We start from the raw sequence: 53,392 nt of genomic DNA on the forward strand, positions 1-53,392 counted from the left end.
TAAATGAATGTTTTGGATCACCACAAAAAATGTGGGACCCATGTGATTGGGTCCTCGAGCGCAATCTTTTTCCTCATATATATATATATATATATATATATATAGAGAGAGAGAGAGAGAGAGAGAGAGAGAGAGAGAGAGTTGTTATAAACTTCTAAATGTAAATTTCTCTTTAAATAATAAGAGAGAGAGAGAGTTGTTATAAACTTCTAAATGTAAATTTCTCTTTAAATAATAAAAGAATTTTTTTATGAAAATAATTAAATTAATTGAACTCATACATTAATATAAAGAGAAATGATTTGATTTCTGCGCTCAAGTGTTTTGATAAACATGCGCTCCACTTGTTTGTCGTGTAGTATTTAAAGGGATGTCAGAGAATATTACAGTTCTCAAAAAGCTCTTAAAGCCCTTTAAATACTACATGACAAACAAGTGGGCGCATGTTTATCAAAACATTAGAGCGCTGAAATCATTTCCCTAATATAAATTGCATTATAATATGATTTAAATATATACAATTAATAAAAGAAAACTAAAAGATGCCTCTAGGCCCATGCATGGCGTGTATAATCAGATTGGTTGATACAGTGGCCAACCACGAGTCCAACCCAATACACCTTTTTTGGTGGGTAATTTGGGGTTAGGCGAACCCCAACCTAAAGAAAAAAAAATATAAATTTCAACTTAGTATATTGAACTCCCATGGAGTCATTACAAACGATTTCCTGAAGATGGATAGGAAGGGAGGGAATGTGAATGTTCTTGCCCCTTTGGGCAGTCAATTTTTGACAAATAATCAGCTACTCCATTCCCTTCCCACCAAATATGGGTAATAGAACAAGAAGAAAAAGAGAGAGGATTTGGTTGATTTTGGACAGTGTGGGTTTCTTCATCCATGGACATTTGATCATCCCTCTGATAATGTTGACCGGCCTCTATCCAGATGTTTGCAACTCTATGATCTAGCGTTTTGATGAACCCTTGGAGAATTCTTTCAAGCTCTAGCTCATGGATGGGGCCGGGAGTGATGTTGATGGAGAAGAGTGCTATAACATTACCGTTTCTGTCATGCATGAGGCCTCCAATGGCAGCACGATCTCCGGATAAAGATGCATCGGTATTGAGCTTAGTGACGTCTTCATCCGGGTAAATCCAACAACATAATTTTGGATGAGGCTGTGATTAGAAGAGGGGGAGCTCAAGGTGTTCTGCAACTATGGTGTTTCATATGCTTAGTGTCATCGTGCTTCAAATAGATTGCTTTCTGCTTGGTAATTGATGATGCTGAAATCTGGTTCCCACGATCAATGGCTGGTAGAGCTCCAATTTGTGATGGATCTACGCTCATAGAAAGCATGTTAGGGGTCTTGGAGTTGTGATTCGGGAGACCACTCTGATGCCCAAGTTAGAAATCAACACAACAAGAGAAAACCTAGTGATAAGGGAACTGGAGAGTAATTCTAGTTAGTGATTCAAGATGCCTGCCTTTGAGCATGGGGTTTTTTTATAGATGAGTTCACAACAGTTTATGAGACTTGCCTTGATAGGAGTTTTTCCTTACTGGGCAATTTCCTTTGGAGATAAACACCAAGTTCCGTCATGGGAATTGGTTTCTATATAAATTCGATGACCTTTGGAGAGTTGCCATGCTTATCAGGGACTTTTCCTTTGAAGCTATTCCCTCCTTGAGGACGTTGCTAAGTCATAGACAAAGTATCCTTCTAGCGCCCACTTTCTAGAAGGCGAGTAAGATTTCCTCTTTATGCTCAATGCCATGCGTCGATGATCTAAGGGAGGAGTGGATTTTACCCCTAACAGTAATGTAAAGAACTTCTTTGAGAATATCCTGCTTACGGCGAGATCTCTGTTGGTGAATTATGGTATTACGTTTGTGCCATAGGAGGTAGATAGTTACACCAAATGCTACACGAATGGAAGTGGCTATCCGTCCTTGCTCCATGATGTTGGTTCAGACCCATCCCTCTTCTTTGCGTAGTGATTTCTCTCGTTTTCTTTCGTAGAAGAAGTGCCATAGAATCGATATCCAAACCCATGAGGAATAGGGGCACGCAAAGACAATCCAATACACTTGTCATACCAAAATGCATCTTTGAGAGCCTATCGAGAAGATCCAAGCCATTGATTTTTTTGTAGGTTGGAGGTCACAAATGAAGTGTATGTGGCGCATGAGATCAAGACCATGAAATCCTACTACTTTTGGAGTAGTGAAAATGAGATTTTTGTAGCTACGCAGAGTCCCTTTGGGAGATTCTCACTCCTGTTTTCCCCTCTTTCTTCTGAACAAAATGAGAAGCATTGTTCGAAGCTTCTTTAGAGCGGCTTCGTCAGGGCTTCTTAAGCAATTTGTAATCACTTTTAAAAATCCATTCTCTTTTAAGCTGAAATGCATCCGGATTTTTTATTTTTCGTTTTCCCCCCTCATTCACCGTAGCTAAAAAAGCTATGGGATAATGGTTGCTGAAATCAACCTCAGTTCTGCGTGAACCACGTTCTTGCACAATCTTTTGTTTCATAATATTTCATTTCCTTACCTCGCAAAACACGCTGGACCGTTTCAACTTAATCGGGCAATTCAGGCCCAAAACGAATCGTAGAAAACAAGAAAGTAAAAACCTTACACAGAACCAAATGAGATCCGTTGCAAACTCCAAAGGACAGATCCCACTTTTAACACAACGCAGGGTCCCACACTTCTCCAGTCTCCACTAATAAAAACCCTCCAAGTATAAAATTTCATGCTCTCGCGTACTACCAATCTCGACTTCAAAAACCTAAAAACCCTTATCCTCCATTCCCCCGCCCCCACCCAATCCTCTCTCCCTCTCTCTCTCTCTCTCACAACAAAGAAAAATGGCTGAGGAAGTCCCAAATTCGCCGACGGACGAAAAACGGGAGTCCGAATCCGAAGATGAATCTTCATCCTCAGAGGAAGAACCCGAATACGATTCAGAAGAATCCGAATCCCAAGACCCAATTTCCGCCGAGCAAATCGTAAATGAAGAAGAAGAAGAAGTAGACGATAATTCCCCAGAAACAACAATACGAAAATTCAACGAAGTTCTTGACAGCAAACAATACCGTAAAAGGGAAGCTGAAGAAGATCGTGAATACGTCTATTACGAAGATCTCTTTGATTTTCCACCTGACCCTGAGAAATGGAGGGAGGAGGATTTGAAAGAGTTATGGGCGGACGGTCCGGTAGAGATGGTGAATCCGGGTTGGGATCCGGTTTGGGCTGATGAGGAGGAGGATTGGGAGGTTGTTACTGAAGAGATTAACGCCGGGAGAGATCCGCCTATTGCTCCATTTTACCTTCCGTTTCGGAAGTATTATCCGGCGATACCGGATAATCATTTCGATATTTCGAATCCGAAGTCGGTGATCGAAGAGCTTGATCGGATTGAGGAATTTCTCACATGGGTCAGCTACATTTTTCCTGATGGTAGCTCGTGAGTATTGTTTGCCCTAGATTCTTCTATCATTTTTTTAGGGTTACTGATATTGGCACTGGCATGTTTTTATATTTGCACTAAATCAGTTTGTCTTTTATTGTTTAACTAGCTGTCAAAGTATATTACAATTCACAAAAGCTGTCAGAAGCTAACAGAGAAGAAAAGGTGAGTTAGTGCAATTATCAAAATATGGTAGTGCTAGTGCCAATATCATTTGCCTGCTATTGATATTGGCACGACCATGTTTCATTAATTGCACTAATTGTCCCTGTCTTTTACTGTTTAACCAGCTGTAAATGGTTATCACAATTCCCCAAAAGGCTCTCATAGGCTAATTGAAAAGGAAAAAGACAAGGTGAGTCAGTGCGATTATTAACACATGGTAGTGCCAATATCAGTAGCCTTTTTTAGGATGTAATTGTGAAACAACCAATTGCTCCAAAAGCAAGAGAGTTGGTCTTATTTAATTATTTATACTTCACCACTCCACCTCGCCCGTGACCAGTCTTTTTTTGGGTTGGCCGTACACCTGGATTTTTAATATCAAGGAGTCGTTGGGTTTTGAATATGCGTGATGCTGTGAGGCAATAGCTCTGAAACCGTGTGAAACAACCAATAACTCCAAAAGCTTAAGCTGTTAGGGACTTCTCAAAACCCAAGCCAACGTCTTCCAAAAATTCAAGACAAAACACCATGAGTTCATGATTAAAAAAGGCAAAGTTTCTAAGTTTTTGGCTGAATTAAGCATTTAAGATGAAACTTCAAGAAATACTAGAATAAGCACAAAATACACTCTAGAAACCATCACATAAGCATGACAACCATCTATAATGGTTTAATAACATCGACACATAGTGACGTGCTGCAACGTATGTTTGATAATTTAGTAAATACCACATTTCACATGTAATTCATATAAAGATCTATATAAAATGCATATTCCGCATTTCACATGCAATTCATAGATGATATTTTCACCCCCTCTGCAGTACGCATTCGCTCTCCTTATAAGTTATAACGTGAACAGTGGGCAACTTTAACGCTTTTTGACGCCAAATCCCGTTAAAAGGGGGGCGAATGCGTACTGCAGGGGGTGGAAATATCATCACCCTTCGTATAAATGTAATCATGTAATATATCCTGATATAGTATACCACTAATGCACTTACGATTCTAGTTTTAATATGTGTTTCTGTTTCGGTATTGTTTTCTGTTTGAGTGGAAACATAAACATTTTAGTCGTTTTGTGTCGATTTTGTGGAAACTTAAAACTATGTGCTCAGGTTCCTTATTTCGATTCTTCATATATTATTATGGGTGATGGATCTTCGCTTCCCATTTCTAATGTTGGTTCGTCATTTAGTTCTTCTACCTTTGGTTCCTTCCTTGTTCTTGATGTATATATAGTTCCTAGTTCAATGAAATTAATGTTTGTCTCCCAATTTAGTTCTCAATTTGACTGTCTTATTTTCATCCTGTTAACGCTGATTTCCTGCTCTAAGATCGAACGGTTGGTAGAGATTCACCATAGAAATCCTGCGTGCTTACATGAAGAGACGAAAGATCTTGTAAATCATGCTTCACATCATTTTATTGTTAAGACTAGAAATCAGTGTTTACATTCAACAACTAAGATGAGAAAAGATTACAAGAAGCAAACTAACTAGAAAACAGAACTTTTACTGATCGGAAATTGGCCGGAGAAGATGAAGATGGAGATCATGCACCGGAGAGAATTCTTACATGTGTTTACTTTCCCTTCCCCTCCTTTGAGCGGAAGAGTCCTCTTAAAAAAGGGGGATCATACATATTACATTGGTGTAAGACCTACATGGCACTCCCCAGTTGGTTCGGAAGCTAACAGAACCATATTCGGTGTATGTACCAGCCTAAGTCTTATGTCTTCATCATGAGATCGTTAGACCCGATCTCTAACGACTTCAGCTGACGTGGCCAAAGGAATCATGAGGTCTGTTACCAATGGAGGGCGAAAGGTGATCTGCTTCTGAACGTCGGATTATCTCTTGACACGTGTTCAAATCGTGAAGGGCAAGACCGATTTTATCCCTAACACATCCCAAATTGGAAGGAGGAAGCTCCTCACTAGAGGTGTGGTTTTTGGCAAACTATACATACTAAAAGGCCTTCTCTGCTTTGCCACCTTCCCATCCCGTTTTTAGTGTTGATGTCTTTTCAGCATCCACATCATCTCCTTTTTGTCTTGCATCACTGCCTTTCCCACAAAAAATGCTTTTTTTAATGATATTTAGTGTCCAAGTCATTTATTTCTTGTGGTAAGGTTTTTGAGCTCAAACTTCGTCACAATTGTCAACTTGGGAAGCATTGTGAACTTCCTTTTTCTTCGACTAACAATACCATTTCTCCTTTTCTTTTTAACTTATTCGTTCTTATGTTTGAGGGCCTACCCCACTTGCTCCTCGTTTCAGTTCTCTGCTTATGCTATATTAGTGGATGATTATTCTCATTTCCCTTGGACTTCCTTTATCAAACACTTATTGTATTTTTTCTGCAGCTTTTCTCAGTTTAACTAATCATTATGCTTGACATATCTCATATGCTTGCAAAGGGATGAAGGTGGTGGTTACATCTCCCAGACCTTCGAGGCTTTAGTCTCTCTCATGGCATTTATGAGCAGTTTTTCGTGCTTGCGTACTTTATCTCAAAAACGAGTCACAGAGCTACAGAGCTGAAACACTGCCACATTACATTGGCTGGTTTATCTATGCTATTACATTTAGTGGTGCCTCAAAATCTATGGACAGAGGCATTTCACACGAAAATCATTTCATTGATTTGCTATTGTCAACTGTTCTTGGTTAGGCACCCCCTTCTCAATGGTGTAGATTGCGGTTATTCTTCTCTTGTATCATGGGGCTGCATTGTTATTTCCATTAAGAAGTTCTCTCTAAAGGTCATTACATGCATTTTTGGTAGGAATACTGATGAGCACAAAGAGTATCGGTGTTGCTCTCTCTCTCTCTCTCTCTCTCTCTCCGCATGAGATACTAATCTCCAATCATGTCTCCTTTAATGAATCATTTTTTTTATGATCCATAGAGAATTGGTTGTAGGATTTAAGGGGAGATGTCCCAAGCGGTAGACACTTTTGCAAATGCCCACTGGCACAAGTTGGCCCACTCGTTGTAGCACCTATTAGAGAATCTCCTCGATATGATTTATCCATAGTTTTAAAACTCCCCTGTGTCCGCGTCGACTCCCTTTTACCTTGGCCGCATTCCGCGTTGCACTGCATCCGCGTTCCGCATTTTGCCTACGGAGTCAATAAAAACTCTTTTGACTCTCCCGAGTTATGACTGTGTCAACCGAGCACTCAGCCGCGTTCTTGGCTGCGTCTGTGCCAAGTCGACAAGGATTTTTCTTGGCCACGTTCCGCATTGCATCCGCGTTTTTGAACACTGGATTTATCTGAGGAGAGCCGGAACCTTCTTTGGAGCAAATCCATGATCAACCCAAAGATACAAATGATACCAAGCCGGTGCACTCGACTTTGCAGAGTTTCAGCTGTTAAGCAATCAGGAAATCTAGTGGTTCCCAAACTTTTCGCTTTAGAAGTTGAATTGCTCCTTTGGGTTGGCGATTTAACTTGTGTGAATTCACAACAGCATAGCAAAATAGAACTACAGAGGACAATCAGCTTTAGATGAACGAAATCATTTGGAAATTAATAAAATAAAAAACAATTATTGAATAAGTTTTGTGTAACTACAACGGTCTACCAACACATATTTATAGGCCTCCCATATTCAATAACTCTTCTCCTACACTTTGTCTGATTTTAGTATGGCCTAAACTTAAACCCTACACTTACTAAAGGTATTGCTCATTTCAAAGCTCCCCCGCGTTGTTGTGGACTCCCCCGAGTCGACTCTCTTTTGCCTTGGCCGCGTTACTTTTTTGCTTTACAAAGTCAATAAAAACTCCCTTGACTTTCCCTAGTTATGACCGCTCCAACCGAGTACTCAGCAGCGTCAACCAAGTACTTGATCGCGTCGTACCAAGTTGACTAGGATTTTCTTCATCCGAGTTTGACCCGCATCCGTGTTTTGAAACACACTGTATTGCTACTAATTTTCAGCACTCTCTGAACAAGGAAATAACAAAGAAATCATGTTTCAGTTCAAAAACTCAGAAACCGTCATCCATTCCAACCAGAAACCCATAAAAACATCTCATAACTTCTAATTTTCTAACTCCTAATGGAACTTGGATTTTCCCTCCAAGACCCAGATCTCACCCACAACTCTTTCGCCCTCTTGAATTTGTACAAATTCAGATCTAATTCAACTTCTTTGATTTGTGTGCCATATGGTCATCCTAGATGTGACATTCAAAATATCCACTCCCCGAGTCTTCCACAACATCTAGGAAAAACACCATAAATTCTAGGATAAGAAAGCGGCAGGGTTTCCACATTTTGAGCTGACCCTGTCATGATGGGACCCACCTGCCGATGTCGGCAAGTGTCGTACTGACATCATTTGATTCTTGGATAATTTGTTCCCGAGTTGTTGCACCAATAAACTATTTGAATAAATCTTACATAATGCATGCGACAATGCGTAGTCTGTTTGTTCTTTACTGCTACTTTGTACTGTTACTCAAAATCCGTTTTTATTCTGTTTTGTTTTTGTATGAATACTATAATGCACTGAAGTTTTTTTAATGGAGGAAAATTCAATGACTGTGCTAATGCCCTTTTCATTCGTTTTGTTGAAGGTATGAAGGGACTGTATGGGACGATTTGGCTCATGGAAAAGGAGTATATGTTGCTGAGCAGGGTCTAGTAAGGTTAGTTTATTGATGCTTCTATTGCATACTGGTTACCATGTTGGTTAGTTTTCATGAGATTATAAGAAATCAAGAGGTTTAATCACTCATTATTTTTAATGAGGGATTTTGCACTCTCTTTCTATGGATTCTAAGATGCCCTGTAGCATTTGGGATCTTTTATCGAATTTTATTGGACATCAGGATCTCATCTGTTGCTTGATGTTCTAGTGAAAATGGGTACTTGGAAGACAAGTGATATTAGCTATTGCTATGTCCTCTTAGAATAGTATTCTATTTAACTTTTTATTCTTGTAAAATGGGCTCAAGGACACAAAATTGAACCTGATTGCAAAGTCACTAATCATGTTAATTGGTGTGGCTGTTAGACACCGAATAGGTAAAACTATTTCGTGTGTAATTTGTTTAATAGATCTGTGGAAATTTATTGTATTATCCATTTCTTCCATTGTTGTTTTATTAGTTGAATCATGCATTTTTTCCTATTAAGTAGCAGTACGTTGAAAGCATTCCCTAGTTGGTGGACTTAATTGCAACAATTTCCATCTACTTACTAGGGTTTTTAAACTTGTGTTGATAACAGGCTACAGAGGCAGCAACCTATAGTATGTGATTCATTTCATATATATTCACAAATTTTTTTCCCCTGGTGGCAGGTATGAAGGGGAATGGCTTCAAAACAATATGGAGGGTCACGGAGTTGTAGAAGTTGAGATTCCTGGTAGAGAACCTGTACCAGGTTCCAAGTATGTTGTCATTAATCTATTTAGTATTATTGGCCTGGCAGTAGAAATCAATACTAGAATTATGTTGGTTTCATTTATATACTTTGTTCTGTCTTTTCCTTTGTAGGCTGGAAGCTAAAATGCGTGCTGAAGGTAAAATAATATCTAGGGATTTCATGTCCCCAGAGGATAGAGAATGGCTAGAAATGGACATAGAAGATAGCATCCTCTTGGCCAGAGGAAGATACGAGATTCCATTCGATGAAAATAATGAATGGATCAGGCAGTTTGGGAAGAAGCCGTGAGTTTTTATCCTCTTCTGGTTGGCTGTTTATCTCTTCGAAATCCATGTAGTTTCCATATGAGGTAATCTAATTGAGGTTTGTACTTGTATCCTGTCCATTGTCCATGGGTCATCGCCATGTCATAGTGGGAACTTCTATCCCTTTCATCTTTATTGTTGTTATTGTTATCAGTTATCACCACCACCTCCGCTATCAAATCTCTGATTGTCCACTCTGCAGGAGTGTAATAATGTTGCAAGTCTATTGTTCATGAAATTTTTGACTTGAATGAAATTATCCAATTGTGAAAGTAAATGACCGTCTGGGACAATTCTGAACTTCGCAAATTGAACCTCCGTTTTTGGGATAATTTTGTTGATATAATGTGTACCAATACTTCTGCAGTTCTGCACTGTATATCTTCAATTTCTTGCTTGTACTTCTACCTAGCACTTGGACATTCTGGGACTCATGTACTGATTATATTTCTGTTGTAGGGAGAAAGGTCGATATAGGTATGCTGGGCAGTGGAAGCATGCGCGTATGCATGGCTGTGGTGTATATGAAGTTAATGAACGCATTATATATGTAGGTCCATAAAAATATACCGCTAGCTAATTTATTGCTAAATTTACCACCATTTTTCAACGACTCACTGAGTTTTTATTTTATACATTGAGAGGATGCATTGCGATAAAGAACTCTTTGATTGACTCAGGAGTCAGAACTTGGCTGAGTCAACTCCGTTTGGCACTTTGCCAGGTTGATCATAGAATTGGCTTGAGTTAGTGGTGGAGTTGTGATTGACTAGGCCAAGTTTTATAAAGTCTGTTAGATGTCATTGACTTAAGTCAAATTTATATACATTCTCTTCTGATGTGGCTGAGCAAAGTTTTGAAATTATTAGACCACTTTTTGATCCATGCCTGAGTTTTTTTTAACGTGCAACTGTCAATTGCTTTATCTGATGAGTCTAAGTCATGATTACTTATCCTGTACTCAGGGTAGATTCTATTTTGGGGAGCACCTGGAGGATTCCACTGGCTGTGATGCCAATGTTTCTGCGGTATCATATATTTTCTTTCATTAGATATTAATTATTTTTGAAGGTTGATATCGGTCCATATTATTCATAAGCTCACAGTATATTATTTCAGCTGCATGCAGGTATAGCTGAAGTAGCTGCTGCAAAGGCTCGAATGTTTATTAACAAGCCTGATGGAAGTAAATCCTTGCCCAAACCACTAAATTTTCATGACCATTGCATTGAGATATTGTTATTAGTACTTCAAATCTCTGAATGTTGAATCATTGATTGCTTGTCCATCAAGAGTTAGTTTATGTGCATGTGTGTAAGTTTATGTGCATGTGTGTAGGCATCCTATGGGCGTAGGCTTCAGTCAAGGTGATTTAGTTTGTATGTCTCATGATTGCATCTTTAGTAGATTTTGGTACAATATAGGGAGTTAGGAATTAGGATTGTTCTTGATAATAGGTAATTCTGCACCTTGTATTTTTGTTTCAGCAATTATGAGATTTATTTTATCAAAAAATAAGGCAGAACAATAGATGAATAGAAAACTGCATCGGCCATTTAATGTGATGCCTGCAACTTTGTCTAATTTGACTGTTATGGGCTTTGTTTTCCCGGCACAGTGATTCGAGAAGAGAGAGGTCCATATGGTGACCCTCAGCATCCCTACTTCTATGATGAAGATGAAGTGTGGATGGCTCCAGGATTCATTAACCAATTTTATGAAGTATGCAAGGGTGCTATTTTTTTATTTGAAAACTAATACTTTCTTATCTCTTGGCAATAAGTAATTCATTGTGGCAGGTTCCTGATTACTGGAAAACATACACACGGGAGGTGGATCAAGAAAGGGAAATGTGGTTGAACTCCTTCTATAAAGCACCACTAAGGATTCCTATGCCTGCCGAGCTTGAATACTGGTGGTCAAAAGGTAGACATACCCTTTTCAAGTATCTCTCTCTTTAGGATTGTTCTTGATGATAGGTGAGCGACTCCTCATATAAGCTTATATGAGGTGACGAGCGAGAAACCATTCATATGAGGTTATCCAAACCATTCATTTGATAGGCCCTAACATAGATAGGGTGTGCCCAAAAAATCACCTCCATAGGATCATCCCAATCCTTCGAACTGTGGAGGTTTAAAATGGGCAAATTTGTCTACGTTTATACCCGTCCATTTTCATCTCCACAGTTCGAAGGGTTGGGATGATCCTATGAAGATGATTTTTTGGGCACATAGATAGGGCCTACAATGAATGGTTTGGATCCCCCAAAAATGTGGGCCCACTGTGTTTCTAGCCCGTCACCTCATTTAAGCTTATATGAGGGATCGCTCGTACTCACTTTTCCCATCTATGTTTATACTCACAAAGTCATCTCCATAGGCTCATACTCACAAATTTGTCTAGGTTTATACCCGTCCGAATATATATATATATATATATATATATATATAGAGAGAGAGAGAGAGAGAGAGAGAGAGAGAGAGAGAGAGAGAGAGAGAGAGAGGAAAGTTTTTCTAGTCGGCCCGCCGACCAAAAACACAGTAGGCCCATGTTGTTTGGATGATCCAAATCATTCATTTGATGGGCCCTATCATAGATAGGGTGTGCCCAAAAAATCAGCCCCATAGGATCATTCTAGCCCTTCGATTTATATATATATATATAAGCTGGATATGGGAGGATGGGGCATGAGGAGATCGCTCATGGGACTTTGAATTTTTCTTTGCAGTCTCTGTCCCTTCAAGGAGGGCATTACCCAATCTGTAATCCTGCAGCTCTCTTCTACTACATCATTCATTAAGGTCTTTAAACCAAGTCTTATCAAGAAATAAAGTGCTGGTGGGTATTAAATATTTTCAAAGAGAAAGCATAGACAGCAAAGAAGATTAGGAAACAAGGAAAACTTTCCCTTTCTTTTCCAAATACTTGTTTCTGTATATATCAATGAATTACATTTTACTTTATTTCTGGTTGCTGGCTTTATAAGATTTCCTGATCAACTGTTCTACTTAATACAATCAAATCAGTAATTCTTGTTATTTCTATTATTATTTTGCAGGGTTATTGGAAATTTCTATAATTATTGAAACCTGATTTTTTAATTTCCTACAATTACTCCTTAACTGTTAATTTCCATGTATTTTTGCTGACCATGCATTGTACGAGTTTTGTTCTAGTATTATTTGATACTATTTTAACTATCAATCCAACTTAATCTTTTTGTCCTTGATTTTACCCATGCTTTTTTTCTCCAGATGAGGAACCCGAATTTGTTCTCATTAACAAGGAACCCGAGCCTGACCCAGAAGACCCAACCAAGCTTATATATACGGAAGATCCACTCATTCTTCACACACGCTCTGGTCGGCTGATAAATTACGTAGAGGACGAGAAAGATGGAGTTCGCTTATTTTGGCAGCCACCACTTAAAGAAGGCGAAGATGTGGACCCAGAAAAAGCCGAGTTCCTACCACTCGGCTATGACGAGTTCTATGGACGAGCTGTGCAAGGTGCAAAGAAAGAAAGCAAATTGAAGGGCTTGATAACTGCCATACAAAATGCATTACAGCCCATGTTTGATAGACTTGAGAAGTGGGCAGAAGAGAAGAAGAAATCAAGCGAAATGAAACTTAAGCTGATTGAACAAGAGCTTGAGTTTGTTGAGGCCCAAATATGTTTGGAAGAGGAGATGAAAGAGATGGACATGGAGTTAGAGAGGAAGCAAAAAGAGGAGGAAAAAAGATCAGAAATGGAGCTGAAGGATGTTGAGGAGTCTTCTGTTGTTTCCCGTCAAGATGACGTGAATTCAGATGACGAAGAAGAGGAAGAGGAGGATGAAGAGTCACCAACGAGTTTTGGCTCAGTTCTTCAAGGTGACGCAAAGCAGGACCCCACAAAGAATGATAAGAAGGAAAACAAACCGGGAAAGTCTTCCTTTTCTTCTATTTCAATGTCATTTGCTCCTTGCAGCCTTACTTCAGTGGTGAGTTCCTACAATGCTTTAGATTGCTTTGTTAAGTCAATTTCAATTTCAATTTCAATTTCAAGCAAGGATTTAAATATCAGCTCCTTTAATGTTTTAGATTACTTTTTTAAGTCAATTTCAATTTCAATCAAGGATTTAAATATTGGTTTCGGTGTCGGTTTCGGCCACCACCGAAATTTCGGCTGATATCATGTAAAACCTTGATAAAAATTTCGCTTTTTTAAAATTTCCACCGAAAAATATAAAATTTCGGTGGAAATCTTTAATTTCCGGTGGAAATTTTGTAAATAAGGGTGAGAAAATGAAATTTCAACCTGCGAAATTTAGGAATCCTGTACTTTTCCGATTCAATGTACTTTCGGTTTGACCGAAACCGAAATATTTCGGCCAAAATTTAATACTATGATTTCCTGCATAATGTGAACCAAAGTTTAAGAGCTCGAAAATCACTTGGACTTGATTTATGTCCAGCCCAGTGAATTTGAAACATGGTTGAGTACTCAAAACGGCTTCCGACTTTAAAAGCTCATGCTATTCTATTGTCTGATTCTTCCAGTTTTTCATCGACTAGAATTTTGAGCCTTTGTCAATTTCTTTTTGGGTTTTAAGCAGGCCTAATTGTTCTTGTGAGAGTTGGTGTTTGAGTGCTTGATACAAGTTCTAATGACTGATATAAACTCCAGAATATCTGTTTAGTCTTTATTCACTGATGTTGGTTCACATCCTCTATAAGAAACAACTTGGTATCCAATCATTTTTCTTTCAGCCCAACAACCTAGCTTAAATAATTTTGGACTTACTGTTGTGGCTTTTGTAGGTTCCATCCAATCTCCAAGAATCCTTTCTAGCATGGAAGAAGAGAAGTAGATTGCCAGCAACTACGAAGCTTTCTCATCATCAGTGCCAGGAGAGTACCATGGGTCCTTCAGAATCAGTAAACTCTGTCACTTTCCCTCTTTTGATCGGCCCTCGTGCAAGCTTGAAAGTGGTGCAACAAAGCCAGAGGTTGCAGAAGAAAAATGGCAGGTTTTCTCAATTGCATTCTTTAGCTCGCGCTCTGTCGGGTCCCCAAGCTTCTGCTAGGCTGAAAACAAGCCCGAGCGAAGGGTCGCTCAGCCATTATGGGTTGCAAATGAAACTCAAAACGGATTTGGACAACATATTGTCCATTCACATACCCATACGCTCTTCAGATTCATGTACTGAAGTTTATACATGAGTAGTATGCTCCGATCAGCGATTATTCTGATATGATTTTAACTGTGGCCATCATAATTGCAGGTCGATCGGTTCATGCCAATGCATTCAATCTGTAAGTTTTTTTTTTTTTGTTGGTGATTTTTTTCCTACAATTTGGCCAAACAGATCTCTTGAAGTTTCTTAATTTTGTTACCAAAAGGAAACAGAGGAAGACGATAGAGGGAATAAATTGGGGTGTTTTAGACTTGCAAGTTTAGATTGAGAAGAGAAGGAAACTACAAGAGACTTAGTGAACTACACCTACCCCCCTTTCTCTGTTTCAGAATCTATTTTAGAACACATGGTGCACGTTTACAAAATCTGAACCCTTCATCTAGAAGGGCAAAGGTCACATCTGAGTCATTTGACCCACTTGGTGACTTGCATGATGTCTAACATCGTTTGGGCTGGTCATCTGTTTACTTTTTTTTTTTTTTTTTTTTGAGCCTGCTGCTGATATTGGCACTACTATTTTCTAATAATGGGACTAACTCACCTTGTATTTTATTATTTAACCAGTTGTCAATACTATTTTCAATTCCCAAAAAACTCTCAGCAGGTGGTTAAATAATAAAAGACAAGGTGCGTTACATAAGAAAAGAGGTGAGTTAGTCCCATTTTCACATCTGAAAGTGGTTGCTTCCCATTATCAAAGCAAGGTTGCGGTAGCCTAAATTTAGGGAAATGATAAATGCGCCCCTTTTTCATCACTGGGACACCCAGCTACAGGGTATCAATGACTGCAAAGGTGCTGATGTACCTCACAAGTGATGGAATGAAGTGACCTGATTGCCACGTACAATGGAGCTGGTGTCCCAAGTGCTGAAAAGGGGCGTTCTGATTGTTACAATCCAGTTAAAATGGATTGGGACACTAATTCTAATCCGATTCGAGAAAAAAATAATAGGGGGAAATACACTTAGACCCCCTGTGATTTCTGACACATTCAACTTAACCCCTAATGTTTAAAAAGTTACAAGTAGACCCCTGCCGTTTCAATTTGTATAAGGTAGGCCCTCTCAGTTGACGGTTCATCCACAGATTGAAGAGTTAGAATGATCCGATGGAGCTGATTTTTTAGGCACACCCTATCTATGTCAGGGCCCATCAAATGAACGCTTTGGATCATCCAAACAATGTGGGCACATACCCAAATCCAAACACTACCAAAAACACAGTGGGCCCACATTGTTTGGATGATCCAAAGCGTTCATTTGATGGGCCCTTGCATAGATAGGGTGTGCCTAAAAAATAAGCTCCGTGGGATCATCCTAACCCTTCAATCTGTGGACCAACCGTCAACTGGAGGGGTCTACCTTACACAAATTGAAACCACAGGGGGTCTACGTGTAACTTTTTAAACATTAGGGGTTAAGTTGAATGTGTCAAGAAACCACAGGGATCTGAGTGTATTTTTTCCAAAATAATAAAATAAGATTCTAGATCTGCTGACATATCCAAAAATATGATCATTGTCTGGCCCATGCTATGTATAATATGGTGGGCCCCACCCTATACAGGGCCTTGGGCGGAGAACGTGGGAGGGATTCACTCCATCAAAACATGATGTAAAAAGGTGGGTTCCACCAGATTCATGTTTTTTCATGGAAAGAAAAGGAACGACAAAGTAAAAAAAACATGTTTAATATACGTTATGTGGGATTTGCTAGCGACCATCACATAGAGGCATTTAGTGGCTGGCTGTTGCATGTGAGAACAGAAAAACTCACTTTTCAGCAGATTTTGGTCAACCCCAACTCAACCCGAGATAGAATTCCCTCAACCCTAACCCAACCCGAGCCTCGGGTTGAGGATGGTCAACCCTAACCCAACCCGCCTCCAAATCAGATCGGGTTGAGTTCAGGTTCATCTAGGGCCACATAAGAATAAAAAACAAGAAAAAAAATATAACCCCAAGAAAATCATGATAAAATTGGAGTACGAAGGTCGGGTCGGGCTGCCAAGGCCTCAACCCTAACCCAACTCGAAGTTAAATCGGGTTGTCTTTTCCCAACCCAACCCGAACCAAAATCAGGCTGAAATCGTCCGGTTCAGGTTGAGCCCGACCCAAGTTGCACCCCTTGTTCTGAGGTGGCCGGACGAGGGATAATCGTCAGGCAGAGCCACTACGTTATTGTAGGTCCCACCTCTGATTGATCTCAACCGTCCAGTTATTAATACTTGCTTTGGCTCCCTTATGGCCCCAAAAACACACACCAATCATTTGACGGTTCAGATCAATCAAAGGCAGGGCCAATTAATTGTACAGGGAGTGCCTCAATATATTCCTCTGTTTATACGAAACAACCTTTTCTTGCAAAACTCTCTCTCTCTCTCTCTCAAAAAGACAAGAAGAAAAAATGGCAGCGGCCATGGTTCTGGACCCAAACCCTTCATCTGACCCACCAGCGTTCTTTCCATCCACACTTTCCGACACAAATCCCACCGCCGACCACTCTCCGTCCTTCGACGACGACGATCTATACGGCCGCCTTAAATCTCTCCAAAGACAAATCGAATTGATCGACCTTCAAGAAGAATACGTTAAAGACGAGCAGAAAAACCTAAAGCGCGAGCTCCTGCGTGCCCAAGAGGAAGTAAAACGGATCCAATCGGTACCTCTCGTGATCGGGCAGTTTATGGAGATGGTAGATCAGAATAATGGCATAGTTGGATCCACCACTGGGTCCAATTACTATGTCCGGATCTTGAGCACCATAAATCGTGAACTCCTAAAGCCTTCTGCGTCCGTTGCGCTTCACCGTCACTCCAATGCCCTCGTCGATGTGCTTCCGCCTGAGGCCGATTCGAGCATTTCACTGCTTAGCCAATCCGAGAAGCCCGATGTTACCTACAATGTAAGATCTCTGTCTTTGTTCGTCTTTGTTTTAGGGATTTTAGGGTTCGAAAGGTAGGGTTTTGTTTTAGGAGGTGGTATTAGGGTTTATGATGTTTGTGTTTTTTTTTGGGGGCATTTAAAGGATGGGAATTAGGGTTTTGGATTTTCTGTTTTTGTGAGAGTGTGGATGCAATGAGATGGGAATTAGGGTTTTGGTTGTTTTAGCTGTCTTGACTGCAGCAGCTCCTATTTTCCCATTTTCATTCACCTCCTACCCTTTTCTCTCCACTTTCCTACCCCCTTTGCTATCTTTTCTCTTTCTTTCAGTCCCAGCCATCCTTAGGACTGTTGGAAACTTTTTTAGGGGCTGTTCTTCCTAAACATTCTCCTGTTATCTCCTCTCTCTTTTTTATCCCTTCTTGATCCACCTTGAGACTGTTCGAACCTTATGGGCTTCCCCCACTCTATTGGGTCTTCGGTTCAGGGTATTCGAGGTGGATGTGCTGCCTTATTTTGGTGGGATCCTTCCTACCTCTGCTTTGGCCATATTGTGCCCTCTTTTGAGTTACTGACACCCATTGGATTGTTACCATTGCATATATGTTGCCCTTGTTCCGATTTTCTCTAGATAGGTGGTTACTTTGGGCCTTAGGTTTATCCTTTTTCTTTATTTTTTTGATAGGTTTATCCTATTCTTTATTATCAGTTTGTATTCATACCTTAATATTTATTGCTACCATATTTATTTATTGCTTTTCTTTATTGTGAGTTGTTATTGTCATTGCATGATTGGGATAGGTTTTAAACTCATGGTTCAAGTATCTCAATGACTAACTCAAAGTAAATTTCCTAGCGCAATTTGATTACTTCTTGAATGTTTGATCTGATTTTAGGGGCTGGTTTGGGCTATCTTAATTGATAAACTAACTCATTAAACTCCTAACATCTCCGGGATTACCCGCAAACATCTAATATATGATATTTGTATTTCCTACTTCGAACCTTGATGCAGCCATAAAGAAAAACACGGACAACCATCAATCCCTTCGATAGAATTTGCACCGTCGACCTTTTATTTCTACGATCCCCTAACTAAACATCTTATTGTACTTAAACATATCATCATCATCTTCTTCGTCACCAGCATTGCCATCATCATTGTTGGTGTTTGTTATTATTTGTATGTCAACTTAATCCATATTTGGACAATCATAGCCACTTATACAATTAGGACCCACCAACCTTCAGGTGAACCAAACGCAAGAGCTTTTTAAGTGTTCTCATGGAATGTTGAACATTGTCACTTCTAGGACATGATCGAGTGGTTAAGATAGTTTGTTCTCCACATGGTTGGATGAGTCTAGACCTTTTGTTCACCACATGGTTGGTTGATTCTGAACCGATGTGATTTTTCATCATGGAGATAAGAAAATTTGACAATTTGAGCTGGGTAGATCCTTTCACCTTCTTCATGAAAATTTTCTAAAGGATTCATTAGCCGACCCCAACTAGTTTGAGATAAGAAAATTTGACGAGTGAGCGATGCAGCATGTGTAATACTTGAAATAGAGTTACATGTTCCTCCTAACTCCCCCATGTTGGCCTTTATTGTGACGTGCAAAATTAACGCATGACCAATCTAGCTTCTAGGCCCAAAACATGATATGGGAACCGATCGGATAATAGGCTTGGTATCCTACAACCAAAGTGTGCCACATGTACCAAGAAATTACCTTTTTTGGTAAAGCAGTTGTCTGTCTCTCATGATGTCATAGCAATAACTGATTTGCTTGGTTTCGTACCCGGTCATTAGACCGGTTCCCCTATGGTTAAATCGGGCTTCTATTTAATAGAATTGGAGAGATAAAGTTGAAATTCTAATGGATAATTGACTAAAATAATCTTTCAAGTGCAGAATTGCCTAATAAAGCATGCAGAATGACAAGATTTTCAAGGAAGATAAAAAATATATATACAAATTAGATACTGGTTTTAACCAAACGGGTCAGTTTGAACTTTAAACCAGCTAATTGAATTGATGTTGGCATTGAAAATTAAGTTAATGCCCATGGTCGTGGATATTAATCGAGTGACTTGCAAGAATTAGCCAAACATATTTTAGTATGCATATCACTTTCACCTTAGATTAAATCTCTATCTACCCTCCTATCATTTGATCTATAACAAAACTGGCATAAATCTCCATTTTTTTACGATACAATTATTATGGTTTATTATAGTAAATTCTTAATTACATGGTAATAAGTTCAAACATTGGTTTTGGTTTGGACTTTGGTCCCTAAGAAAGTGGAAGTATTTTGTGGAAGTTTATGGAAGTCCATGGAAATTTTGTGAAAATTATGAAGGATTATGGAAAGCCAATGGAAAAGATGGAAATTTAAGACGAAACTTCAAGAAATGCTAGAATAAGCACAAATACGCACTAAGAAACTATCACTAATAATAAGATCAAACACATAGTGACATGCACTCTCCTTCATGTCTGGAATAGTAAGGTTCATTTTAAATATAGATATTTTATATGTTTGAAAGTTGATAATCATGCCATTGAAGATGAAACTTGTAAAAATTATGAAGTATTATGGAAGTCCATGGAAATTTAAGATGAAACTTCAAGAAATGCTAGAATAAGCACAAATACGCACTTAGAAACAACCAATAACCATAAGATCAAACACCTAGTGACATGCACTAACAGCACTATCCTTCATGTCTGGAATAGTAAGGTTCATTTTAAATATAGATATTTTATATGTTTTTTTTGAGTTTTTGGCCGTTCACAATTTTTTTTGTATGTTTTGAAAGTTGATAATCATGCTATTTCTTTTACTTTTAAGCCTATCTTATCAATGTAATGGACATTAATATTTTCTGGATATATGATTAGTTTTTTTTCATTTGGATGCATGCAAGGAATGAAACTTTGGACTTCGATCCCCATGGAAGCAGACACTTGTTGGCCTAAATCAATATGTGTTTGTGAAAGTTTAAAACCATATAGCTTATGCCTATACTGCTTTTGAATATTTCTATATGTTGTACGTGGAATTTTTTTTTTTTTTTTTAACCCAGAATTTATCTAGGAACCGGGGGCGACACCTTAAGTTTTATGCCTATATTGCTTTTGAATATTCCTATACATGGAATAATTTTTTTTAAACCCATCTATCGAGGAACCCAGGGCGACACCTTAAGTTTTATTAATAAGAATAAAAGATACAAGAGGAGGACATAGAACCTTGCCTTTTAACTCATAATACAATGGAAATATAACAGAAAACCCCTGTCCCCCAAAAGAAACCGTATTACTTATTACGTAGTTGGTCTCATCTAGCAGCTCCTCTGGAACCCTTTGGAAGGTGGCCTAATCCAAAATTCTGAGTTTGTGTTGGTGTCGCATGCATAGTTAGCCAAGCTGTCTGCAACAAAGTTATCTTCCCTGCAGATATGAGTGATGGCAAAATCCATAGCAGATTATATACCCCTTATTTCTTTTAATATACAATGAATGCTCTACAGGGATCTGTTTTTATCTGTAATGATATTTACAAGGACTAGGCGATTAGTTTCAGTCCATATTTTTTAATACCTAGGATCGCATTGTAGCGAATACAATCTCTGAAAGCTTTAGCTTCAGCCAACTTATTAGTATTCTCACCGTAGAAATGGGAAAAAACAAAGCATGCCTTAGCTCTTATTATCTCTGATGACACCTCGTTCTCCAGCAATATCAGGGTTGCCTGTAGCCGAATCATCAACATTTGGTTTCAGAACATTGCAAGTAGGTCTTCTCCAATAAACCAAAGAATATTTTTCCGGGATGGGGCCCATGTTGTACATGGAGTATGTAGTTAGTATTTTCTAATAATTATTGTGGCATAAACCTTTACAAATTTTCATATATTTGTGTAAATTGTATTTCTATTATGATTTGGGATTTAATGCACCGTTTGTAAATATTTTTATTATTTTCTTTTCCATTTTAAATTAATTTTATCAAATTGATTGAAAAGATTAATGTTCGCTCTTTTTTTTTTGTTTTATAGAATTAGGGTTGTTGAAGTGCCTTTTGGTATCTGATGCCCTGTCTGAATGTGTGTAGCTGGGCTTCTCGTAAAAAAGGCAGAAATAAAAATAAAACAGGCCTTGCGACACTGGTTGCTTCTCATAAGCTTCCTGTTACTTTTTTCCTGTTTACATTACATGTCTAAATCTGAATAATTTAAAAAAGAAAAGAAAAAAAGAATTAGGGTTGAATTTTGGAATTTCTTGATTTGAAATATCTATCTTTTCATCATATCTCTTTCTTTGGTTGCGTCAGGATATCGGAGGGTGTGACATTCAAAAGCAGGAAATTCGGGAAGCTGTGGAGTTACCCTTGACGCACCATGAGCTATACAAACAGATCGGTATCGATCCTCCCCGAGGTGTGCTGCTCTATGGCCCCCCAGGCACTGGTAAAACCATGCTTGCAAAAGCTGTGGCTAATCATACAACTGCGGCTTTTATACGTGTGGTTGGTTCAGAGTTTGTTCAGAAGTATTTGGGTGAGGTATGTTGGGGGATTTCTTTTTTCTAATACTTTGTGTTCTACTGTACGTTGTCTTTTTTCCTATTCCCTCCTTGCACCATATTCCCTCCTTACACCAACGCTTTTCATGTGGTAGTAGAGATTTTTGGCCAGTTGTTTTGATTTATGTGATATAAAACTCAAAATGTTTGGATGAAGTTACTTTATGGGGAGTACTTTATATCTTCTTTTGCCTGCATGCTGGATGTTGGTTGCAAGGTCATGATTGAACTTATTCCTCTGTCTAGGGTCCAAGAATGGTCCGTGATGTTTTTCGTCTTGCAAAAGAGAATGCTCCTGCAATTATATTTATTGATGAGGTGGATGCTATTGCTACTGCCCGTTTCGATGCTCAAACTGGAGCAGACAGAGAAGTTCAGCGAATCCTCATGGAACTCTTGAACCAGGTACTATTTGAAGGAGAATGGATATTGGACTAAAAGCTATGAACTCCCGTGAACTTAACTGTGAATCAAGTTGCATGATCAGAATCACATGCTTGTACAATTGCACATATATACATGCTTGTTCACTGACATTACGAAATCGGCGTAGGATTCACATGTCATACAAGTTGACACAGCTCTTAGAGAGAAAATCTTGTCATCTTCTTCTTCTTCTTCTTCTTCTCTTTTTTTTTTTTTTCTTTTTTTCTTTTTCTTTTTTACTTTTTGGTATTATTTAAATTTATAATGAACTTTTGTTTTTTAGTATTAATTGCATATTATCTATGTAAATTTAGGATTGGGGCTTCGTCCTAATGGTCATGACCTAAGTTATTCAATGTTAAGTCATGGGTTCAATCCCAGCTTACCTCTTAAAAAGAAGCATTTTTATTTATCTAGATACTTCTTTTGGGGTTAGCTGTAGACCAGTTGAGTTCTGTCCCAACCTACCTGCGAGAGAAAATAGCGTAAACAGATGGGCATGTCAGCCAGTGTGTTGCTTTTCCAGGATCACTTTGTCTCATGCCTACACAAATTCTTGTCGGACTATGTTTTTGTGGTTAATTTTTTATTATATGCTTTGAATGCTTTTCCAGATGGACGGGTTTGATCAGACAGTGAATGTAAAGGTTATAATGGCAACTAATCGGGCGGACACTCTGGACCCTGCACTTATTCGTCCAGGCAGACTTGACCGGAAGATTGAATTCCCCTTACCTGATAGGAGACAGAAGAGGCTCGTTTTTCAGGTTAGTCATATGTGGACTTCCGTCTAAAATCTCTAATCTACATCATCTTTAATTGGAAATACATAATTTTCTTCCCTTTACCGTGAGGTCAGTAAGATGAACCCTAACTACAACAGATACAGGGATTTGTGGGATATCTGTCAAGCTCTATGACTGCATATAGTTTACACTAACATTTGCTCTTTTGTTTATACATAAATGATGATAGAAGCACTGGCTTTTATATAGTGTGTTGTCAGTTGTCACTGTTTATTTGTTCTTTTTTCCCCCTCAATGTTGTACTTCAAATGGCGGCTGAATCTGCACACTGCAATAAGTTGGCTTCCCTAATTTTTCATCAGATTATCATGAGTCATGACCTCCTTCAGAATAGTGATTCTGCAATGGGAAAATGTTTTTTGATTCCATGATGTTGCGAACATCCTTTTAAACTTTGTACTGAAACACCTTACTATCACAAGTTCACAACATCTTGATATCATTATTATTATTTAATACCTCATCTTGTTGTAGAAACCTAACTACGAGCTTGTTATGAGTAGCTGAACCCCCAAATTTTTTGTCTGAGTAAGGGAATTGCTGTTCGGAGTTAAAAAAAGGAATGCTTTTGATTGTGGATAATGCAATTAACTTTCTAGTGTTAGTATGTCTTCATGACATTGCAACTTTTTGTTACCTTGTTTTTTTCTTCATCTGTCATTGTCATATAACTGTAGTTACTTGTGTGCCTGGAAACTGACTTGGCCATAGAAAAAGCTGATGTATTTGGACTGGAGTTAATTATCTAATTAAAAGTCGGGGCTGAATGATCTGATGTTTGTAAACATGAATATTTCAGAATATTACTTAAAAACATTTCTTCTTATTGTTACTTTGAAAAATCAAGCAATCTCTCTCTCTCTCTCTCTCTCTCTCTCTCTCTCTCTCTCAATTTCTTGTTATTGTGACCTTGATTTGACCATTCCTCCCACTGGATGTTTACCATTATGTTGCTTTAATTGGTGGTGCATGAAGTCATGATAGATCGTATTCTGTTTATGCTGTGTGGTTTTCCTTGTGCAGGTCTGCACAGCTGAAGTTAATCACATTCTATTTATGTTCTGTGGTTGTCCATGTCCAGGTCTGCACAGCTAAAATGAACTTGGGTGACGAGGTTGACTTGGAAGATTATGTTTCTCGACCAGATAAAATTAGCGCTGCAGAGGTAAGTGGATTTTACATTTGAACTCTGTTGCTTTGATTTGAAAACTAGTATTTCTGATGCTGTCATTTTTTTTTTGTATTGTTTCCATCATTTAAATAATAGGTCAATGTCCTGCAAATGACTGATTTCCATCGTTCCATGTCTTCTAATTGTGTTTTATTACCACTGTTCCATCTAGTTGAGGTTGTTAATTAAATTGATCCTTTCGGTGCCAATATTTATTTCTGGATTGAATTTAAAGAAGGGAAAAAGTTGGGTATGCAGTGGGAGGTTTTTCTCCATCCAAAGATCCAAACCAATTGGAAGGAGTGATGGAACCTCTTTGACAAGAAATAAAGGACTCCTCTGTACTGTCGTAGGTCCTATTGATCCCACAAATGTTCCATCAAGTTGAGATTGCCAGTTTGTTCACTAATGATCCTCAGGTACCCATATCTTATTAGTGGCTGGAATTTATATAAGGAACATGTATGCTATGGGCGGCTGTCCTCCACCCAAACCAATTGGCATTAGTGATGTGGTCTCTCTGACATGTATGGTATGGAAGAAAATACTAGTAGACTGGGCACAATGCGGTCAAGTACTCGATTGACGCGGCTGAGTACTCGATTGATGCTGTCATAACTCGGGAGAGTCAAAACGAGTTTTTATTGACTCTGTAAGGCAAAACGTGGAACGCGACGGTAAAACGCCGAACGCAGCCAAGGAAAGAGTGTCTACTCGGGGGAGTCCATGATGACACAGGGGAGTTTAAAAATATGGACAGACCTCCTCCTCCTTTCCATCTGACTATCAATGGAAGCAATATCTGTAATTATTATTGCCCCGATCCATGGTTTTAGCATTTGATTCCTCAATCTTTCTTGTAGCAACCTTAGGCCCTGTTTTTTTTTTTTTTTTTTTTGAAAACTGATTGTGAGTCCTGAACTGATTATTGAAGTGAAATTTACGTTTAATTTCAAGTCCAATAATCAGTTTTGGATTCACAAAACAAACACACCTTAGTTATCCTCACATTCGTTTCTCAAAATCCAATAATTAGTTTTTTTTTCCTGGTTGGAGGAATGTGGTCAGATTTAACCCTATAAAGCCCCCTATTTGCTTCTGGAAAATCAGATTCCTAATAACTAGAGCCAATGAGACTTGCATTTTGTAAATATTTAAAGCCAACTGCTCATTGCCTCAGCCAATTCTATATAATTGAAGTTTGGTAATCATTGCTTGTGAGTCCAACCAATACCAAGTCGATTCAGCCAAGTTCGAAAATGGATTAGCTAGTTGCTGAACTTTATCTTATAGCTCATTATGTAAAGCAACAACCAAAAACTTGTTGTGAAAGTTTCCTTATATCCCACCATGTCTGTGGGAGGCAAAATAGGAAAGTACGCCTTTTAGGTTTGTGGGTAAACATAAGTATAAAAGAGATGTTTCTCTTTTCTGGGTGTGGCAGAACGTGAGGAGATAAGGGAGAGAGAAAAAGAGAGAGAGAAAAAGAGAGAGAGAAAGAGAGAAACGAAGATCAAGTGGGCTTTTCTTCTTGTGGGTTTTATCTTGGGTATTCTCTTTGGGTTTTCTCTTGGGTTACTCTCGGGTACAGTCTTGGTTGAGAGGACAAGGAAATGGCTGTGGGTTTGTGGGTTTGGGTTTAATCCATTATTATCCTTGTATTTTCTCATAGTGGAAGATCATGTTCCTTGCCTGTGGATGTAGGCTTAGCCGAGCCACGTAAAATCTTGATGTTCATCTTGTGGCTTGTTTTATTTTCTACTTTTCAGTTAATTTGTGCTCGATCGGGTCGGATTTGCCCGGCGGATTTTCTCAACAAAGCTTGTGTTATGGAAATTATCGCACTTCCTTTCTTGCACATGCCCATTCACAAGTCCTTGCCCTCATTTTCTTTTCTTTTAACAAGTCATGATTCTATCTTGATCAGAATCCAAACTACATAATATCGCTTTCTGAGGCCGAGTTTCCATTTTTGCAAAATGTTTGCAGATCACAGCGATCTGTCAGGAGGCGGGAATGCAAGCTGTCCGCAAGAATCGTTATGTCATTCTTCCCAAAGATTTCGAGAAAGGCTATCGGACAAATGTGAAGAAGCCCGATACGGATTTTGATTTCTACAAGTAAGAGGTTCCGAGACACTGTTTAATACGTGTTATTGAAGGTTAAGAAGTTTCAACATTTCACAATGTCTTGGGGAAAAAAATCTATGTTGCAGTTGTAATGAATCACACCTTTATATTATGTTTCTGTTTCAATTTATTGGTTTTGATTTAGGCTGTAAATACAATGTTTTCATTATTTTTGCCAAAGGTTTTTTTTTTATGGTGCACCTTAAGTGCTACCCAGAAGGACAACAGGACCCACATGAATGAATGATCTGAACCACTCGTTTGCTGGCCCAGTCGTAGATAGGCTGAGCCCCAAAAGTGAGGGCTGTCGGATGATCCTAAACCCTTCAATTTAAAAATATTGTGGCCACAATTTTTGGATGCCACTAGTGAAAACTCCAAAAATCGAATGGTTTAGGATCATCCAATGGCCATTATTTTTTGAGCTGATGGGTCCAGCAAACGAGTGGTTCATGTCATCCATTCATGTGGACCCCAGCTGTCCCTCTTGGGCTGCACGCACGCGCACCATGTAAAATCTCATTTACCAAATGACCAATTTAGAATCCAATAATCAGTTTTCAGTTTTGGACTCAAAATCCAAAACTAACCAGGCCTTACCCCTTTAGAGTAGGGGTGCAACTCGCCAACCCGAAAACCTCAACCTCAACCTCCAAACCCTAACCTGACTCTTAACCCGGTTTGGTTAACCAGACCCAACCTGATTTCCCAAGTCGGGTTGGGTTGTGTCGTGTCGGGTTGACCCGCTGAATGAATTACCTGCTTAAGAAGAGATTTTAGGTTTAGGGTTTTTAGAGCTTATCTTTTAGACTGTCTTTTCTTTCCCCTTTAACAGATAACTTTTTGGCTTTAGGTTTAGGTAGTCACTTGTCTAATTTTATCTGCCTTTTTTCAATAATTAGTCCCTCAAGTGAGAACTAGAAAAAAAACTGAAGGGACTTGATGTGTATTCTCCTATATTACATTTGATTCTTTTGAATGTGGTAGGTGGTACTCGAGTGGGACACTTACTGAATTTTAATACTCTTGATTGTCTGAAATTCTCCTAGATCTTTTTTATCTATTTCCATTGTGACCAAGTGTGTTGCTCGAAATCGGTCCATTCACTTTCCCATGAATGGCCAAGATTTGTCTAATTGGAAAGCCATTTTTTTTTAAATCTCAGCTATTCACGGGAAAGTGAATGATTTCAGGTGAAAATTAGTCACGAATGAGGTGAAACAACCTCTATATTAATTGGTATATATAAAAAAGAATAAAGGATTTCTGCTCTCGAGCGAAGATGAGCTTATCTGTGCTCGAGTGCAAAAACATTACTGGAGGATCCAAAGCATTCATTTGGAAGGCCCTTTTATGGACAGGGTGTCCACCAAAAATCAGTTCTATTGGATCATCTTAGGGTGTCCATTTGTGGGGTGAAAAAATAGGCATATTAGTGGACAAACAAATGGACACCTTGTGATGATCCAATGAAGCTGATTTTTGGTACACACTCATTCATTATAGGGTCTTTCAAATGAATGCTTAGGATCACCCCAACAATGTCGCCCCACCCTTGTTTTCTGCACTCGAGCGCAGCTAAGCTATTATTTGTGCTCGAGCGCAGGAACCCTATATTCTATATAAAAAATTAAATTTTGAAAATTGAATAAAATATTTTATTGAATCTGCAAATCTTTCTTTCTAAGGTTTGTCAGATTCGTACTTGTGCTGATGCAACATAGATACGCCCTTGCTTTAATAATGGCATTCCTTTCTTAGTTTTACACTTTTCTAGTTAGCCGTTAAAAAAGCTTTTAATAAAGTGAAAATGCCATTATCAAAACAAGGGAGTGCAGACACCCATTTCCCTAAATTAAATATAATATTTATACAAATAAGTCCAAAGATATACTACTATAAATCATATTTCTGTTCATATTGCTGTCAACCCTCCATATGAAAATTATTCCTATGGATTTCGACTCAGGGGTGCAACTCGGGTTGATTTTTAGGAATTCGGGTCGAACATTTACTTTAAAATCAGGTCGGGTTCGGGTTGATTCCTATTCATTTTTTAGAAAAAGCTCAACCCGATCCGACCCAAGTTGCACCCCTAATTTCGTATTTACAAAAAAACCAAGTAAAAGGTCCCACACTCCCACATTATCTCATTTGAGAACCCATGTGTCTACACTACTATAAAATCCGTTAACGCATGGAGTGGATTTTCCAACGACCATACACTAGGGATATAAAACTATATAAAGAAAACAGGGCAGTGATAAATCGACCCCATATAGGGCAGTGCTTAGAGAGAGGAGAGAGAGAGATATGGAGGTCGATTTAAGATATTAGGGGGTCGATTTTTCAGCATCCCATGTCCATAGCTTTTTGCATAAAAAAGGGAATACGTGCAGCAATCCAATGTTTGCAAGCATCTAGTCTAATCTTAATTTAAAATGGCGAAGATGAGTAAGTAGTGAGGGCGATAACGCATCATCATGTAAACGGTGAATGAAGGGGCAAACACACATGTAAAACTATCCATTTTTTAAAAAATTTCTTTCACTTGGGCTCAGTTTCTTTTGACGTAAAATGAGTGTAAAACAAAGTGTAAAAGCAGTTGAGGAAAGATAACCTCAAAATCTACCCACCATACTTCTACCCTTAAAAGAGTCAGGTGCTTAAAATATTACATCATAGTAAATGCTCTTTTTTCGAGGCAGATGAAGAGAAAATTTCCATTTACTCGTCTATTTTCGTGCTCTCCTTGGAGATTTATGGAATCTTCCTCAATAAATAATAATTTAAGGGAAATGATATTTATGCCCATTTTGATCATCAGGACACTAGCGCCAGTGTATCAATGACTAAAGCGGGGGTTAATGTACTTGACGTCAGAAAAATCCATTGGTTTTGATTGCCCCGTACACTGGCGCTGGGTGTCCCTGGTGATCAAAACGGGTGTAAATATCACTTCCTAATTTAATTATATCAAGAGGAAACTGTTGGTGAGCTTAAGCTCACCAAACTTATGGTGAGCTAGCTTTCCCAATCACATGGGTCCCACATTTTGGGGAGTGATCCAAACCATTCATTTGCAAGGCCTTATCATAGATAGGGGGTGTACCAAAAATCAGCTCCATAGGATCATCCTAACCCCTCCATTTGTCGAGGACAAAAATGGGGCGAATTTGTGTCTGTCCATTTTTGTCCTCCACAAATGGAGGGGTTAGGATGATCCTATGGAGCTGATTTTTGGTACACCCCCCATCTATGTAAGGGACTTTCAAATGAATGGTTTGGATCATCCTAACAAAGTGGCCCCCATGTGATTGGGCAAGCTAGCTCACCATAAGTTTGGTGAGCTTAAGCTCACCAACAGTTTCCTCTTATATCAATATCTGTACTAAATAAGAAGTGCTAATTTTAAGGCTTTTAATAAGCCAGAAAACTCCTCTATTACCATAATGCCCTTGCAGGTAAAGTGAAAACAAAGAAATAATTCCACGTTTGGATACCTCATGTTTTTGTATTTGGATTTGGATTTGAGTTTTGGATACAAAATACATCAAAAACTCTCATGCTCATGTTGTGAGAGAGAGAGAGAGAGAGAGAGAGAGAGAGAGAGAGAGAGACGTCTGGCTGCTGCTAGAGCAAGGTCGAGGAGCAGCGAGGGTGTAGGTAATTGCCACAAATATTGATTCCCCAATAATGTCTTGCTGCACAGATTTCAAAATCAGAGTTTTTTCACTGTCTTAGCTGATTTGGAAATCTAAGGATGCGATCTAGATCCAAATCTCAATTGCAAATGTGAGAAATCCAAATCTCAACTTCATCAAGCCTCAACATTCGCTCCAACCATAGCTTTGATACCACTTGTTGAGAAAATCTGTCGGGCAAATCTGATCTGATTGTGCACAAATTAACGTAAAGTAGAAAATAAAAAAGCTACAAGATGAACACCAAGATTTACATGGTTTGGCCAAGGCCATATCCACGGCAAGAAACACGATCTTCCACTATGAGGAAATAACATACAAGGATTACAATGGATTTAAACTAAACCCGCAACCCTTTCCTTGCTTCTCAGCCCAAGACTGTAACAGAGAGTAACCCGAGAGAAAACCCACGAAAAAATAACCAAGTGTAACTCGATAAAAGTCCCAAGAAGAAACCCCCTTCTTCTCTCTCTCTCTCTCTCTCCCCCGAGAGGTAGCTGACGCACCTCTTGCTGCCCACTCTATTCATGTGATGAACCCTGTTTTATACTTAGGTTTTCTTAAAACCTAAGAGCCCAAACTTTCTATTTTGCTTTCTTCCCACTGACCATGGGAAATAAGGTAACTTTTCCAACAGAATAAAGAGAAACCGATTTGAGTCTTGTACTTAAATTTATATGAATTTGTATAAAGAGAAACTGATTTGTTTTCAATTTGCTTTAGAAATTTGGTTTGGACCATTTATGTATGTATGTATCTGCATTTAACACTTACAAACCTCACATTGCAAAGTTCATATTAATATGGATTTAAAACTAACTACCACAAAAGCATTCACAGATCATCATTCAACAAATTATGGGAGAGATGAAAGAATATAGCTTACCATCAGTTCATCACAAAATTGGTTAAAGAATCTAAATCCATTACATTAGTGTGTGTAAACTTACCCACTTCTCCAAATGCTTAACATCGTATCAGAGCCAAAGGTCTCGAGTTCAAACCTCCCGGACAGCAAAACTCCACATGCGATGGCCGGCCCAAAGTGGGACCACATGTATCATGTGTTTGCCAAGTGGGCCACACGTGCGGGGGAGTGTTAAATTATAAAAGATAAATAACACCTTTCTCCAACAGCTTAAGCTTTTGGAGAAGCTGGTAAGGTAACATGGTATCAGAGCTAAAGGTCTCGAGTTCAAACCTCCTGGATAGCAAAAATCAACATGTGATGGTCGGCCCAAAGTGGGACCACATGTGCCACGTGTTTGCCAAGTGGGCCACACGTGAGGGAGAGTGTTAAAGTATAAAAGATAAAAATGCCTTTCTCCAACAGCTTAAGGGAGTAAGTTAACAGTGTGCATACCCAGATTGGTCAAAAATACTTGGAAACATTGCTTCCAGTACAAAAGTAGATTGAACTGAAATAAAATATCGCTAACGTGAAGCGAAACCGAGTCATATCAATCCGGAATGGAAAGGCATTATGGGTAAGTAAAATATGTAAACAAATAAGGAAAAATTGCCAATGGGGGACATCAAAATACAAGAATTTTTCCTTTTTAGCATATAAAATTCAAGCTTTAGCATATAAAATCGATGTTTTAGTTTGTAAAATCGGTGATTATTATAAAATCCATGTATTAGTTTGTAAAATCGGTGATTATAGAACAAATAAGGAAAAATTGCCAATGGGGGACATCAAAATACAAGAATTTTTCCTTTTTAGCTTATAAAATTCAAGCTTTAGCATATAAAATCGATGTTTTAGTTTGTAAAATCGGGGATTATTATAAAATCCATGCATCTCGGATTTTAGAACTTCTCCAAGTCATTGGCTAATGTCATTTACAATCAAAACCACGTGCATTATTAGACTATATGTAAAAAAAATGAGGAATCCAAAGAGTCCCTAAATTTTAAATTTTTATCCATTGCATTGTCAATGATCCAATCACTCTCATTGGTAGAAAATTTTCATTTTTGTAGTTCAGTTTTATCGACACAACCACTGTTATAGAGAGAGAAACCAAGACCCTTATACTAATATTCAGATAAATGCAGGAGTCATTGATAATATTGATCCCTTTTGTCATGCAATAGACATGTCTTTATTATTTTCGAAACCACTTTCAAGGTTAAAAAAAACAATGAGATTTTGGAGTTTTGTACATTGGAATAGCTTGTTAATTTTATATATGTAGATGTAGATTACGATTTTACCCTAAATAAAGTAAGTAATATGATAACGTCTTATTGAAGAGAATAGGCATAATACAACTGGGATATGGACGGAATTCTTGGCAAAGGTGGAACACATTATCCCATCATTTTGCCTTTATATATAGTAGTTAGATTTGTCCTAATATATAAATAAATAAATAAATAACCTTCCTTTACTTCCCGGAAATTATAAGTGTTATTACAAACAAAAGCAAAAAAAAAAAAAAAAAATTTATGCAAATTATAAATTTGATAAAAAAAAAAGCAAATATCAATTTTCCTAGACTATCAGGAATCTCCCAAATCATCTTGCAGGTCTACTTCATCCTAATATAGCTACACGTGAAGTCTCCATAGGGATTCTTTTATTATTTTTCAAAAAGAAAAGGTGGGTCCACTCATGATCAAAACCGTCCAATAGTTGTTTTGGACGGTTTGGATCATCTTATATGAACGGTTTGGATCATCCCATGAAGTGGGCCTCACTATACTTTGTTTTAAACCTCTCTCTCCTCGAGGAACTTCTTTATTTTAATCTTTTATAAAAACTCGGTTCTTCTATCTTTTTTGTTATCTTTTTCCTATTTCTTCGAAAGACAAAAGAGAGAGGTCTCTCTTACTTTTCTGTTTCTGCTATTTTCTTCACAAACCGTCACGTTTCAGAGGCATTACAAATCTCCAGTGCCCACATGGAGAAAACGAGTAAGGGGAGAGTTAAAAGAGAGTGATATGAAGAGTTAGAGAGACCGAGATCACAGGTTTGGGTGTGGATTTGTTTGATTTTCTACTAGCACTCAAATCTCCCCTTATTTAATCTCTCCATAAGCTTGTAATTTAAGACTCTTTTATTATTTCCAAATAGATAGATTTTTCTTTCTATTTTAACTTCTTGTTTACTTCGGGAAACTGGAAATAGCTGGAGTCATGTGTGGATATCTTTAGGTACTCCATCTCTGAATATGATAGCCATTAACCTTTAACTTTTGCAAAAAAAAAAAAAAAGTAGTTCTCTTTTTCACGGCTTTCTTCTTCTTTTCTCTAGTAGAACTCTGATGTGGAAGATAAAATTCTTTGAAATTTTGCAGGGAGAAGAGCTTTGGATAACGAGCTTTGAATTACAGAAGGGTATTCAATCAAGTTGAAATTTACAAGCAAATTTACCTAGGAGGAAGAAATCTAAGCCTATTTGAAGCAGTTTTTTGTGCTTTGAAAGAGCTGAACTATAACAGAACAGAAGAAAAATCAAATATTTACAGTGAGTCTTGTGAAGTAACCTTGAGATGGAACCTGAAGAGAACAGGTTTCGGACTCTGGGTTCTTGGACTCCGGCCATGCCGTCAGAGCCGCTGGACCAAGATAACGGAGCCCCCAGATCGATTAGGATGGAAACAATGAGATTGTACAGCAACAGATTCTTCCAAGAAAACGCACGACAGATTGATGATTCCAATAGCAGCGCCACAGCAAGTATGAATCCGGTGAGAGATTCCGGTAATAGGACGAGTAATTTGATTGCTCGGAACCACCATTCCTGTGTCGTGGACATTAACGCTTATTCCCAAGCCTTCAGAGATGCGCCACCGGAATGGAATGTGAGCAATGTGAGTAGCATGCAGTACACAGAACACTTGGCTTTCAAACAGCCAAGATTAGTTATGGGAATAGGGAGGGGAAGCAATGCCGCAAGCTCCTCAGCGATCTCGTATCCTCAGATCAACAACGACGAACAACAATCAAACTCTGCAACCCTCCTGTTCGCGAATCAGAATTTTGTGAATCAGAATTTCTGCCTGGGAAATAACATGTTTAGTGGTCCCAGCAGCACCCAGCAAATGCATCAATGTAAGATAATTTAACTTTGCTTTCTGTTTTCTGTTCTTTTTCCCCCTGTTAAGGGTTTGTTTCTGCATAATTATAGTTTCAAGAAAATAAAATCTTATAATAGCAATGGTTTTTTTTTTTTAATATCAAATGAGATAACAAAACTGATACGAAAATTACTACTTGAACACTGCAGATGGATTTGGCTCACCTTATAATGCAAACATTGATCTTAATTCCTCGCCAAAATCAATGGCCGATATTGCCTCAAATGGAATGATATCATCATTTCAGATAGCCCCGATAACGCCAGATGAAGACAAGAGAGTTCAGAATGTCCAACCTCCAATATCTGCAAACTTATTTGTAGAAGAGAGAGTAAATCAGGAAAGAAAACATGAGGATAGCCTCCAAGATACTGTACCTGCTCGGCAGAACGGGATGGAGCCTATGGAGCTCTGCACTGACCAAGGTCTCTCGCAGCCGGTGAATCAGTCATGTACTGTGCCTTATAACCCATTTAAAGAAAATGAAAAATCCGACAAGGGAGAAGACCATGGCATAGAGCTGAACAAGAAACACCAGAAGCCGAAAAGGAAAAGGAAAAAGCACATGCCAAAGGTCGTCAGAGAAGGCAAACCGAAAAGAACTCCAACGCGGGTGACCCCCAAGCAGGCATGTAACAAAGAAAATCCGTCGAGGGAAAAGGTGCGAAAATATGTGCGGAAGTCCGGCACCAAAGTGTCGGTCACACCTCCAGCCGAAGTAGAAGTTGTTGATTTTGCCACTACAGCAGGTGAAAAATCTTACAGGCAGACTTGGAATTGCAACTTCGAAGGTGATGCAGGAGGAGCGGGGCTCACAGCAACTAAGAAATCATGTCGGCGGGCTTTGAGTTTTGCCTCAGAAGGTGAGGAAGGATCATGTCAGCGGGCCTTGAGTTTTGCCTCAGAAGGTGAGGGCAATAATAGTGTTGCTTCACAAATATGGGCTTTTAGTTCCCAAGATAGATATGAGGCTATGGGTAATAGTTCTGGATCCAAATCAATCCTACAGTTTGCCCATGGATTGGAACTAGAATTGGAAAACTCGTCGGAAGGATTTGCACTTGACCTAAATCGTGCCGTGATTAAATGGCGGGATAAACACATTGTGCTGCCTGTAAATCTAGACCCTTTAATTCCAGGTTCAAGGAAAGAACCATCAAACGAAAATATGAAAATCCTTGCTAGCAATGAAGAAATCTCCGGTTCTTGTGTCAATGGCAGAGAAGGAACTCCCATGCATCAATATGTCCACACACAGAAAATAGATTGCAGGGCCAGTCCCTCCACTACTGCCCGTGAGTACGATGAAGGTAGTGCCCCATCCAAACTACAGAATGGATTTCCATATGCAGCTGAAACCCAACACAATTCAAATAGCAGCTTGCATGTATTGTTGGGCAATAGCAACTGCAAAAGAAAAAGATCAAAGAGGGAGTACAGTCACACTGTCAGTAACGCTAAGCTACACCCCATGAATCTGAATGGGTCCCATTTCTTTTCGGTGCAAAATTGCAAGGATATAATTCAGGGCAATGCCTACTATGGGAACGGCAGCAATCAAAGCATAAACTTTCCTGACATATACAATAAAAAAAGGATGAAGAGTGGGCATAATGGCTACATTTCCAATGCATCATCTTCTGTGACAGCAGCCCTGGATGATGGCGCAATACGAGAAACAACAAGCAGTGCAAAAAAAGTCCATGTCGCCACCCATTTCACATTACAAACCATCGATCAAAGGTCTTTCCCTCAATGCAATATCATGGATGCGAAAAAGAAAGCACATAGCGGAACTAATAACACTTTACATGAAGTGTATGCTCTATCTGTGGATGGAGAACACAGTCAGACAGGAGAAAGTGTCCGTGAAGTGCTTTCACGCATGGGTGCTCGGAAAATCAACCCAAATAAGTTTCAAGGTCATAAGGGTTTGATGGGTATTAACCAAATAGAAGTGAAGACAAAGAAGAGGTCAAAAGGATCGATTCGAGTCCGCGAGTTGGCCTCCCTAATGCCGACTCCTCCCAAATCAGCATTAGCATGTGATGATAGGCAAGAAAGCAATATCTTCAGAAGTCCTCAAGCTTGCATGGAAGCCCTGGCAGCAGATAACCATCCAAAAATCACAAGAAAGAGGCGTACAAAGAAAAGCCTAGTCAAATCTATGTCATACTACGGTGCTAATCAAGTGCGCTTGCAAGAACATGAGAGTGCTATGTATGCCTATCACCAATCTTTGGCAAAATCAAAAGGAATTCCTCGTGGCCAGAAATCTATAGGTATGTCCACATCTTTGTCTAAAAAATACCAATTGAGAAGGGAACACAATTTTCCAGCCAATTCCTTCCGTGATCTACTAACGGGCAATTTCAAACACATATTGGATGCACGCTTCCAATCACAAGCAATTACAAGAGTGTCAGATCCTCGAGATGAAATTGTTCAGCCATGGAATATAAGCGAAAGCAGCAAATTTGTCACGGCTCAAACACAAAACGCTCTAGTTCCTTATGGGGGAGATGGCAAGATGGTTCTGTATGAGGGTCCATTCGATCATACTAAGAAACGGCACCCTCGACCCAAAGTAGACTTGGATCCAGAGACAAATAGGGTATGGAAGCTTCTGATGTCGAAGGAAGGCACTGAGGATACAGAAAGAATGGATGCTACCAAAGAAAAATATTGGGAAGAAGAAAGGCGAGTTTTTCATGGACGAGCAGAGTCCTTCATTGCCCGCATGCATCTTGTACTAGGTACTAAAAGAAATCCTATACATATTTTTCTTTTGCAAAATTAACTAAAATGGAATGGAACACTTGACCTTGACATTGTGAATCTCATTCATGTTTGCATGTTTAGATTTCCATGTTTATATGCAGTAGATATTATTGCACAAATCTTGTATCTGGATTGGCATTCTATTGTAGGATGGCATAGAATTCCACCGCAATCCACAGAACTTCACAGTCGGTCATCTGAACTACAAACTCTTCTTTAGTCTGCACTATCAATGAGTTCTAATTTTGTAGCTTCACCCGACGAAAAATCTAACTTAATTTGTAGCCTCTACCTAGTTCCCTGCATTAAGAGAATTAATAATCTTAATAACGACAAAGGGAGGACTAGAAATGTAATATTACAATGCAAAAAGGTAATAGAAACTGCACACTGATTAACTGCATTGAGAAATGAGGGTATGGATTTATTTATAGACCATCTAAAACTGAATGCATGGAACAGATACAAACATAAAACTAGTACTTCAACATTGAAACTAATCAGCAATAAATTGGGAAAGCATGGTGCAAGTAAGAGACTAGGTTCCAAATGTATCTTTGTTTTTCCCTTATTTTATAAGCAATTGACTATCCATCCAACATAATAATAAAATGATTTAATTAGGAAGCTAAGTAATGAAATTTCCATAAAGGACTTATAAACTGCCTAACTACACTAAAATAATCAGTACAATGAAATTTTCTGTAAGTAGACTTAAGCCTTTTACGTCAATTCCAAGGCAGGAAATTCGCAAATGCTCGTGCACTTCATGGGACTCCTAAAAGCATAGCTGACAGAGTGGGAAGTGAGTGTGAGAGGCAATGCGGAAAGCGAAAGCGAGAGGTGAGGGAGTTTAGAAAACAGCAAACGCGGGAAGCTAAAATCTCCAAGGGCCTGTTTGATTGTACATTTTGAACGACCTAACTAGTAGTTTACTAGGAAAGTTGGGCGTCATGCTACAGTTGGTTGCAAACTATGATTTGTGGACACGGACACGGAGTGTCAGACACGGCGAACCCCCAAAATTTAGAAACGGGGACACGGCTAAAATAGAAAGTGTATATATGATACAACAACAAATATTAGTTATAGAAGAGCTAAAAAAGAGTTTATAATAAAAGAACAATTAATAATAATAATAAAAGAGGTAAACACAATATGCAACAATAGAACAGAATGTCACACTTGAAACGGCAAAAAAATGTGTCCACACGCCCACATTAACTCCCAACACTTATAGTAGTAAATATAGAAGTGTCCAAAGGAGAGTGGACACGGGTGGACACGCATGTCGGCAATAAATTAGAAGTGTCAGCCAAATCATAGGTTGCAAAAAAAAGGGAGCCAAAACTCTCTCTCTCTCCTAGTTGGGTTTCATGCTACAGTTGGTTGCAAAAAAAAGGGAGCCAAAACTCTCTCTCTCTCTCTCTCTCTCTCTCTCTCTCTCTCTCTCTCTCTCTCTCTCTCTCTCTCTCTCTCTCTCTCTCTCTCTCTCTCTCTCTCTCTGGAGACTACTAATCCACCCTTACGCAAAAGCACCATGGGGTTCACCACTACTCTCTCTCTCTCTCTCTCTCTCTGGAGACTACCAACCCAGGAGACTATTATTCCACTAGTTGATTACTTACCCACTACTCTACTAAGACACAGTGGTGCATCCAAACAGTCACTAAGTTTAAGTAAAAAAGAAAACAAGTACAGAGCATCATCAAAAGTCAATATGAAGCATATAATAAGGATTATCGAAGCAAACAAGAATCTTATAAAAAGAGATATAGTTATAGTCAGTCAGTTAGGGAGGAAGGGTTAAGGTAAGTTAGGAGTTATGAGTTTTAAGAATTCATAGTTTTACATGTTTTTTTCATGTAGATTTAATGTTTAAAGTTCTAGGAAAAATATCTACATAAGTTTTATTGAAACTTAACCTGAGCTTTGAAGTTCTAAATACTCTTTCGACATTATCAAATGGAGAAAGCGCATATTTAAAAAAATATTAAGAATCACTCAGCAACCCCCCTAAACCCCTTTTTTGTTCTGATCTTTTTCCTTGTGACTTATGTGATAATCATTGCAACTAGATGGATTGAAAAATCGTATCTGTTATGATGCTTCAGACTTCTTTTAAGAGAATCTCCTATTTCAAGTAAAATACAGCAGAAATTCCTTTTAAGCATGTTTTCTTTAGAAACCAGCATAGCCCAGCATAGCAATGTAGTTACATAGATTTATATAGTTCTTTTAAATAAAATGAAATACTTTACAGGGGATAGACGCTTCTCACGGTGGAAAGGATCAGTTGTGGACTCGGTTGTTGGTGTGTTTCTTACTCAAAATGTCTCTGACCATCTTTCAAGGTAAACCAAGTTTCTGTGCTATCTCTTAATACAAATCGTTCTTTACCAGAGACATTAGAAAAATCATACAGAATAAACTATTTCTAATACATTTTTTTATTTTGTTGTCTTATTTTTGTTTTGGTTTCAGCTCTGCTTTCATGGCTCTCGCTGCAAGATTTCCTATCCAATCAAGAAACAACAAGACAGCACCTCATGCAGAAGGGACAAACATATCTGCAGAAGAGCAAAATATGGGTATTATAGACCTTGATGAAACCATAAATCCTGAAATGATGTTGAGTCAACAGGTGGCACTACATGAAACTGAACCCATAGAAGAGAAGGAAATAGAAAATAACAATGAGTCAATTGGAAGCGACATGGGAGGTGACACAAAAGAGACTTCAAAAGGTAAACACTCAGCTGTTTTAGCTGAAGCCGAGAATAGGAGAACACTGGAAGATGCAGTTTCCTCTCAAAATTCTGTTGTTTCATTCCAAGACTCTACAGACTCTCAAATTCAGATAGCCGATCGAATTGGATCAACCTCAGAGTCCTACTCGGAAGCAGAGAATCTGATAACCGGGTGTAAATGCACTTGTTTGGAAGGTTTTACTTCATTCACAGAGGTTCTACAAATGACAGGAACGAACATGTTTGAGGAATTCTACACTTGTAGAAATGGGTGCATAGCATGTAAAGAGAAATTTGAAGGTGCACCTAATCTATGGGAAGATACTGAGCATGGAAAGAAAAAACCAAGCCTTGATGGAGTGGATGGCCTCGAGTCCTCATACACGTCCATCTACCAAGCTACCACCAATCACCCTCAGACACGACATGAATTTAGAGATGTACCCAATGTCCCTTCCAGTTCCGGTAGTTATGATTTCCATACAAGTCCGGAGTCGGGATCAGCAGAACTGGATTCTGCAGAGATTTCAGGAGAAGAAAGCAGATCCTTACCTTCAAATGCTTCTGAAATCACAGAGATAAGAACTACTGACTGTACAGCGAAAGGAAATGGTCTTGAAGAAGATAATACAACTGAATTTACAGTTCAACAGAGGCCATTATCTAGTGTTAAAACAGCCTCTGTGGGTAATTCATACGCACCTGTGAGCAAGAACCTGGAGAACCCATCAACTTGCTCAAACAGGGAACCTCTAGAGAGGAATGTAGTTGATTCGAATTCAAGAGAAGAAGGTTGTAGTTCCAAAGAGGTACCTATGGAAACAACTAACGATACTTCGAAAGCAAAGAAGGTTAAAAGCATGGCAGGAAAAACGAAGGATTTTGATTGGGATAGTTTAAGAAGAGAGACATATAACAAAGCTCCAAAAAAAGAAAGAAGCAGTGATGCAATGGACTCACTGGATTGGGAAGCAGTTAGATTAGCCGAACCAAAAGAAATTTCTGATACCATAAGGGAACGAGGAATGAACAACGTGCTTGCTGGGCGAATCAAGGTACATTATGGTATTCCATCTTAGTATCATTAAAAAATGGTTTTCCATCTTGATAATAGATATTCTATGAGTTGTCAGTTTCTATCAACCTCCATTGGTCTGAAAAACCAAAATAGTTCTATGTGCTATCCCAATGGACTTTTAGAACAGATGGTCAGGTCAAAAAATTTCTCATAAATAATATTTTTTATTAACAAGGAATATATTATTTTGGATAGATCATATCTTATAAGAAACTATAGCTAACCATAACCCTAGTTTCCTTTTTGCACGCCAATGGCAGCTAAATAAGAAAATGATGAGTTGAGACAGTTCTCAAAGTATTCTACCTTCCAAGTTCAAATAACATATCTAGAACAGCTTTTACCTTTTTCTTCTTTATTTTCCTTGTTTTGAAATATATCAAAACAGCTTATTGCTATGGCATAATTGTTTGCAGGATTTCCTCAACCGTCTGGAAAGAGAACATGGAAGCCCTCACCTGGAATGGCTAAGAGACGTTCCACCTGACAAAGCAAAGTAAGAGGAAATGCATATTTGAATGAATTTAACTCAAGTGTAGTCTAAAATATTAGCCAAAATGTCAGTGTATTTCCAATATATAGCATCTGGAGGATAGTTAACATTCTAGATGTTATACCCAAAACTTCTATGGGAAAGAGCAATAATATGGTTGCTCTATAGGATGCATGAATGCCTGTGCATCTATAATGGATACCACAAACTATTTTATCATTGCTTATAATTAATTATATATTCTATTCTGAAATGCTTTTTCTCTTTCAGGGAGTATCTGTTAAGCATACGGGGATTGGGACTGAAAAGTACTGAGTGTGTGCGTCTTTTGACACTTCACCATATTGCTTTCCCAGTAAGTTTACAGTGGAATGCTATTGCTTATTTATAGAAAAAAATGAAAGGAAACTAAAGCATACATTTGACTATTTATATATCTTGACAAGGTTGACACAAATGTTGGTCGCATATGTGTAAGACTGGGATGGGTTCCCCTTCAACCACTTCCCGAGTCCCTTCAGTTGCACCTTCTGGAAATGTAAGTGTTTTATACTAGCACATTGACCATAACATATTATTTCATTTAGAGAAACCTTCTGAAACTCAGGTTCCTCTGCATAGCTAACATGAAATCATTCTAATCCATTTTTCACCTTCAAAGGTACCCAGTGCAGGAGACTATTCAGAAGTACCTTTGGCCTCGTCTATGTAAACTGGATCAACGAACACTGTAAACTCAGAAATCTCCGTAGAATTTTATTCATATTCATTAAATGCTGTGGCATTTACCACATACATTAGTGTGAAAGTTCTCAGATTTGTTCATCCTATACAGTATGAAATCATTTTACTGGTCAGCATACTCTAACATTTTGCATAACCACAGGTACGAGCTACATTATCAAATGATTACATTTGGAAAGGTACATTCTATCATTTATTTATAAATATGTAAAGTATTGTCTTCTACTTGGCATTGATTACATGTGAGAGAGGTCTAGCTAGAGCTGAAAGTTTTTATGTGTCATGCAGGTTTTCTGTACAAAGAACAACCCTAATTGTAATGCATGCCCAATGAGAGCAGAGTGCAAACACTTCGCAAGTGCATATGCAAGGTCTATTACTCATTAACACTAAGGACAATTGAATCATTTACAGGTTTATATAACTAGTACATATGCATGCATATGAGATCGTCAAATTCACATGCACAAAGCAGAAAGACTATTTTATTTTTTCCGAAATTTCGTCCAAAATGACCGAAATTTGGGAAATCTGAAATTTTGGATTTCGTGAAATTTCAGTTTCAGTCCCAACCGAAATCCAAAATTTCGGATCGAAATTTCAAACCATGACCTTGAATAGCAAATATTTTAAAAGAAGAGAGGACTGACGCACCTATGTTGCATGCAGTGCAAGGCGTGCCCTGCCAGGTCCAGAAGAGAAAAGTCTCGTGACTTCAGCTGTTCCTATATCGGGTGAACAAGGCCATAGAGTCTTTATCAATCCAATGCCACTGCCTCCACCTGAAGGGCACCCTCAAGCAGACTTCGGAATGAAGGGATCGGAACCTATCATTGAAGAACCACCTTCACCAGAACCTGAAAGCATAGATATCTCAGAAAGTGCAATTGAAGATGCTTTCTGGCAGGAGGATCCCGATGAAATTCCTACGATTAAACTGAACTTTGAAGAGTTCACACTGAATGTACAGAATTATATGCAAGTGGAACTCCAAGATGGTGATATGTCAAAAGCTTTAGTTGCTTTAACTCCAGAAGCTGCTTCTATCCCCATGCCTAAGCTGAAGAATGTGAGCAAACTGCGAACAGAACACCAAGTGTGAGCATACTGGCTTCCCCCATATTGATTTTAATTTTTAAAATACAGAAACATCCAAAAAGAAAGAGCATTAGAAACATTGTCAAATGAAAAAAAATGTCAAAATTAGCTTATACCCTACCTATATTTTAACCTGTGTTTAAACTAAGTTTTAATGGAAGATAATCTCATTATCTTATTCTGTATAATATATAACCACCACACTTTCTCCATGACTGCAGTTACGAACTTCAGGACTCGCATCCTCTTCTGGAACAGGTATGCTATGTCCCAAGCATTTCCATAGACATTTCTTCCAGCTCATTTGCATTCAAATTTGTTTCCCTAATGTGGTTACATTATGGTTTCTGGAAAATTACAGTTTGACCGAAGGGAGACTGATGATCCATGTTCATACCTTCTTGCTATATGGACACCGGGTAAGCAAAAATCATTATAGATCAAACATGGTTAAAAATGTACATTATGTGATTTTTCAGTTGTATCCTGACGAATAGTAATGAGTTTTCAATATCAGGTGAAACTGCACAATCCACACAACCACCGGAAATCTACTGCAACTCTGGCGAGTCGGGTAAATTATGCGAGAAGAAAACATGTTTCGCATGCAGTAGCGTACAAGAAGAAAAAGCCCAAACAGTCAGAGGCACAATTCTTGTGAGGAACTATCATAGCGATTGAATATACTGCACTACATTTAAACTATTTATTTCAAACAAATAAACAGCTTTCTATATGCCGCATTAATGTTTATAATGCCTACTTAAACAGATACCAAGTCGAACGGCAATGAGAGGAAGCTTTCCACTCAACGGCACTTATTTTCAAGTTAACGAGGTGGGTTCACATTTCTCCAACGATAAGCAATTCCGCTAGGCTTTCAAGCAAGGATGAGAGATAGAGCTTCCGTAGAATAAATGAACTAAGCTAAATCAATCTTATGCAGGTGTTTGCTGATCATGAATCTAGCCTTGAACCAATTGATGTTCCTAGGGCATGGTTATGGAATCTGCCAAGACGGACGGTGTATTTCGGAACTTCCGTAACAACAATATTTAGAGGTAAAGTGTGGATAGAATGATGATTTCCTAAATTTCTATGTAGAAGTATAGATATGGGTAAAGCAGGTTGGCTGACTTCCAAAGTTGTCTCTTTCTTAGGTCTAACAATAGAGGGAATTCAACACTGCTTCTGGAGAGGTATGAAATGATGACCCCTGAATGTTAAAATCATCGTAGTTTATTGTATACAGACAAAACAATAGCATTCTATACATGCAATCTTTAAGATGCATATGCATGCATAGACTTTCACTAATATCTAGCAAAAGGAAAAAGTTTCACTTGGAAAATGCACCAGTGACTCACTTTACTTGTTTTACCACTTTTAAGTTATTGTGAGACAAAACAGTTTGTAGAATGGCTCGATTTCGGTTCCATCTTACAAGCCACCCAAGAGAGGCTCACCTCATGGTAATTTTTTCAAACTTTCTTTCATATGTTTTGCAGGATTTTTGTGTGTGAGGGGATTCGAACGGGTAAAGCGACAACCTCGTCCTCTTGTTGCCAGATTGCACTTACCAGCAAGCAAGTTAGTTAGTATACAAAAGAATTCAAAAACGCCAGAGGAGCAGGCCTCGCAGAAGACGAGCAACAAGAAATCCTAACCAGGATCTATCCATGTAAGAAGAACAGATCGCTGACAAACAAATTGCAGTAAAATTTAGGGCGCACCTCTAGCATGAGGCATTCATCAACAGTTGTGGCAAATGCCGCTGGACGAATAGCCCAGATGAATAGCCCCGGGTTAATTTGTAAGATCCCATACAACAAGTGTCTTTGTAGTTTGTACAACATTATGATTATTTCATTTTTCATGCCTGAAATCGAGCCATTCTACAAACTGTTTTTATGTTAAATATATATTAGAGGACCATGGATAAGAAATTCTAACCATTTCGACTTATGCATCAGGGTGTCTTAGCTATGCACACAACAGACTCCAGAAGTGACAAAAATACAAAACAAAAGCAAAGCAATAATCAAATATTACTACAATATGTGCCACGAAAAAGTGAGAATGGGCTGTCATTGGTCATGTATAGTCGGACTTACACACAAGTAACCAAAACAGTGAACTCTAATATACACATGGGGAATCAAAGCTTGCAAAGTGCCATGCATCCCTATATAGTTTTCCAAAAATATCAAGGAAATTATTCCTATAACAAAAATAATGTGGTCATGAATCTAGAAAATAATGCACAAAAATGAGTTCCGCTAGATGATACAATCACCAAGTTCATTGAATGGAAGAAGCCAATGAAAAATAGATGCGAGGACACTAAAGCAGGAAGCATCATAAAAGTGCCAATAAAATTCTAGGTTAGCATACCAATGGTTTTGCTTACTGATTCAGCTTGTAAAATCATAAAAAATTATGTGCGCTATATTTTTTTATTTATAATTACTCACTTCTATTATTTTTTTACATAATTTTTTTTTTATATGCACCATTTTAAAAAATTGATTAAGCTAATATTTATTTATTTATTATATATTTTTTGTTTTAAATAAATTTATTTTTAACATTTTTTCCTAATATAAACCCGAAAAAAAAAATTTGAATTTATCCATTGATTTTCCCTTGACAAGAAATTTTCGAGAAGGATATTTGTGACAGATCCAAACTAGGCATGATCACTCTTTTAGAAATAAGCTTTACATGGGACAAGGACAATAAAGGAAATTATGCAATAAAAGACAATGCATCACATTTAAAATGATATTTATAAACTTAAGCACAATATGTTAAGGAGGATAGCTGTTTGAAATAGACAATGTACAAGAAAAGAAACCCGGGACATTAACCATCTACAAATGATGGCAAATATTAATATTTTCTTTTTGAGTCGTAACAGAAAATATTTTATTAAAAACGAAGGAAACATGGAATATGAAAAGGTTACTGCGTCCAAGGTATCCCAGCAGCACCAATACACAGAAAAAAAGACAGAGATACAAATCTTCATAAAAACACCTCATGTAATAAGGAAACACATAGCCAAAACAATCTTGCTTCACGCCCACACTGACTCTAAGACCAACTCATATTAGTAACAATACTACTGAACTAGACACTACTAAGAATGACAAAGGAAAACCTTCCAACCTATATAAAATCCAACTTCGTATCGAAGAGGAAATTTACAAGACTATAAAACTAAAGAATTAATGTTACTTGCATTCATTCTCTTTTTTGAGGAATGGAAGATATTGCACCTAGAGTTGAGTAGTCTGATCTAAATATTTTAAACTGGTTGAAGGAAAGAAAAATAAAATCAATGTTTTGAAGCTAAATACAACATAAACAATGAACAGGAGGTTGAAATTGAAGGTGATAAAGAAATGGAAAAAAATGTGCAAAAAATATATATAATTATATCTAATAAAATTAGGGGTCATTTGGATACGCGGATTTTAGAATCCAGGTTTTAGTTTGAAAACAGTGTAAAAGAGGGTTCATGATCCTGCTGTTGTATGCTATCCTGGCAGCGTTTCTCAGATTTTGAAGGAAGAAATCCAGGTTTTAGAAATCTCTCCCCCGTCCTAAGATTTCTAACACCGGGAACCATGGGACAATCTCCTGCTCTCTTGCTCTCGGAAAGAAGGGAGAGAAATCAGAAAATGGCAGCTGGTCTCTTTCTTCTCTCATCTCCCATCTACATTTTGCGAAAATCCAAGATTCTAAAATCCGTGTATCCAAACGGCCCCTTAATGTTTTATTAGATGGATAGATGGAAGCAGGCCATATTCATAGAGATATGTTGATTTGATTGAAGAGATCCATGACTGGGTGGATGATCATACTATATGGTTTCAGCACGTCCGTCGCTCGGCTAATAGCGACGCTGACCGGCTAGCAAGAGACAGGGTGAATCGGGCATCATTACAGATATTTGATTTCCTTCCACCGTGATTTGGCTTTCCTATGTGTCTGTTTTTGTTTCTTTTTTGGCTTGTAATTCTTTCCTACATTTTCTTGGTCTTGGGGTTTGTTCCTCTTCTTAAATAATAATTAAAGTTTTATCAAAAATGTCACTGCATGCTTGTAATTTTACAAATTTCATATTTTCTCTTATTTATCTCTATTTTGTTACATATTTGTTTCAGATTACTCGAATGCATTTACTCTGTGAAGTGCCTGGAACGATCTAATCTCTCGTATTCATTCTATCTCTAATTATCAGCTTCAATTTATTGCAATTTTCTTAGGGAAGCAAGCAATTTAAAACGCAAGCTGAGAAAACAAAAAGCTCCTATCTCAATCTAACCACAAAAAGTGATGAACTAAATCTACAACAAAGTATTTAAGGATACATGTGACCACATCAGAAAATGTCAACCACATGCTTGTCAAATTGCAAATGTCATATTTTCTCTTATTTATCTCTATCTGTTACATTTAGCCGACCCCAACTAGTTTGGGACAAAGGCTTTGTTGAGTTGAGTTATACATATTTGTTTCAGATTACTCAAATACATTTACTCTGTGAGGATGATCTAATCCCTCAAATTCATTGTATTTCTATATCAGGTTCAAATAATAGCAATTTCATTAGGGACGATAGCATTTAAAAACACAAATTGAGAAACCAAAATCCTCCTCTCTCAACCTAAGCACTCAAAGTGATGAACTAAATCTACAGCAGAGTACTTGAATATACATGCGACCACATAATTAGCATACCAGCACTTCTTAATTGATTTTATCCAAATCCTTGTATGCAAGCAATAAAAAGTAACCTATACAGCATGTGCATGTTGGATTTTCATTCTCACCAAAATGCAAATTAAGCATGCAAAAAACTAAAGAAAACATGCAATACACGTGCATATTTGATTTTCATTGCCACCAAAATGCAAATTAAGCGAGCAAAAATCTAAACCGAGCATGCAATATTGATTAGCAGTTCCCACATGACTTGAAGCTAAACACAACATAAACAATGAGAACTGGAGGCTGAAATAGAAGGTAATCGAGAAAATGGAAAGAAAAACATGCAAAAAAATTTCTAGAACTATATCTACCATTGGTGATTGCAAGCTAAATGTATTAAACGATGACAAACGAAAATCTTCTTTACATATGCATGGATCTTAGCATAGTGCAGATGTGAACTTTTACAGGACTTAAACAATGATATCACTAATTCTTCATGCATCTAACACTAAAAAGGAAAGAAATGTAAATTATAAAGATTATTATCTTAAAAATAAAAAGGATTTTTCCTATAAATCCCTAATCTGCAAAAAAAAAAAAAAATTCCTAATTGGTCATCAAAAATCATATTTCCAGAAAGTCCTGAACAATAAACACATTGATGAAAATGCCATTCGATCACTTCTATAATCATGATTTTCGGCGTAAAACAAACAGCCTTGATATTTCTGATATTAAAAATGGTTGTAGTTTCACAGGAATACAAAAAAGTAAAACGCTCTAGCTATGTAAGGGATTTACAAATAAAAACCATTTCACAGATCATTTCCATCAAAATCATTCCATGAATCATCTCCATCAAAACAATCTGATACATTCGATTGAAATAGAAAAAATAAAGAAGAAAAAAATTACCTAGGTCGAACGAGGGGTCTGAGAAATGAATGAGGGGTTAGGATGGAGAGCTTTGTTGAGTATTTATAGGCTTAAAAAAGTCCAAATGTTTTTTCATTTAATTTTTTTGAGGCGCCCCTTGGAGTTTGCCGCCAATTCGCATTCGTTTGAAGTGAAGTGACCCTTATTTTTTTTCAAAAATGGCCTGCATTTGGACCGCGTTTCTAGAAAGGGGTGGAAATATCATTTCGTCCAAAAAATATCTGATGACGTTAGCATATCAAATGGGTATATGTGAAGTTATGAACTTATAATTAGGAATGCACATTTATTAAGGCCGTGTTTGGCAACTATGATTTTTTTTTTTTTCCATGAAATAGGGCGCTGATAAATTCGCCCTCGGAACCTATCTGTCCTTTTTACCGGATTGGAAGGTTACAACTGGTACAGCCAGTGATACACATTTTCTCTTTCTCCTCTCACGTACCGTATAAACATCAGGAAATTATGTATTCACCCCCTTTTTTATTTTGATACCCCCCCCCCCCCCCCCCCTCTAGTAGAAAATATAACTCATAACCATGGTTTTAAATTCCGACACCGAAATCAATAAAAACCAAAACGGTATTTTATTTCGGCCGAAATTTCTGTTTTTGCGAAATTTGAGCCAAAAAATCTGTTTTTTTTTAAATTAATTTAATATTTCACCGAAATTTAATATTGAATAAAATATTGATTTCTGTTTTTGTACCAAATTTCGACCGAAATTTCAGGGTCCGAAACCGGTACCGAAACAAAAAATTTAAACCTCGGTCATAACTACACAAGAAGGACCTGTGTCCCAAGTAAAAAAAGGTGGAAGAATATCACTTCCAATTAGATCTTTAAACAAGTAGAACCACCATAGTTTACAAAAGAAATATGTATGCGTCTACATGCGGATGGGCCCACTTTGTTGGAAATCCAAACTAAATTTCTCCAATGAAACTCGGCCTTGCCCAACAAATCATCTCCATAGGATGATCCTAACCCTCCAATCTATTGATGGATGGCACCATATATAAACCTCTACAGATTGAAGAGCTAGGATCATCCTCTGGAGATGATTTTATTGGAAAAGCGTATTTGCACCGGGGCCCAACAAATGAATGTTTGGATCTTTGAACAAATTTGTTGGGAATGTGGAGATGTTTTTTGGGGAAATTCGTATTTACATCGGGCCCGGCGAATGAATGATTTGGATCTTCAGACAAGGTGGTCCCCAATGAGTTTTCTAGTTAATACATATTATATAGTGCACGTGCTGGGGTGTGGATGCTTTTTGAAAAAATAGAGTGAAGCCCACCATGTTCAAATATCTAAACAATTCTGTGTTAGGCGAGGCCCAATGTAAATAGACCGTACCCGTAAATCATATCCATAAGATGATCCTAACCTTCCAATCTATAGAGTTTTCTAATGATATCCCAACTTTCTGATCTTCAAACAAAGTGGGCCCAAGTGTTTTTAAAATGGGCACCATATAATGCATATTTATTAGAAAATTTATTGGGCCCGCATTGTTTGAAGATCCAAACCTTTCATTTGTTAGCCTTTCCCCCAAAATTATCTCTAGGGGATGATTCCAACTCTTCAATCTGATATATGGAATCTTCCGAATATAGATCGGATGGTTAGGATCATTCTTTGAAGATGATTTTCTGGGGAGGCTTTTTTACATCTGGGCTCAACAAATGAACGGTTTGGACCTTCAAAGAAGTTGGGCCTAAGTGGTTTTTTTTTTCAAAAAATAATACGCTTTATGCGGTGTCCGCACGTGAGAATTATATGGTGGAAGGCCGTGCATGCATGTGCAGCCCAAAAATACAATGGGCCCCTCGTCGTGTGTTCCAAACCATTCGTTTGTTCAACGTAAATACGGTGTGCACAGAAACTCTTCTCCATAGGATGATCCTAAGTTCCTAACCCTCTAATCCAGGAGATTTTTATATGTGCCGTCAATTTTAAACCTCCACAAATCTGAGGGTTAGGATCATCCTATGGAGAAGATTTTTAGGGCACACCCTATCTATGTCGGGGTCAAAAAATGAATGGTTTGGATCACTCCAGCAATGTGGGCCCACTGTATTTTGGGGCGCACGTGCATGCACGACGCCCCACCACAAAAAATCCCATCCACGCATAGCCTATTTTGTTGAGAGAGAACCGGTTGTGAGCATGTATAAATGTGATAAGAGGGCAGATAGGTCTGGCTGAGGGTGAGTTTATTAGCGCCCGATGAAATATTAACTAATCAAGTATTGTGATAACTTTTTTTTCTCCTTTTTTTCAGTCTTTTCCAACCCTCTCCCACTTTCACTTACCATTGGGTAATCTAATATTCCATGGAAAAAAACATGGTTGCCAAATATGGCCTAAGTAAGATCCTCCGGTCTCTATTTTTCTCCTCTTTCGCTACAATAATTCGAAGATAAGCGATACTCTATGTTGATTAGGGATATGGGGGATTTCGAATTATACCTTTTTACAAATAAAAAAGGAATCAAATAAAAGTTGGAAAGGCTTACCAGTGAGTTGAGGCAAGAATCTTTATTCGCTGTTCTTGAGACAAGTATCACCCCCAAATATGACGAGTCGTGGTATAGATTGGGTCTGTTGGCAAATGTCTCCAGGATACAACAACTTTACTGATTAGAGATGAAAATGACCTAAAACTTCTCAAAGAACAGAAGGTAGAAGAAGAAGAAGAAAAAAATATAGATAGAACTTTTTGTTTTTCGTGTTTTCTTTCAACCTAAAACGACGCCTTAAATAGACTTCCAAAAGTCACGTCCATAATCCCCATAATCAAAGGACACGATTAAGTAACGTTTAAAACGTTTCCCTAACGAGAAGAAAGGAAAAGCTTCACTTATTGGGCGGTTACAGAACCAAAATGTCAAAACATCACACAGATTACCTTTGAAGGTAATTGCGAGAACAGCGAAGTTATTTGCGAAATACTGCCGAAGTTATTTTCAAGAACGGCGTAGGTATTTCCAAGAACGCCGAAGGTATTTTCCAAGAATGGCGAAGGACCCAATACCTTCGAAGTTCCCATGAATAAAAAGAAAAGGAAAAATAAAAGATAGGGAAAGAGGAAAAGCTCTGAACCACAGGCGCGGACGGCCGGGCCGGGCGACGCGAGTGTGTTATAGCCAAAAGCTCACAGGGTCCACTCTACCACTCATGCGCGTAGGCCCACCTTTTCCTCTTCTCATTCACAAACCAAGAGAAGTGAAAACTAATAAAAATCCACGAGTCTTTCCTCCACTCTCCAATACGGGACTAAACATCCCTTCAAATGACAATAGGAAAGGAGGGAAACTCAAGTTTGCTATTTAAAGTCCACAAAAACCAAAGGATAACTGGTTAAATAACATAATTTTGAATTATAATAAGACTTTCTCCTTTTCCCACAGAGGAAAAGTCAACACTCTATATATTACCTGCATATAATTTTATCCACAGATAGTTTTGAAGTAAATTATGATTATTTATAAATAATAGTTGTCATAAGTGATATAATTAAGGGCGTGTTCCGCAACAATCATAACGATGGCTTCTCCCATTTTTTCACATGCGGATAATCAAAATAGCTAAGAATCCTGAAAATCTTGTTCAACATCCCGACCCAAAAATGGGCATTGGAATCGGCATCTTATTCTAATGTCGCCCGATTTCTATTGTTTGGTTAAAAAAAATGAACAGAATCAATGGGAATAAATAACCCCGGAGCAGAATTAAAGGAGAACAAATGTTGGGATCTATTTTAGTAACATCCCTGGCGATTTTTAGAATCTTCTTCAATGAATAATAATCAATATACTAAATAAGAAGTGCTAATTTTATTGTTTTTAATCAGCCAGCAAAATCTCCTCTGTTCGGATGAGGATTGAAAAATCTTATTACTATAATTCCCTCACTACTGCAGAAAGGACAAATAAATAGAAGACTTTTTAAGCCATTATTATAGGGAAATGTTATCGGCACAACCATATTTTTGATATTTTGCACACACCCGGTCTTCTTAAAATATCAATAAGTGTGCTACCCAGATTGGTTAAAAATACTTTGAAACATTGCTTCTAGGACAAAAGTAAATAGATAGAAACCATGGAATCTGATTGCTAATGTGAAGGAAAACTGTTTACCTCTCTTTCTTTTGGCAAAACAAGAAAATAAAGAATTTCACTGTCACCACTCGTATTCTCTATCCAGCTAACAATTTGTCCTAGTATGTAAATAATAATAACCTACCTCTATTATTTCACAAACCACCATTTATGAGGCATTACTAATCTCAGTACGTTCTTCAGGACGGGGTGTAAAAATTTCATTTCACTTTTTACTTTTTACCCGCGAGTTAAAGAGACCAAGATCACCGGGTTGTGAGTAGATTTGTTTTGTTATTTTGTTTGATTCTGTATCAGCACTCAAATCCCATTAACCTTTCT

General features: G+C 38.1%; 3 protein-coding genes and 1 non-coding gene across 5 annotated transcripts; all 4 read left to right on the forward strand.

The window, feature by feature from the left end:
* The first annotated feature begins 2,761 nt into the window (after positions 1-2,761).
* Positions 2,762-14,785, forward strand: EMB1211 (MORN (Membrane Occupation and Recognition Nexus) repeat-containing protein). The gene is made up of 11 exons (XM_077385102.1): positions 2,762-3,473; positions 8,235-8,306; positions 8,963-9,052; positions 9,159-9,332; positions 9,813-9,903; positions 10,319-10,381; positions 10,473-10,539; positions 10,972-11,075; positions 11,153-11,279; positions 12,611-13,338; positions 14,159-14,785. The coding sequence occupies exons 1-11, from the start codon at positions 2,875-2,877 to the stop codon at positions 14,558-14,560; spliced, it is 2,517 nt and encodes an 838-aa protein (XP_077241217.1). The 5' UTR covers positions 2,762-2,874; the 3' UTR covers positions 14,561-14,785.
* Positions 14,786-16,881: 2,096 nt separating this feature from the next.
* Positions 16,882-26,672, forward strand: LOC143881811 (26S proteasome regulatory subunit 6B homolog). 2 transcript variants are annotated; one of them, XR_013252022.1, is made up of 6 exons: positions 16,882-17,438; positions 21,762-21,992; positions 22,259-22,417; positions 23,053-23,205; positions 24,268-24,409; positions 26,405-26,631. XR_013252022.1 is itself a non-coding variant. In XM_077385103.1 (6 exons), the coding sequence occupies exons 1-6, from the start codon at positions 16,941-16,943 to the stop codon at positions 26,537-26,539; spliced, it is 1,260 nt and encodes a 419-aa protein (XP_077241218.1). In that variant the 5' UTR covers positions 16,882-16,940; the 3' UTR covers positions 26,540-26,672. The 2 variants fall into 2 exon arrangements, 1 of the variants encoding a protein (XP_077241218.1); XM_077385103.1 differs by having other exon boundaries at positions 24,326-24,409; positions 26,405-26,672.
* Positions 21,501-21,642, forward strand: LOC143882390 (small nucleolar RNA F1/F2/snoR5a). The gene has a single exon (XR_013252229.1). It is a non-coding gene; the product is annotated as a small nucleolar RNA F1/F2/snoR5a (small nucleolar RNA).
* Positions 26,673-33,042: 6,370 nt separating the features above from the next.
* Positions 33,043-45,235, forward strand: LOC143881812 (protein ROS1A-like). The gene is made up of 19 exons (XM_077385104.1): positions 33,043-33,226; positions 33,554-34,310; positions 34,486-37,092; positions 39,381-39,471; positions 39,602-40,922; positions 41,362-41,441; positions 41,709-41,793; positions 41,885-41,976; positions 42,100-42,168; positions 42,325-42,361; positions 42,471-42,553; positions 42,852-43,280; positions 43,502-43,538; positions 43,642-43,699; positions 43,798-43,937; positions 44,052-44,117; positions 44,227-44,341; positions 44,441-44,479; positions 44,789-45,235. Exons 2-19 carry the CDS (start codon positions 33,749-33,751, stop codon positions 44,944-44,946), a joined length of 6,069 nt encoding a protein of 2,022 aa, XP_077241219.1. The 5' UTR covers positions 33,043-33,226; positions 33,554-33,748; the 3' UTR covers positions 44,947-45,235.
* The last annotated feature ends 8,157 nt before the right edge of the window (positions 45,236-53,392 follow it).

The sequence above is a fragment of the Tasmannia lanceolata genome, unplaced genomic scaffold (assembly GCF_043159265.1).
Source record: "Tasmannia lanceolata isolate RefF3 unplaced genomic scaffold, GAP_Taslan_0.1 ptg000007l, whole genome shotgun sequence".
Taxonomy (NCBI): Eukaryota; Viridiplantae; Streptophyta; class Magnoliopsida; order Canellales; family Winteraceae; genus Tasmannia; species Tasmannia lanceolata.

Coding starts and splice junctions, on each gene's coding strand:
- EMB1211 (XM_077385102.1), top strand. CDS start 2,875: ATGGCTGAGGAAGTCCCAAATTCGCCGACGGACGAAAAACGGGAGTCC. Junction 10,382..10,472: donor GTGATGCCAATGTTTCTGCG/GTATCATATATT, acceptor ATATTATTTCAG/CTGCATGCAGGTATAGCTGA. Junction 11,076..11,152: donor TCATTAACCAATTTTATGAA/GTATGCAAGGGT, acceptor TCATTGTGGCAG/GTTCCTGATTACTGGAAAAC.
- LOC143881811 (XM_077385103.1), top strand. CDS start 16,941: ATGGCAGCGGCCATGGTTCTGGACCCAAACCCTTCATCTGACCCACCA. Junction 21,993..22,258: donor TTCAGAAGTATTTGGGTGAG/GTATGTTGGGGG, acceptor TCCTCTGTCTAG/GGTCCAAGAATGGTCCGTGA. Junction 23,206..24,325: donor AGAAGAGGCTCGTTTTTCAG/GTTAGTCATATG, acceptor GTCCATGTCCAG/GTCTGCACAGCTAAAATGAA.
- LOC143881812 (XM_077385104.1), top strand. CDS start 33,749: ATGGAACCTGAAGAGAACAGGTTTCGGACTCTGGGTTCTTGGACTCCG. Junction 41,442..41,708: donor GTTCCACCTGACAAAGCAAA/GTAAGAGGAAAT, acceptor TTTCTCTTTCAG/GGAGTATCTGTTAAGCATAC. Junction 44,480..44,788: donor TCAACACTGCTTCTGGAGAG/GTATGAAATGAT, acceptor TATGTTTTGCAG/GATTTTTGTGTGTGAGGGGA.